This window comes from Dermacentor silvarum, unplaced genomic scaffold, assembly GCF_013339745.2.
Source record: "Dermacentor silvarum isolate Dsil-2018 unplaced genomic scaffold, BIME_Dsil_1.4 Seq476, whole genome shotgun sequence".
NCBI lineage: Eukaryota > Metazoa > Arthropoda > Arachnida > Ixodida > Ixodidae > Dermacentor > Dermacentor silvarum.
Window position 1 is genome coordinate 1 of NW_023606294.1, and position 72,089 is coordinate 72,089.

Below are 72,089 nucleotides of genomic sequence, written 5' to 3' on the forward strand. Positions count from 1 at the left end.
CACCACAACGACCACCGCTTCACGTCGGCGCCTGGCACCGCGGCTTCCGCCGTGGCCCCGGGGTACAAACGCGAACAGTATCCGCTTGTTTACACAACCACAGTTCACCGAGATCAAAAGCCGTCATGCCACACCATGCAAGGATTTCCGCCACTAGAACAAACGCTACAATAATAAAGCGCGGCCAGCGTAGGCCAGACACCGCCAGACATTCAACGCGCCCTAAACGATTCGCTCCCTACGCACGTAGGAGCTGCGCTCGGCGAGGTCGCTGCGCCCGGTCCCGGAGATAAGAGAGCCACGCTCAGCGGAGACCAGTGCCTCAAAAGTACCTAAGCGATTATGTGCCTAGGCACCTAGGAGCTCCACGATTGCCATGACAACACGTGTTAAGCGGAAGTCTCCGCTTTATCTACTAGCAATTGTAAAGTCGCGATCCTGCCTTGCCATTGAATGCCCGTTAATGGCTAAGCCTGGCGACGCAACTGGCTATCCTGGGCCTGCTTTGCCGTTAGAGTGCCATCATTGGCTGTAAATCTCTTAACATTGGTTAACAACACACGTTCAAAGCTATAGGCTTTGCCACATTCTTTAGCAGTTCTGATAGACCCGTAAATATCGGCCTGTCAAACACAACGGCATTTCAATACTAGTTTTCAAGCAGGATTCGCTGATCATTCCTGCGTATATATGTTATACAGCACGCAATATTTCTTTGCATTTTTTACCTATCACGCCAACTGCTTCTCACTAAATTATTATGTATGTTCTGCACATGTTTTTTTTTTTTCGTTTTATTGCGAAAGCCGTTAGCTTTCGCGTAATTCATTTATTTTGTTGAGTCGTTCGATCGGAGATAGTTTACAAGTGGCGCAAGAGCACCGCGTTAAAACGCATCAATGCGCGCTTGCCGTGTGCATACTCGTTAGACGCAATAACAAATTCAAGGGGCTGTATGATTAAAAAGCATGTGCGCTTACATGTGTGTCGTTTAAATAGTGTTGCTTGTAGTGAATTCCAAAATACTGCATAACTTTATGGTCCAATAATTTGTACCACTTGCCAGTAATGGCGTTGCTAGCTGAACATCTGTAGCGCCTGTAAATTTTATTGCTAGTACAATACAAGTCATTTTGGATGACTGCTCCCTATATTATTTTTCTGCATAAAGAGCATATCGAACCTTGTAGTAGGGTCTCCTGCGGCCAAGGAAGGAAGGAAAGAGTGGAGAAGGAAAAGCAGGGAGGTTCATCAGTTTAGCACTACCGGTTTGCTACCCTACACTTAGGAGCAGAATGGGGGAGAATGAAAGAGGGGGAGGAGAGAGGGAGAGAGAGAGCACATAGCACAGCACACACATCGTCAGTTACAGTTCGTCATTCTTGCGTGGGACGTGACATCATTGTGACAGCCACTTGTCCACTCCTGCGGCTCCTGCGGCCAGCTTTATTTTAATCTTAGGCGCCTTTCCCGGAAAGCTCTGCCTTGCGTTTGGGCTCAGAGAAAGCCATTGTTTGTGGAAAGTGCATCCACATCTGGCGCTTCTATAGCGATCTCCACAAGAACGTAGGCGCTAGCGAGCAGTATCCACAAGAATTAAGCACATTCTGAAACAATTCCAACCAAGAAAAACAAACAAACGAACAAACAAACAAACAAAACTGCTCCAAGTATTAAAACTTACAAGTGATTGCATCACTTGTGAGCGAACAGGTACACTACAAATGGCAGAATAGTAGCGTTATTATAAAATTCCAGTAACCTTTGTTTCCTGTAGATGGCGCCTGCGTCCGTTAGGTGTTAGAATATGGTCAGAAAATGGTTCAATTTTACAAAGTTGATTCACACCGGCTGACAAACTCTACAAGCTTACGCATCCTACGGTGCAAGCGCTGCTCCTTGTTCGCGCGCAGGCGCTGGCGAGGAGCTGGCATCAGCAAACGTGAAACAGCATCCGCAGCCTGTTGGGCTCCGTCGAGAGGAGAAGGCACAGAGGCGGGAAGGGACGACGGCGTCGGGAACGGAGGTGGCGGCGTTGCTCGCCATGGTGGCGGTCGACGCGGCATCGGAGGGCGGACGGAGGAGCCGCATCGGCTACGACGGAGTCAGCGCTGGAGGCCCCGCGTCGCCGGCGTTGTCGTACTCGCCGTCGCCGAAGTCGTCGGCGTCCTTCGCGTGAGTGAGAGAAGAGCCCGATAAAAAAAAAAAAAGGGGGGGGGGAGGGGGGGGGACGCAGGCCGGGACGAAGTTGGGGGGTCGTCGTCGGATCGGTGTTACTACGTGCGTCGATCGCCGGTCTCCCTGCACCCGATGAAGGCTGTCCGTGGTCGGCCGGCGCGCTCACGTTAAATGAGGAATGCGGCTCCGTTGTTCCCGCTGCTGCTGCTGCTGACGGTGCTGTGGAGGATCGCCGCCCCGCTGCTGCTGTACGCTCTGCACGCGCCGCTGCTGCTGAGACTAGCCACGGCCACGCTGCTGCTACCGGTCCATGGCGCCGACGAAGCGCGTAAGTACGCGACTCCCTTCTATCGTGTGTCACTCGTCGCGTGTCGCGTACCTTTACGTCAGTCGTGAAACACCTTGGTTGCTGAGTGTGTAGTACTATCGTTTTGAAGAACCTACTTGTTTGCTTACTTTGTAGTATGTTGTTTAGCGCCAACACACTTGGTTGCCTGATTGTGTGCAGTACAATCGTTTGGGATCGGCACACTTGTTCTTTGTCACGTGGTACTGTCGTTTAGCATAGGCACACTTGTTCCTTGCGATGCAGTGCTATATCGTTCAGCCTTGCCACACTTGGTTGCTTTACTGTTCAGCAGTGTCGCTTGGCTTTGGCAGAATCGTTTGCTTAACAATGTAGTACTATAGCTATGAAAAAAGATAATTAGGACTATTTGGTTTCCGAAACAAGATTACCGTGAAGCTGCGGCCTCTAGTGCCATATGAACAGTGAAAATAGTGAAAAATAGGTTTGCAAGTATAGAGCATTGAAATGTTAGAATCAGGTTCACTCTATTCCAAAAACTAGCACAAAAAGTAATACGATGCTGAGTAGTGTAAGCGAAAAGCCACAAAAGGCTTGACAGAGGCCTACTCCCCGTTTAAACACAGAGACAGCAGGATGCACATAGCAATAGCTTGCGTTACAGCCTTCATTTGTGATTAATTAATTTGTAATCAATTTGTATTTTGGTTATATCACAAATTACAAAGTATTTGTTGCCCCTGGTAACGTGTATTTTGTCTTCTGTTGACCATAGTTTGTGCTTGAGAAAGGGACTAGAACCAACACCTGTTCGACATCATCTGATATGGGACCTTGCTAATGACGGTCCTGCACAATGCACACACTGCGGAGAATACCCTGGCACGCCCCGCATACTCTGGCACTGCTGCCCATCGCTCGCACCCGTCCCCCCAAACACCCACCTCACTCTATCCCCACACGCCGAGCTGGCTCAAGCCACCACACCGGATGATCAAGGGGGCGAACTTGATTGAGTTGGCTTTGCAAAATTCCAAAATTCGCCAGCGAGGCTCTAGACTGAAGGCCTATGAAAACCCAACCACTTTATTAATGTATGTCACCGCTGTTCAGAAGAGTTTGAATATAAATCCGAAGGTTGAAATTTTAGTTTTGTGAAACATAATTATTAGGCATTTTAAGGCAGTTCAACCACTAAAACAAAATATATATATATTTCTATTAATAAAATTACGACAAAATATAGGTGTCATGCCAGCAGTGATAACTACCAACTGAAAGGCTCAACACAAAGATAATTTGGCAGCTTTAGGCAAGCTGTTTCACCAGAAGAGTGGGAGATGAAGACGAAAGACGCCGCGGCTGATAGCGTCGCGGCGAAACAGACGCCATGCTAGCCCACTCCGCTGGGAAAGAAAACTCTATAATAAAATCTCATTCTCTCTGGCAGGTATGTAGTGATATGATTGGGCTGTGCAATTAACCACCATGAGGCCGAAGCGGGTTCAACTAAAAAAATGAAAAGAAATCGACATTACATGTTTATGCAAGATTTTCTGCATTGCCCGTACTATCAAACTTTACCGCCAATTTCAAACCATTCTAATTTATTGCAGATATTGGTGCGTGAAGAAACGGTGCACATAATTTTGTACAGATACCCGTATTAGAGCACTGCACGGGCCGGACTTTTCGCCCCGGGCCCGCTTTATGAAGCGCGAGCCCAGCCCAGGTCCGAGATACAAAGCCCGGCCCTATATTGTGTATAAGCAATAAAAGACCGAAATATTGCTTTCTCCCATGGGAACGTCAATGATCCAGGCCATAGTCTGAGCTGTTTTTTTTTTCCGTTGGTGTGCATGCATTTATCTTGATCGTACGATCTGGTGCTGCGAGGTCATTTAGCATGCGATTATATATATATATATATATATATATATATATATATATATATATATATAGAGAGAGAGAGAGAGAGAGAGAGAGAGAGAAAACAGAGACGACAACGACGTTGCGTTGGCTGTTCATACAAAGTGCTTATATACGTGCTGTACGCCGGCTTCCACGTCTCCTACGAGGTCGTGACACTGGTGGAGGTGCTGGGTAGGTTTTCTTCATGCTTGGCACCCCTTCGCGGAGCCATCCATCGAACGCGGGATCGCCTTGGCTCGTCGAAACTCCTGTTCACCGGTACAGCCGCCGCCTGCTAGGCCTGACGGCCGAGTTGAACCCCTTGCAGGATCCTGCCGGACCGCGTCTACATACTACCGCCATGGCCACTGCAACTCCATCGCCGGTGACGCTACAGCATCCTATGGTCCCAGAAAGTTTCCATGGTGACGCCATTGAAGATGTCCAAGATTGGCTGGACCAGTTCGAACGTGTCGCCCATCATAATGAATGGGGCTCCCGGCAAAAGCTGTCTAATGTCTATTTTGCTCTTCGAGACAGTGCGCGGACGTGGTTTGTGAACCGGGAGAGGAGCCTGACCACATGCGATGCCTTCCGCACCCAGCTGCTAGACACATTCACTAGCAGCGACAGAAAATACAAGGCGCAGCGCCTTCTCGAATCTCGTGTTCAGAAGCCAAATGAGAGCGTTGCCGTTTTTGCAGAAGATATGGCCCGCCTTTTCCACAGAGCAGATCCTCAGATGGCCGAAGAAAAGAGGTTGCGCTATCTCTTGCCCCCGGGGGAGTGAAGGAGCAACTGTTTGCCGGACTCGTGAGGAATCCACCGATGACAGTGGCCGAATTTACCAAGGAGGCTACCGCTATCGAACGGGCACTACAGCAGCGGTACCGCCAATACGATCGCGCGAACACACCAACAAATGCTTCACTGCTACCTTAGGGCGGCGGCACATCTCTGCGTGAAGTTACCCGAGAGATTGTGCGAGAGGAGACCCGGCAGCTCGGAATTGCTGCCATGGCACCAGCGGTGGCTGCTGTCGCTGATGTCGTCCGGGAGGAAGTTCGACAGGCATTTTCTTCGCCCGGCTGGCAAGCGGTGCCGCGACGATGTACATACGCGGAAGCTCTTTGACGTCCACCTCCCGCCACTTCGATGCTGCTGACACCATCGACCACTCCGACGCAGCCACCGCCGCCATCCCCGACGTCCTATCTTCGACAGTCACAGGAGACCGCCAGGGGGCGCGAAGTAGTGCCAACACGCTCACTTCGCGCTCTGCATCTTCATGATTTTTAAGTGATTTTTCGCTTGAAAACGTCTGAAAACGCTACTATCAGCTTCACGAAGTTCCGAGGAACACCTGGACGCCACCCAAGTGCATCTACGACTCCTTGGAAGGACAGGAGGATTCCACAAAGCTCGCCACCACGGGGAACGCTAACCCAACGCCAACTCGGTGAGCCGTCGGCAGCTGCGCCTATCCATGGCTCTCGACGCGGAAACTCAGGGGCGGATCCAGGTTTTTTCTGAGGGGGGGGTCAGCTTCTGTCAATGATGATGATGATAGTAGCCTTTCTTATTTACCGAAATTTACCGTTTTTCCTGACGATAAACCCGCGTTTTATACGGCTAAAGCAATACCTGTAGCCCTTCGTGGTGGCTCAGTCAGCTCAGGCGTTGAGCACGAGATCGCGGGATCAAATCCCGGCCGCGGCGGCCACATTTCGATGGAGGCGAAATGCAAAAACGCCCGTGTTCTTGCGTTGTAGTGCAGGTTAAAGAACCCCAGGTGGTCAAAATTAATCCGGAGCCTTCCACTACGGCGTGCCTCATAATCAGAACTGGTTTTGGCACGTAAAACCACAGAAAGAGGAAGAAGACCTGCAGCGAAGCCAGGTATCGGTTTCTCCGAGCTTATAGGAAAAGGACGTTACCCAATACAGCCATGTGCTTGGCGGCTGCGCCTGATAATACAGGGTATTCAAAACTAAGCTTTATGGTTTTCTTAAAGTTAGGCACTGGGAGGCACGCGAAGACCACCTGTGCAAATAAGTTATGTGACTAAGGGTGCACAAAGTGAGATGATAATTATCGCTGTGAGCAGCCCAATTAACTAAAATTAAACAATTATTTTTTGTTGACTGCAGTAAGTGGGTATGTTTGTATTGAAAACTTAGAGGCAGTCGAGTTTCTACACAGTATCAGTCGGAAGAGTTATTCTAGCGTGTCCGTGCTCCGAGATATCAGACTCCAAATTTCAATTGTCGTACTGCGCAGAATAATCGAGAATTAAGACGCGACAATTGTCATGAATTCCAGTGAATGATTATGAAGCTCAGTGACCACTTCTGTGGAGGGATGGCGGTGCCATCTTCTCTCTTGAGTCGTGGTGGTGTGTTGACTAGAGGAACGTTCTTGAATACCGGCGTAACGCTCCGCTCCAACGCAGCAACCACTACGCTGGTTGTTTACGATATGCGAATCACCGCGTATGAAGACTCACGACACCACCTACAAGAATAACGATGTGGCGTAGTAGGCGAGAGCGCGAGCCAGCGTCTTCATGTTTTGTTTCCCACGCGACGTCATCCTTTTACACAAGGCGCGCATCTGCTCCCGTTTCTTTAACCATGCGACGCCATCCTAGGCCCGCGCGCTGGCGTTGGCCGCTGACGTAACGCTCCCCCACTTCGCAGCCGCGGCTCCAGGCTTCGCCCCGCTCCGCGAGAACGCCCACTCAGATAAACAGATCCGGCGGGCTTGAGCCTCCTATGCTTAATGTACGACAATAAAACTGCGAAGTTACAATGAAAAACTTGTAGCGTACGAACGGTACTGTGCTGGTACTGGATATTGTCAACGTGTAACTGTGATCACAATGAGTGCTACAGTTAAAAAAGTTGCCTATGCGTAGTTCTTAGTTTAGCTGTTAGTTGTATTATTTATATATGAACACTTCAGCAAGAGATCTCTTTCACTAAGCAGGTAGGTCGCGGAACCGATGACAGCCAATGAGGCAACCGTTGACACCCCAAGGGGAAACTAATCAGGCGCGAAGGCGCTCAAGCGGACCTCGGCGTGCTTGGCAAAAGGGACGTCCCCTCATTCATTCGACGCCACCGACGGGACGGGTAAGGCACGGCAGGCGCCAGGAGGTCCAAGGTGTCCATAAGAAAAAATAACTACGGCAACTTCGCGACACCACACTCCTACGGAACACAACTAAGCTTGTGAGCGAGCTAGCTTTACTTCCACATGGCTGATACCACGGGTACAGGCGAAAAATACTTTTGAAGAATGCTGGTGGCCATATTTTTTTTTTTTTTTGCGACAAGGCCATCCCCCTGTCAGCGAGGGGGCGATGCAAAAATCTGAGGGGGGGGGGGGGGGTCAGGACATCCGGACATCCCCCCTGGATCCGCGCCTGCGGAAACTAATCAAGAATCCCGCCAGCTTCAGCAGGATGGGACAGCAGACGACCAAATGGACGAAAGTCAAGACCACTCAGACTCGGTGAGTCGAGACGCTAACATCTCCCACTCGCGTGAAGAAGAGAACGCTAACTGGCAGGCAGTGAAATCCGCCAAACAGCGTAAACAAGAGGCTTTGGAGCGGAGGCGCGGCAACGCACAGCCCCGAAACGAATTTCAAACGAGCACGCCAACCTATCAGAAATTGCCTAAACTACTGCCATTGCCTAAGGACGATTACAAAATCGTCATTCGCCCAAACCAAGGCCTCTCACTAAGGGATATTCTGACTCCCACGCTTGCGCAAGCAATCATAGATGCATGCCAAGCTGCCTTCAACGATGACCAATTCATCCTTAGAATTACTCCGGGATCAAGCATTCCGATCCTATCGACCAAATATGAGGCAGTTGCGGACAAAGCACGCCTCATACGCACGCTCGTATTGAACGGCAGGGCCCACGTCGTCTGTGCCTACGCCGCAAACGAAGACGACACTCTAAGAGGGGTCATCCACGGTGTACCGATGAACACCTCGACCGACACTCTCATGGCCCGCCTCCGTGTGAGAACGCAAGGGGTAGAGATCATCACTGCTCGAATGATCGGCACAACCAAAAGTGCAGCTATCACCTTTTTTGGTCCTACACCCCCTCGAGCCGTGTACTATTATGGAGGGGAGCTCCGTTGCTACCCATTCAGACCCACAATTCAAGTTTGCAAGATCTGCCGAGAGAAAGGACACCGCACAGACATCTGCCCGCATCCGGACCGCCCTATTTGCTGGCTGTGTGGACTAACCGATCCAACAGATGGACACCCGTGTGCTATTAGTTGCGCCTCGTGCGGGGAGGCCCATCCCACAGGGGACCCAACTTGCAAAAAGAAACTTAAGCCACCGAAACCTAAACAGCCACAACTGGAGGCCAACCACACCCATGAGATCCCCTGGGACAACAACAACCACCCACAGAGGACGAAGAACATCCGCTGGTTCTCTTCCGAAGAGGAATCGGGCGACGACAAGCGCCGCTCCCGGTCGCGCTCGCCGTCCCTGAACCGACGACCACGAACGCCACGAACGCCACCAAGGAACCGCCACCAAACACCGACTCTGCAGAAGAACCACCACAACATTTCGCAAGCAGGAGGTGGCAGAAGCATCGATGGACACATCCAACAGACATCATCGGCCAAGGTAAGCTGGGCGGAGGTCGTGGCTCCCAAAGCTGCACATACTACACCCATTACACAAAACGTACAATATCAAAGGGTAATCTCAGAAAACAAACAACTGAACCAACGCCTAGACAGATATGAGAGCAAATAGCCTGGCTCGAAAAATAGCTGGCCCAACTTATGGGAACTACAAGACCCACAGTACAGTCTACACAACATCAAATAGTCAGCCCAAAGGAAAAGCCACAAGAGAACGGGCACGCACAACCACAACCTACACCAGACCGCGATCCTGTAGTTCACACAGGTATGCAACAACCAGAAGCAAACATCACGATACAACAACTGCAACTAATGCAACAACAAATAGATCAGCAAACTAAAATACAAATGCAGCAGTTTTTGGTAGAATTTCAGGAACTAAAGCGATACGTTCATGAAACCCTTAACAAAGAATCGAAGCGTAGGTGTAAGCATACCATACAGAGATCCCAGGAGTCCGATGACAAAACATGCTTACCTCGGACGCTGAAAGCACAACCACCACCTCGCATCATGGCAAATAGGTGACCCAGAACAAAAGAGAATCTCACAATAGGGTCCTGGAACTGTCGTTCGTTGCACAACAAACACGCTACACTCTCACTATACATACAGGCGGCGCTGATCCCTCCAGACATAATCTGCCTGCAAGAAGTGGGAGCTAGGCCCAAGGCGATTACGGGCTACAGACTGCACATAGAGCTTAACCACCCAAAGGTAGCGACACTCGTCAGGAAGGAATTCGCAGCGACACTGGCAACCGTACCGCACGAAGACACTCCACTCCACATCGTCACGCTCTGGCCAGCCAAGAAGGGACGGCCGAAGCAGGTAATATGCAACCTATATAGTCCCCCACATGACCGGAAAGCGGAGTTTGGCCACCACTTCCAACATCTGAACATCACGCTTGAACCACGCGACCGCCTAATCATCACAGGGAATTTCAACGCATGGCACAGGACATGGGGATACGCCAAAGACAGACCCAAAGGTACGAGACTACTAGAGGCGATACAGCGATATGACAACATACTCCTCACGACACCGGGAAGGCCGACCCGTATGGGAAATAGCGTAAACAGGGACACCACACCCGACCTTGCCATCACCAACAATGCCAGGGCCATGCGCTGGAACGTGTTGGATGACACCCTGGGCAGCGATCATAATATTGTGGAAATAACCTATGAAACAGCTCAACTACGACACCCCCTCGGAAAAGCCAAAATCATAAACTGGACTAAGTATCGAGAGCAACAAGAAGTAGGAAATGGGCCCAAACCAGAAACCATAGCTCACGACATTAAGGGCCTCTATGATGAAAACACTAAAATATATCAGACTACGGCAGACACCCCCGCCATCGACAACCACTTGACACACCTTTGGGAAGCTCATCGGGGACTCACCAAATGGCGGCGCCGACAGAAACTAAACAGAAAACTGAGACTCCGAATAGCGGAAATCACAGAGAAAGCGAACGCATACGCGATAGTACTCTACCATAACAATTGGCGCACATTTTGTGACTCCCTAAGAGGTACATTAAGCACAAAAAAGACATGGAACATCCTACGGAGTCTTTTGGACCCCTCAACCACAAGAACCGAAACAAATGCTACACTCCAACGGTTAGCAGGGGAATTTCAAGGGAACCATGATCAGTTAAAACAAGAGCTGAAGCAACGGTACACAGGAGAACGCAAACGGGACGTAAATTCAATAACTAGTCAAGAATACAAAGGAACACCCAACCACGAGCTGGACGCACCCATCACCTTCGCAGAGGTGTATGCAGCGGCGCAAAGCTTCAAAAGGAATACAGCACCCGGATTGGATGGTATTGCAAACGCCATGATACGGAACCTTAGCACTGACACATTAGAAGCCATCACGGACCACTTCAATCAAGAAATATGGACGCCGGGTGGAACACTACCCACTGAGTAGACAATGGCCCAGATCGTACTCATACCGAAACCAGGAAAGCGGAGAAGCCTTGACCAGCTGCGACCAATATCACTAACATCCTGTATGGGCAAAATGTTTGAAAAAGTCATACTCACTCGCCTCGAACAATACACAGAAGAACGGAGGCTCCTACCAAATCTATGTACGGATTCAGGTGAGGGATGTCTGCCCAGGACATATTCTTATTGCTCAAAGAGGAGGTGCTCAACCCACCTCCAGGTAGCCTCAACAACTTACTCCTTGCCCTCGACATCGAAAATGCCTTCGACAACATCGCGCACTCTGCCATACTAGACGGCCTCACAGCCATTGGATGCGGTGAACGCATATTCCATTATGCCTCTACATTCCTTGGCAATCGCAAGGCACAGATTGGCATGGCCGGAACTAACTCACCACCATACGACCTTCCACTGAAAGGCACGCCCCAGGGTTCCATCCTGTCCCCATTCCTGTTTAACATCGGGCTCCGAAAGCTAGTCCTACAACTGGAGGATATACCGAATCTAGGCTGTGCCTTTTACGCGGACGACATTACACTATGGGCAACCAAGGGCTCCTATGGAGAATGGCAAGATGTCCTGCAAAACGCTATAGACAAGATTCAAAGCTACCTTCAGGCGGCAGGTATGACCTGCGCCCCAAGCAAATCGGAATACCTGCAGATAAGACCACCGCGCACCCAGTCCAACCGTACACCCCCACTTCACCTGACGATTGCGGACAAGGCATCAACAGAACCCCGGTAGCACGAATTCTGGGCATGCACATACAAGAAATAACAGCGTAAAGACGGCAATAGACAAACTCAAACACAGCGTAAAAAGTATTACAACCCTCATAGCTAGAATAGCAAGAAGTAAAGATGGGATGACAGAAGGCGAGACATTACGCCTCGTACAGGCCTTCGTCCTCACCCGAATCACCTTCGCTCTGCCCTTCCAAGCTACACGCAAGAACGAAATAGAAAACATCGACAAGCTCATAAGAATCGCATACAAAGCTGCACTCCAACTTCCGAATTGCACGAGCACAGACAGGCTCATGTCGATCGGCCTAATAACACACATGAAGAACTGGCAGCCACAACGCTAATCGCACAAAGAGAACGACTCAACACCACACACCAGGGCAGAAAACTACTGCAAAGACTGGGATACCCGCTCGCCCCCCAATACTGCGGAGACGACACAGTCATCGTACCGATGCGCCTACAGGCTCGCATCATCGTGGACCCGGTCCCCAAGAACATGCATCCGCTATACAACCAAAAGCGCCGGCAAGCACGCGCACGAAAACGCCTCCAGAGAAGGAACGATCCTGATACTACACAGACGCTAGCCTTTACTCCACAACACCACAAGGCCGCAGAAAACCGGCATACGCAATGGCAGTAACTAACCGAAAGAAAGTGGTGGCCTGCGCATCTATATGCACCAGATCAAGCGCCACCGCAGAGGCAGCAGCCATAGCCCTCGTAATCAAAAAAGCAGAACGAAGAGGTCGCTCCGCATATATCCTGACGGATTCACAGGCCGCCTGTCGGTTAGAGACCACTTCCCAGGTGCGTCACCGATATCCTGGGCCCCACGCTGAATGAGGACCATGGAGTCGTCTGGTGCCCAGGGCACACAGGCCTCGAAGGCAACGAGGAGGCCGACTGTGTAGCTCGCGGACTTGCTGGCCGAGCCACAGAAGACTCTTCGAGGCTCCTCACAAACCACTATGAAGATACCATCACGAGCAGGCAGATTTTGGAGGACCAACGCCTGACCAGACGGAAGTACGCTCCTCCACATCCCAAGTTAAGCAGCCAACAACCCAGGGACTGGCGCCGCCTTCAAGCCAACACTTACCGCACATATCAAGGTTGCACGCAATGTTTCCAGAGGTATACACAACCAGTGTATGCCCCTGGTGCAGCGACCACACAGCCACACTGACACACATTACATACCAGTGTACGGAACGCCCAGCCGAGGCAGTGTCCAGGCTGGTGAGCTCATCACAGGACACTCACAACGTGGTCTTGGGAGGCACGGCTTTCCGAGCTGGCACTGGGAAGCCAACTGGCGACCCTGGACCAGGCCCGGCGAGCCGCCGCGGCCAGTGGGGCTCTAGAAGAGGGCTCCACCCGAGAATAACCACACCAACCACTCTTCGTACAATAAAGTTTATTCATTCATTCGACAGTCACAGCCGCCGCCAGCAATGCCGTATCGCCGACAGCCGATCGCTGCCCCGCGGTCTTACGGAGAATGGATGCCGGCTATCCGCTTCGAAAAACCGATTTGTGGCGCAGCGCTGACCGCCGGCCGCTATGCTTTCATTGCGGTGAAGCAGGACATGTTTATCGAGCTTGCCACTACCGCGCAGCTGGGGTTCCCAGATTTCCACCAACTATAGTTACCCTCGGTTTGACGCTCCACGTACATGCGACGACAATCCTTCAAACTTTCGACTGGAAGGTTCAACGACGCCTCGATCGCGTTCCCCAGTCACCGGCTCGTTACACCCAACCAACCCGTCGCGATTTTCCTGACGCCTCTAGGGGCAGGTCTCCTAGCCCGCGCCGGGGACAAAATATCGTGGCCACTGGCGTCGGTACGAACGTCCGTGCTGGCTGACGGGTCGAAATGTGCTAGAACAGGTGGGTTCGTTAGGATGGCAACGAGCGATGAAAAGGCGTCCGCTTGGTCACGACCTCAAGTGAAAACGACGTCCTTCTTGAGTAGGCCAGTTAGAGGGCGGGTCACTGTCGCGAAGTTCTGGACAAAACGACAGAAGTGCGAGCACAGGCCAAGAAAAACTGCGGACGTCCTTGGCCGACCGCGGAGTAGGGAACTGACTAACCGCGCGGACTTTGTCAGGGTCTGGCTGCACGCCTGCAGCGTCAACAAGGTGGCTGAGTACGCAGATTTGACGGTGCCCAAGTGACATTTCGACAAGTTAAGCTGAAGACGAGCACGGCGAAAAACATCAAGGACGGTGGACAGGCGAGTGAGATGGTTTTCGAACGTAGTCGAAAAAACGATAACATCGTCCAGGTAGCAAAGGCATATGGACCACTTGATGCCTCGAAGAAGAGAGTCCATCATGCGCTCGAAAGTAGCAGTTGCGTTACATAGGCCAAAAGGCATCACTTTAAATTGATAGAGACCATCAGGAGTCACCAAGGCGGTCTTCTCGCGGTCTTGGTCGTCCACAGCGATTTGCCAGTATCCTGAGCGCAGGTCGATGGAAGAGAAATATCTGGCGCCGTGCAAGCAGTCGAATGCGTCATCAATACGCGGGAGAGGAGGATACACTATCCTTCTTGGTAATCTGGTTGAGGTGGAGGTAGTCTACACAGAATCTCCAGCTATTTTCGTTCTTTTTCACAAATATGACGGGTGAGGCCCAAGGACTGCATGAGGGTTCAATTATGCCTTTTACCAGCATTTCCTCCACTTCTGTTGGATGACAGCATGCTCAGGAGCTGATACACGGTAAGCCCGTCGGTGAATAGGACTTGCATCGCCCGTATGAATGCGATGGGTGACGACGGAAGTCTGGTCCAAAGGACGGTCGCTAAAGTCAAGATATCCTGGTAGGAAACCAGCACGCGGCGAAGGGCAGCGGATTGTGCCGGAGCGAGGTCCCTGATATCATGCGGGCGAAGTGGTTGCAGGACGAACCAGACTGCGATGACGGCGGTGAAAAATCCGGTGGAGGTTCTGTGGTCAGGGCAGAAACCGTGTGGCCGGCCAATGGGGTCAGATGAGCGAGTGATATACCGCGAGGAAGAACTTGCATCGAGTAGCCAAAATTGAGGATTGAAAGGAGGTGCCGTTGTTTGTAACTGTCACCACCGTATAGGGGAGCGCGACGTTGCGTGTCATGACGACCTCAGGAATAGGGCAGGCACGTAGTCGCCGTCGGGTAGGGGCGGAAAGGCTGACAGCTGGACGTATATTGCGGCTTGCGGAGGCAGTCGAAGAAACTCGACGGAGCGTAGGCGGGTGGGGCCCGGTATCGACGTTGTTGGAGCACGAAGGAAGTTCTAGCCGGAGAAGGCCCGCGGAGCAGTCGATAAGGGCAGCGTGTGTGGACAGAGAGTCGATTCCCAAAATGAGGTCATGGGGGCACTGTTCTAGAACAGCAAAAAGACCAGTTGTGTGGCGACCAGAAATGGTGATGCGTGCAGTGCACATTCCAAGTATGGCAGGGGTACTCCCGTCGGCTACTCGGACGGTAGGTGAAGTCGCGGGCGTCAGGACTTTCTGGAGGCGGCGCCGGAGGCTCGAGCTCATTACAGAAATTTGTGCGCCGGTATCAACAAGAGCGGTAACTGCACACCATCAACCAAAACTTCAAGAAGGTTGCATCGGTATGAGGGACAATCAAAGGATTTTCAGGCCGGGTCGTAAATGCAGCGTCACCTCCGGGGGCTGCACTGGCTAGTTTTTCCGAGAGGCGGTCAAAGGGAGACCGAGAGCGGCGAGGTTGGGGCGAGCGGGACTGACGACGCTGAGGCGATGGTGACCGGCTGATCCGGTTTTCCCTAGGGGGACGGTCAGCACTTGAGGCCTCAGGACGGAACGACGGGGCATATGGTGCACGGTCCGGGCGATTGTAAGTGTTTGGTCGATATGACGTGGACCAGCGGCTGCGGAAATGGCGGTGCGATGTGTCCAATCCTAGAGCATGTGAAGCAGATGGGCCGGTCATCAGGTGTGCGCCAATCGGCTGGGTTTCGATAACGTGGCCTGAAGGTCGTGTTCGGTCTTGCAGCAGCGACGACAGGGGCGACCGGGTTGGTAGCAGCATGACCGTTATCAAAGGTGGGTAAATTGCCCATATTCGCGACCTCTTGGCGAACCACGGCCTGAATTAGCGAAATTGGAGCCAGGTTGTTGTTTTGCATACCGTCATGATGGGTAACGGGTGCCATGGCCTCGAGTTCTCGACGGACGATGCTGGTGACGTTTTCTTGAGCTTGCGCTTGCCGAAGCGTGGCTAAACCTTCGCATGAGGACGTGGCAGCCGTACTGGGAAGTCGGTCGAAGCGGTGAGTGATACGTTGACTTTTGGCCAGCTCAAAACGACGACATTCAGCGATGACCGACTCCACTGTAGAGCAGTTCTTACACAGTAGCAGATTGAGTACGTCATCGGCTATGCCTTTCAGTACGTGGCCCACTTTGTCCGCTTCAGGCATTTCCTTGTCGACGTTGTGGCACAGAGACAGCACGTCCTGAATATACGAGATGTACGGCTCTGTCGACGTCTGAGCACGAATTGCGAGCTCCTGCTTGGCCGCTAGTTGTCGTCCGATAGGTCTCCCAAATAGATCGCGTAATTTCTGCTTACAGACGTCCCAACTTGTCAGATCTGCCTCATGCGTCTGGAACCAGAGTAGCGCAGTGCCCCGCAAATAGAAGATGAGATTCGCAAGCATTGTCGTCGGTTCCCACTTGTTAGTGCGGCTGACGCGCTCATACATTGCCAGCCATTCATCGACGTCCACGCCGCTTGTGCCGTTGAATGTCCCGGGGTCACGAGGGTGCAAGAGAATGACCGGTGACGGGCCTTGCTCACACTGGGTCGCTTGGTCGGTCATTGTGGTGGCAACAACGCGCCGTCCGCTGCGAAGATCCAGTTCCCGGTGTTGTAGCGTACACCGCATGTCCACCAAAGATGTTACGGGGAGAATATATATACAATGGATATATTTACAAGGCGCAAGTTGGAATACGCTAGCGCAAGACAGGTGTAATTGGAGATCGCAGGGAGAGGCCTTCGTCCTACAGTGGACATAAATATAGGCTGATGATGATATTTACAAGGTAAGGCGCACAACGCTACAGCAATCGTTCAGGAGAGCGCGTGCACACCAGAAAGCCACGCCGTCGTCATCGTCATCGTCCCAGCACCGACCACAGGATCGCCGCTCGTGACAATATTAAGCGGTTTGTGGCTTCCACAAACCAAGTCTACAAACTGAAAGAACTTAAAAAGCTTATTGCGGACTCCATCTCACAAGTGAGTGCACAGAAGTGGAAAAATTATGTTAAACATGGTCATCGACAAAGTGGACAAGATGAGGGAAATGGACCACATTCTTGACGAACTTATCGACAAGCAGCAACCGGGCGTTGTCAGCCTCGGAGAGGACACAAGCTCCGATGAGGATGCTAGCATGTACCAGGAAGACTTTGGGTGCCAGAGATAGTTTTGAATCAAGACACGTGTCCTAAAATGTTCGATGTTTTGCGGACACACATGAAAACTTACAGCGTGAATCGGGGTTAAATAAATATGTTTAACATGATTTCTTCTTAAACTCGCTAATTATCTGCACAGATGCTTTGGAAGGCACAAAGTGAAGCGCACAAGAATTAAGCTATCCGCAATGAGCGCCTAACGATCTTCGGCAGCACAATAAATCACACTGAGCATGCACGGCGTCTTTTTTTTTTTTTTTTTTTTTGCGAAAAAATTTCTATTTTGTACCGTTGCTACATAATTCGTAACGTTAAAGTTGCCACACTTCCTCGAATTCCCGACGTAGTTGATTGTTTCATTGTTTTATAGTATTTTTAAGTTAGTAAGCCAGCCACAATAACGCAATGAGCGTGTATCGACAGCACGGCGAGCAGACGCCGTCGAGACGCTGAGCAGACGACGCAGCGCGGAGGAATACATGTGCTGGGGCTAGTCGCCCTTCCTATTGGCTAAGCACCCGGTAGCCACCACAGTGCTGAAGGGAGCTTCTGAGATGAAGTATAGGTTACGTCGTCACGAAGGATGGAATTCTCCCCGATCCAGCCATACCTCGGTCCGGCGCCAAATTCCCTAACCTTCATCCTTCAAAGACCTTCGCAGTTTTGTAGGTCTGTGTTTCTACTTCAGACGCTTCATTCGAAACTTAGCCACCATCATATCGCCCCTGACGAAGCTCCTTGGAAGCATCGGACCCCTCGTGGTCGTCAGAGTGCGACGAGGCGTTTGCGGCGTTTGCTGACGTCACCTCCATTTTTTCGCCACTACGACCCGACGGCCCCTACCAACGTTCTTAGACATACTTCCGTTTCACAGCTCCGCTCTGGAGGTGGCATCAGTGGTAGTCATGCGAACTAGTGGCGCAGCAATCGCTTTTTTCGGGAGCAGTTATTGCAGTGACCAAGAGCAAGGCTGTTATGAATGAAAGGACGAAGAGGACGACGTTTTAACCTGGTGCAGTCTGTTCGTTCTGGGCATAGCTACATGCATATGCGCTTGTAAATATACCTGTATATAGTCCTTCCCGTGCATCTTTAAACGGAGCAATATATATATATATATATATATATAGAGAGAGAGAGAGAGAGAGGAGAGAGAGAGAGAGAGAGAAAGAAAGAAAGAATGAAGGGTGCCCCGTGTACAGTGTATTCGGTGCACGTTAAAGAAACCCCAGGTGGTCCAAATTAATCCAGAGTCCCCCGCTACGGCGTGCATCATAATTAGATCATGGTTTTGGCACTCAACACCGCAAAGTTTAATTAAAATGAAGTGTGCGCGGCGTTAATAGCCGTGACCGAGAAAATTTATCAAAGGGAGAAAGCCTGCGCAGTCACCCACCAATTTCGGCGCTGAGCGAGAAAAACAAAGGCAAAAAATTGATCTTGACCTTTGAAATTATTTCACTTATTTCAATTATTTTGAAACTTTTTATCTATTAAGTATTAGTTTTTTCTGCTTACTGCAGATGCCCGCGAAATAAATAAAAAAATTCACAGTTTCGCCCTAAGGGCGAAGCAATGAATGCGATAGCAACACAGCAATGTCATACGAAGTAAGGTGAGCGCTTTGGTAGCAATATGAATTGTAGTAAACATGAGCTGATTAAGTAAGCAGGTGTGCTGCGGCGTAAGTAGACCGGCATGAAGAGAGACTCGATGACCAACGAGAAGGCGCGTGTGAAACGGTGGTGTTGATGAGAAGCGCTTCCCGTGGGTAGCGCGTGCGAAGGACACACCTGTAGAGCTGCACTGCCGATCCGGGCAGCATTGCATGTGTAGCGTGCGTTGGAAATGTTGGCCCGACTATTACTAACTGAATGAACAAGCGTGGTGTGAGCGCGCACAAGCAAATATGAATAGATCCACTGAATGACTGCAGACAACGACTGTCAAAACGCTGGCAGCAAGCGCATACGCCGCAGCGGGAGAGGTACTACGTGCGGTCTATCGCTTCAACGGAAACTGAGCGGCGAATGCAGCGCGCATACAAAGGTCAAAGCCGTGTGTAGATAAGAGACGGTGCGGGCGAGCGACGAGCGCGGTTTGTGGCACAGTAGAAGTACCCCCCCGCTTCCTCCGGCGCTGGCTTCCCGCTTCCTTGCTTGCGCGTGGGAGATTGAGTGGAAAGTTCCCCCTTCGCCCGGTTGCAAGATAGGCCTTTGGTGCGGGAGCGCAGCGTCGCCGCGCCTCCCTCCGCGTCCCCCGCACGCTTTCCGCACCGGGCATACGGCGCGCGGCGAAGATTTTATCTATACGGAACCTCACGGCGACGGCGACGCCGACGGCAGAAATCCGGTTGAAGTGTTCATATAATTGCTATCGCAATAAAAATACGTGAGGGAAAGAAAGCGGAGGAGGAGGGTTCAGCGGAACCACGAAGCGGAAGGCGGAGGAGAGTCTGGCGAAACGGCGAGGTGGGAAGTGGAGTGCCGGCAGCGACCAGGCATGCGGCGAGCGCGGAAAACAAAGCGCTGGCGTGGGCTTCGGAACCACTGCGCATGCGCGAGTTTACCTGCGCCGCCACCACTAAAAAATGCGCTTCGCGCGAACCACGCGTTCCCGTGTTGACGCTTTCTTTCTGAACAATGAGTGACGCAACCGGTGGGAATGCTGCGGTGGGAATGAGTGACCTAGAATATGGGAGAATGTCCAAAGCACCGCGCGAATGCATGGGAGGAGCGAGGACCTTTCTGTATGAACTCCCGCGCCGCGGCGCTGCTGTACCGGACCCGTTATCACTCTCACGAGTGAAGCCGACGGGAGCGGACGTGTCGAGTCGAGGTGCCATTTCAGCGCAGCAGGAGCAGCGTGCCAAAGAGATAAGTTTTGTTATTTTATATTTCACTTTTTGGTTTTTTTAGGAGGGTTAGCTTAGCCAAGCAATCTTTATAAATTATTTTAAGGCTTTCTCACTTTCTTGGTCTTCTCGCTTAGATAAAAGTAGGTAAAAATTTTTTTTTCCCACATCTACGCCTTGTTAGTACGAGATGATGGGTGGTACTAGGGGGAACCCACGCGTGCGTTGTTCTGAGTGCGAGCGTTCCTACGCGCTGGAAGAAACGCGGTTTAAGTCAACACGCGAAGCGAATGGTGCAGATTTTATCTGTAGGATGTGTGTGCTAGGGTCGCGGCTAGACCGCCTAGAGCAAGACAAAGATAAGTTAGCTAAGCGGGTTGGAAAGCTAGAAAAGGAACTTGAAATCGAGCAGAAGCAGAGGAAGGAGGCAGAAGAAAAGCTAGCTAACGCAGAAATCCAGCTGAGCGCCACCATTCTGCAAAGCAATGATGAACGCATCGAGGCGAGCACCGCGAACGGAGCTGGCTCCGATGCGAGTGCAGAGACAGCCGAACCCGCCACGCCGGAAAGCAGTGGCGGAAACGTCAGTGATAATCACAAAGGGGATACCACTGACGCGGCCGGGGAAGAAAACAAAGCCAAGGGCAAGGATAAGAAAGGAGGGGAGGGCATTGTGACTTCGGGGGCAGCTTTCGGCGGTGAGGGGGAAGGAAAGCGTCGAGTTGTCTTTGTTGGGGATTCCAACATGCGTAAAGTAGAACCGGCGATAGCAGAGAGGGTAGGGGCAGACGAACGAGTCCAGGTTAGCGCGCTTCCCGGAAAGCCGATTAGAGAGGTGATAGCGAAGGCCAAGGAACGCATGTGGGACACAATGGAGGAGAGACACCTAGTGGTGATAATGGGCGGAGTGATTGACGTACTGAACGGACGAGGAGCAGGAATCACAAAGCAAATAGCCAAAGGGGTCACCGACCTGCGGAATGTTTCAAAAGAAGTACAAATCGCGGTGTGCACGGTGCCAGAGGTTGAAAGGCAGGGTTATAAAATTGAAAGGGCAGTTCTTGCAGTAAACAGGGAAATTTGGACTCTAGCTAAAGCAATGAATTTTACGGTCATTGACATCAACCGAGAAGTGCACCGAGCAGGCCGCGAAGGCGCTTTTGTGCGTGACGGGATACATTTTAGTGAAAGTGTAGCAATACCGGTCGGAAGTCGATTCGCGGCACGAGCTGTAGCTTTTTTAGGCGGGCCCCAGGCAATCAGGAAGCAGGATTGAGTATTGAACATAGCGAAACACCAGTAAAGGGCAGAATTAGGCGACCAGGAGTCAGGAAAAGACGCAGAAAGGATAAGAATAGAGAAGGTAAAATTTGCTACATTAACATGCAGGGTGGTCGTAAGCAGGAAAAATGGCTGGAAATTCAAACGCAACTGAATGATGAAGCGATTAGCGTGTACGCCTTGACCGAAACGCATCTACGAGATTTGGAGCAGCCGCCTGTTATTGACAACTTTGTATGGGAAGGGTGCAACAGAATGACCGGGTCAAGGAAAGGCGGAGGCGTAGGCGTACTAATTAGGCGAGGTCTGAAGTGGCGAAGGGTAAACGAGACATGTAAAGAGCATTTATGGATTAGTGGTACATGGCAAGGTAAAAAGACGTGGCTGGGAGTAGCTTACCTATGGACAGGTAGTGATAGCAGGGAAAAAAATAAGGAATTGGTCGATTGCATTAGAAGCGATATTAATGAGTTCAGTAACTCGGGCCAGGTGATATTAGTGGGAGATATGAACGCGCACATGGACGATTTAGACGGATATACTGATTACAACGGCTCTCTAGTGCTGAATTTGTGTGATGAACAGAACCTTATAGTAGTTAACAGGGAGAATAAGTGTCATGGACAGGTAACGTGGCAATGCGGAAACAGGCAGTCATGTATCGACTACGCCTTAGTCTCAGAAATGGTCTACGAACAACTGGAACAAATGATAATAGACGAAAATGGAAAAAATAGCCTGGGAAGCGATCATAGACGTTTAGCATTAACGTTTGGGAGAGATACCAGCGCAGAACATGAACCAATAGCCTCAGAGTTTTTAAAAATGAATGACGAGCAAATAACAGAGATCGCAAACAACATAGAGAAGAAAATTGAGGCTTTTCCTACAGCAGTCTGGGAATATAAGGAACTGGTGGAGGTTATGCAGCATGAAATAAGGCGGACACGGCAATACAATTGTTGGATTGGAAAGAGGAAACCACGTAAGTGGTGGAACAAGGAAATTAAACAAGCTATAGAAGAGCGTAAAGAGGCATCTAGGGTTCATCGAGAAGCCAAAAAGTTGGGATTACAAGAAGAAGAGGTGCTCCTTAGATGGAATACATACAGAGAAAAGAAAAGGGTTGCGAGTGAGCTCGTGCAAGAGAAAATTAAATGCGCAAGTGAACGTTGGGTGCATAACATTCACAAAAGAGACAAAGGCGCCCCAAAAAGATTCTGGAACCATATAAAAGCACTCGGAGCTCCAACTAGAAACTCGCAAACGGCTATAAGGGATGAAGACGGTAACATCTATGAAGGCGATGATGCGCTGCGGTACATCACAGACGTTATCAGGCATAACTTCGGTACGAGAAAAGTGTAGTTCAGACAACAGATCCAGCAACAACAGAGAGGCTTGAGAGATCAAAATTCAGCATACAAAGCTTCTATTGGAAAAAGGCAGCAGAAAATGTCCCTAACAACACGGCAGCAGGACCCGATGAAATCCCAATACAGCTAATCAAAAACCTCGGTCCAAAAAGCAAGGCACTGCTGACTAATGCCATAGAGCAAGTGATTAGAACAAAGAATATTCCCGTTGGATGGCGTGAAAGCAAGATGAATCTCATCTACAAAGGCAAAGGAGATAAGGATAAGACGAGCTCGTACAGGCCAGTTACAGTAACGTCGGTGATATATAGAATGGCAATGCAAGCCATAAAATTAGAACTGTCGAAGTGGGTGGAGGAAAACGGTGTATTGGGGGAACTACAGAATGGGTTCAGGCCAGGCAGACGCTTAGAAGACAATATGTTTGTACTAACTCAGTGCATAGAGATTTCAGTAGCTCAGAAAAGACCTTTATGGGTAGCATTTCTAGATATTAAAGGAGCTTATGACAACGTAGACAGGGAATTGTTGTGGGATATTCTTCAATACGAAGGCATAGATGACGATTTCGTGGAGCTGCTGAGGGAGATATATCGAGACAACCAAGTACAAGTGGCATGGGAAGGCCGAAAAGGAAATGAAATGGTGGGAATTCACCAAGGATTGAAGCAAGGATGCCCTCTGTCACCATTGTTGTTCACGCTTTACGTCAAGGGCATAGAAAGACGACTGGAAAACAGCGAATTAGGTTTTGATTTATCCTACATGCGTAATGGACAAATGGTGCAACAGAAGGTCCCTGGATTGATGTACGCAGACGACATTGTGCTACTAGCGGACAATAAAAAAGATTTACAGATACTTGCGAATATCTGTGGGAACGCAGCGACAAATCTAGGCCTTAAGTTTAGCACAGAGAAATCAGGGATTATGATCTTTAATGAACACACGAGTAACTTCGTGGTGTCAATTCAACAGCAAGTAATACCCATAGTGAAGCAATATAAGTACCTCGGCGTACACATAAACGAAGGAAAGAATTACTCAAGCAACCACCAAGATAATCTGAAAATAAAGGGGAAGCGGAATGCAGCATTAATGAAACACAGAGCACTGTGGGGCCACAATAAGTATGAGGTGGTGCGTGGAATCTGGAAAGGAGTAATGGTGCCAGCGCTAACATTCGCAAATGCCATTATATGCTTAAAATCGGATATATTGGCGGGTTTAGAAGTTAACCAAAGATCAGTAGGCCGGTTGGCTTTGGGAGCACACGGTAATACGACAAATGAGGCAGTGCATGGAGACATGGGTTGGGCCTCTTTTGAAGTCAGAGAAGCACAAAGCAAAATTAGTTTTGAAGAAAGGCTCAGGAACATGGATGAAAATAAATGGGCGGCTAAAGTGCACAAGTATCTCTACATGAAAAGCGTGGACACAGAATGGAGGAAGAGGTCAAGGAAGTTGGCAACCAAGTACAGGATAATCGAAACTGTAAATAGACAACCAGGGGTCATCAGAAAGAAAGTGAGAGAAATAGAGACCGTGAATTGGATGCAAAGAATGGAAACGAAAAGGACAATGGAGATTTACAAGAATGAGAAGAAAGAAATTAGAAGGGAAAATCTGTACGATAACACAAAGGGCAGTGCCTTGCTATTTGAGGCTCGAGCCGGTTGCCTAAGGACGAAAACATATCGGAACAAATATTCGGAACTAGATGAGACATGTGTATGCTGCAGTAAAGATCCAGAGACCACTCAGCACATCCTAATGGAATGCGACGGGATCCACCCAGCGAGAACCGTAGGTAACGTGCAACTCCCAGAAGCGCTTGGGTTTAAAGTGGAAGGAAACATAAACAGATCAGCCGTAGAGATCAGCAAGAGACGATTAGAGTACTGGTGGAAAAAAAGCAGGGAAAAGATGGATACGACCTGATCTCTTAAAATCATAGGCAGCGGTACAAGCTAAATTTTGAAAAAGGTATACAAAAATGCGAGATAAAGAACATGTGTAGTATACCTGATTAAATCAAGCAGGCTAGGTGACTATTTGTCGCCACCCCGTTTCAAAGGGGATGCCAATAAATCATCATCATCATCGTTAGGGTGCCTCGATGCCGGCGCTGGCATCGAGGCACCCTAGGACCCGTGGGCTTTCTCCGCTGCGGAAGCCGCGCCAAGGGCGGCGGCCGTCTGCTACGAGCCTGATATTTGGTTGCTATTAGCCAACATCGCAATAATTTGGGATGTATTAAGTACCACGTCACCGCAGGTAATACCGCAGTAACTCACCGCACAGAGAACGCGTTTGCCGGCTGTGAATACGGGTATTTTGTCTATTTCCTTCCAGCTCGCTTGGTCCGCGTTTACGCGGCTGTTTGAGTAACGCATTCCGCGCGCTTACTTCATTTAGTTATACGTGGAATGAGCAACGTGAACGTGCTGCAGAAAAAAATAAGCTGGAGATCGCGATGACAACCAGGGGAACGTGGAAGATATGGCTAGCTCATGCTAACGCTTTTACACCCTATCGTTCCCTTTCTTTTATTTGATGCATTCAATTTATTTTATAAGACTGCCTCCCGCGCTCTGCTGTTTCTTTACTAAGGCGAAATCCTTAACAGGCTCTTAGGAAGCGTAATGTGTCCGTCGGTGGGGCCGCAGTACCAAGATAGAAACCGCGTAACTTTCGCGTCTCGTTCACTTGGTATATATTCCAAAGTATAGCGTGGAAAGGCACAAATCTGTGACTAAGATGACTGATGGGTCATGACATTAGTAACTTGACATACTTGCATTCACGACGCGATTAATGACAACAATATCACGCGTGGTGCAAATCCGCATTTTTCGGCCAGAAATCTCTCTGATGGTGTGGGTGTGACGATAAGACCGCGTTGAATGCCAATCTCGATCTCAGTGTGTCGAACTTGCTCATATATCATGAAGAACTGGAGCACAGGTAAAGGGTAATAATAGTAATGATAATTTCTGGGGTTTTGCATCCAAAAATCACAATATGGCTATGAGAAACGCCGTATATATTGGAGGGATCCGGTAATTTCGACCGCCAGGGGTTCTTTAACGTGCACCTATAACATCTATGTACATGGGTGTTTTATGCATTTCGCTTCCATCGAAATGTAAGCCGCCGTGGCCGGGAATCGAACCCGCGTCTTCGAGCTTAGCAGTACAACCTACCAAAGCCACTAAGCTACCACGGCGTGTACGTAAAGGGTACGCCAGAAATATACGGCGGCAAAAAACAAGACAAACCAAAATAAATGAAATGCTAACAGTGCAACATTGTGTACGTACGTCTCATTTCATAATTACGAGCGAACGTCAGAAAACGGAAACGTGATGCTTTACGGATGTGCAACTCGTCTTTCGCGTTCTTGTACTGCAAGAGCGCAAACACTAAGCGAATTTTAACGTGAAAGTAACTTTAGGAATATTTATTGCGTATGCTTGCTATAGTTTCGTACACAGCAAATATACTTACTGATAAATAATTACGTACTTATAGTTACGTAATGAAAGAGCAAACTAATCACCAGAACATAAACTTCTCATGTTTTACTGATTGAAGGTAACTATTTTAGGGATATGTAGAACCAATAGCGATATTTGTAGTGCTTCAAAGATTGTAGTTTTCAAGACGATTTTCCACTCAATATAATGCAAGCACAAACATCATCACGCGCCATGAATGCTTGTTAGTTATCTAAAAAAGTTGTCGCAGTTTCACCTGAAAGGCGAAGCATCAATTGCGATAGCAAATTTGTAGAGAGCTATACGGAGTAATGATATTAGCTTTATCAGCTGTATAAACTTGGACATGCAGCAGCACCGGCAACGCGCAGAACTATTGTCGACGCCGTCGGCGTTTTGCCCGCGTTCGCTCAAAATGCGTGCGGCGTTGGTGACTGTTTCTGGAGCCTCTGATATAAATAGGCACTTGGTGCGCAGCTAAACGTCGCCTCCCTTCCCTTCCCTCCCTCTCCCCCCCCCTCCCCCTCCCCCACGGCCTCTCGCGCGTCGGAAGTAGGCGCGTTTGCTCTACATATATGGTGATTGTAAAGGAGGAAAGAGACGCTTACTTCTGCAGCCCTTAAGCGAGCACGGCGCAGAACGCGCGTTTGTTCTCCGCCGTGCGTTCACTCCCTGTGAAAGCGCGCGTCCCTCGCGCCCTTTCACTCGCACATACAGCGTTCGGCGCGCGGCGACTGAGCCGTGCTCCCTCAAGGGCTGCAGAAGATAGCGCCAACCTTTCCCTTTCCCTCAAGAACCACTTATCATCGGCGACGATTTCATCTCCATTGACGTCATACGGAACCTCACGGCGACGGCGACGCCGACGGCAGAAATCTGCTTTTGAGTGTCCATATAATTGCTATCGCAATAAAAGTTGTCGCAGTTTCACCTGAAAGGCGAAGCATCAATTGCGATAGCAAATTTCCAGAGAGCTATACGGAGTAATGATATTAGCTTTATCAGCTGTATAAACTTGGACATGCAGCAGCACCGGCAACACGCAGAACTGTTGTCGACGCCGTCGGCGTTTAGCCCGCGTTCGCTCAAAATGCGTGCGGCGTTGGTGACTGTTGTCGGAGCCTCAGATATAAATAGGCACTTGGTGCCGCAGCTAAACGTCGCCTCCCTTCCCTCCCCCTCCCCCACGGCCTCTCGCGCGTAGGAAGAAGGCGCGTTTGCTCTACATGTATGGTGATTGTAATGGAGGAAAGAGACGTCTACTTCTGCAGCCCTTAAGCGAGCACGGCGCAGAACGCGCGTTTGTTCTCCGCCGTGCGTTCACTCCCCGTGAAAGCGGGCTCCCCTCGCGCCCTTTCACTCGCACATACAGCGTTCGGCGCGCGGCGACGATTTCATCTCCATTGACGTCATACGGAACCTCACGGCGACGCCGACGGCAGAAATCTGCTTTTGAGTGTCCATATAATTGCTATCGCAATAAAAATCACACGTTAAGCAATAACTATTATATCATGAGAAGTTATATGTTGGTAATTTCAGAGAGTATTCACGGATTAATAAAACAAGGCTATTGCTGCAATAACTTTTGCATAAGAATGAGTGAATAGCTATAGGCCAGTAGTAGCTATCTATCCATTTCAATGTAGAAAAATATATCTTTGTTCACCTTTTATTGCGATAGCAATTATATGGACACTTCAACCGGATTTCTGCCGTCGGCGTCGCCGTCGTCGTAGCTGTCGTCGTCGCCGTCGCCGTGAGGTTCCGTATAGATTCCAAGGGCGATAAAATCGTCGCCGCGCGTCGTATGCGCGAGCGAAAGCGCTCGGGGGACACGCGCTATCACGGAGAGCGAACTCCCCCGCGCGCTATCACGGAGAGCGAACGCACGGTGGAAAGAAATTAAACGCGACCGTCGCGCGAATGGATGCGGGGGTATGGGAGGGAGGGAGGCGGGGCGGCGCTGTGCTCCGGCACCAAAGGCGTATCTTGCCACTCAATCTCCCACGCGAAAACAAGAAACGGGAAGAGGGGGGGAAGGGGGGGGGGCAGCTTCTCCTCTGCCAACAACTTCTCCTCTGGCCTTTTCCCGGCGGTGCCGGTCGCCCGCGCCGTCTCTTATCTCAACATGGCTCTGACCTTTGTATGCGCTGTGCATTCGCCGCTCAGTTTCCGTTGAAGCGATGGACCGCGCGAACCTGCGCTTGCTGCCAGCGTTTTGACAGTCGTTGGCTGCGGTCATTCAGTGTGATCTATTCACGTTTGCTTGTGCGCGCTGACACCACGATTGTTAATTCAGTTAGTAAGCCAATGTGTCCAAGTTATGCAGCCGATAAAACTACTATCCCTACTCCGAATAGCTCTCTACCAATTTGCTATCGCAATCGATGCTTCGCCTTTCGAGCGCAACTGCGACATTTTTTTTGTTTGTTTACCTATTGGCTGGAATGGCTTTTCTTTCGAATGTCTGAATTTGAAACCAGCTTCGCTCACGGTGAACCTTAAGGTACATCGTGCGCGAAGTTTGTATTGAAGAGATAGCGTACAGCAAGAATTCTTCATGTAGGCTGAAGCGAAATTGGCCAGCAATATTGCGGCGTTAAGACCGTCTCTGCTCCTTCTCTTGTTTCGCTTACACCTTCTCACTGCGCTCTATTCATGAAAAAGTATTGTCGAGGCTAAAGAATTCATGAATAAATACATATGCACATGACTCTGAACTACTACCGACCGTGAGTGAAAAGCGCGTAGTGGTGAGCGAAGCGGTCACTGCACGCACGTAAGTATTTCACTTGACTTCGCGAGTAATTTACTTTTTTTAGTTACTCTTATTCTTGCAAGCATGGTGCTATTGCCCACGTGCCCATCTTTTTTTACGTTCTTTCCTTGCGCGGACTCATTTAGCTCGCTTCTACGCACGCACAGTTACCGTAATACCGTTCCCGAACTCTAGCACCGGAGCTAGGCCGCGCTGATGAGTTTGATACGTTAGTTTTGCATTATCTTGCTGCCCAAGCACAAAGAAACGCTCAAAGATGGATAAGCTCCATGCAGTGCCACACTGTTGAAGTTAAATAGCGTTTAAGTGCTTTGCGTGGAAAATGAACGCAAAAACTACAGCGCGTAGCAGAGACCCTCGCTTCCCGCGCGCTTCGCGAGCGCGAAAAGCCCACGGGTCCGGAGCAGCAGCAGCGCGGCGCGGCAGTTCACAGAAAAAATGTCGCAGTTTCGCCCGAAAGGCGAAGCATCGATTGCGATAGCAAATTAGTAGAGCGCTATTCGGAGTAGGGATAGTAGTTTTATCGGCTGCATAAACTTGGACACATTGGCTTACTAACTGAATTAACAATCGTGGTGTCAGCGCGCACAAGCAAACATGAATAGATCACACTGAATGACCGCAGCCAACGACTGTCAAAACGCTGGCAGCAAGCGCAAGTTCGCGCAGTCTATCGCTTCAACGGAAACTGAGCGGCAAATGCACAGCCCATACAAAGCTCAGAGCCGTGTGGAGATAAGAGACGGTGCGGGCGACCGCCGGGCAGAGAAGTTGTTGGCAGAGGAGAAGCTTCCCGCCCCCCCTCCCCCCCCTCTTCCCGTTTCTTGCTTTCGCGTGGAGATTGAGTGGCAAGATACGCCTTTGGCGCGGGAGCACAGCGCCGCCCCGCCTCCCTCCCTCCCATACCCCAACGGCCTTTCGCGGGACGGTCGCGTTTGCTTTCCGCCGTGCATTCGCCCTCCGTGATAGCGCGCGTCCCCCGCGCGCTTTCGCTCGCGCATACGGCGCGCGGCGACGATTTTATCGCCCTTGGAATCTATACGGAACCTCACGGCGACGGCGACGCCGACGGCAAAAATCCGGTTGAAGTGTCCATATAATGCCCTCGCCGGAGCCGGCGCTTTGGACACTCTCCCATATTCTAGGTCACTCTAGCTTGGTCTGGCGCTGCTGCTAAACGAGCTGCCCGAGCAGAGACTCAGCGCCGCCGCCGAGAGGACCCTGTCGTTCAGAATCAAATTCTTTGCCACCAGATATCGCGATTCAAAACAGGCTTGCGAGATCAATGATCACGGTGTACTTTTTGATAGAAGGGTATGCGCTCTCTCGGCTCCGTTTGCAGAGTATCGAGAGAATTAAATTCTCCTACACCGTTCTGCAAGTTGTACACAATCTGTTTTGCTCAACTCGAATATGTGTCGGCCGTCTGGAATGGCATTTCTATAGATACAACAGTGACCTTATAGATCGGGTCCAGAAAAAATTACGGTGGACGCTTAGAACGTTCTAAGAATATGGAGGTGAGAGAGAGAAAAAACAGAAGAGAGGAAAGGCAGGGAGGTTAACCAGGCGCACGTCCGGTGTGCTATCCTGCACTGGGGGAAGGGGGTATAGGGATGAAAAGAGAGGGAGATAGAGCACAATTTCCGCGCACTTTTGAAAATTTGCACCAAGTCTTCACACGGTCGCCAAGACCTGTCGACTTGAGGTACTGCAACAACGCTTTTGTGGCTTTTTGTCCCATCGACGCGTACGGCCTGGGTCCAAGGATTTTCATTTCCGAAAATGGTCTAGAATCCAGCCGGTTCAATGCTGTCCTGAGAACTTGACGCTACTGGGGACAGAGACATAAGACGTGTTCAATCGTTTCTCTGGTTCCACAAGAGTCGGATACGGACGTATCCTCCACTCCAATGCGGAAGGAGTAGGCCTTTGTAAATGCCACCCCGAGCCAGAGGCGGCACAATAATGTCGCCTCAGCGGGAAACTACGTAAAGGCGAAAGCCTAGTTGGACCCATAGCGATGCAGAATGAAGCTATGAGCCCACGGGGCGACGTATACAAGGCGCGAAAGCGCGCTGCGAGCCTCGTAATCTTTAATTTTATTGCGATAGCAATTATATGGACACTCCAAAGCAGATTTCTGCCGTCGGCGTCGCCGTCGCCGTGAGGTTCCGCATGACGTCAATGGAGATGAAATCGTCGCCGCGCGCCGAACGCTGTATGTGCGAGTGAAAGGGCGCAAGGGATGCGCGCTTTCACGGGGAGTGAACGCACGGCGAACAAACGCGCGTTCTGCGCCGTGCTCCCTGAAGGGCTGCAGAAGTAGGCGTCTCTTTCCTCCTTTACAATCACCATATATGTAGAGCAAACGCGCCTTCTTCCGACTCGCGAAAGGCCTTGGGAGGGGGGGGGGGCAGGGGGAGGGAAGGGAGGCGACGTTTAGCTGCGGCACCAAGTGCCTATTTATATTGCTACACGCGTGTGGTACTTCATTGTTTGACTGAGGCGCGCGGGCGCCATCACTCGAGAAAAGAAGAGGAAGAACGAGCTGGGCTCGCGCTGACCGGCTCGCGCTGTGAACCTAACCCGGTCAGCGCTGCAACCGCTGTTGTAAATACATCCTGTAAATAGTTGCCCGTCTTATTGACTCGTTCTTCGCGTAACATCGTGGTGGAGGTGCGGCTTCGCGACCTCTTTGGCAACCCGTCAGGTCGCCAACAGGCTGCGCGAAAGGAGCTTGCTACCCGTGTCCAGTCGTCGACAGAATCGTATGTCGCCTACATACAGGAAGTGCTCGCGCTTTGCCGGAAAGCCGACGAGCACATGACCGAGGTTGACAAGGTGGGCCATATCCTAAAAGGCATCGCGGACGACGCCTTCAACTTGCTCGTCTATAACGACGTCTCTACTGTCGACGCCATCGTCAAAGAATGCGCCGCTTCGAGGTAGCCAAAAGCCGCCGCGTCGTCCCACAGTTTTCCCGGCTCCCAACACCCCTGCCACGTCCCTCTTGCTCCGCTCTTCCTGCCACACGACCCTTTCAAGAGAACGTCACTCGTATCGTTCGCCGTGAGATTGAAGCGGCGAGTCCGGCCCCCCTTCATCCACGACCCCTCGACGTACCTTTGACCCAGCGGCCCCGACTATTTCCGTCATACAAGCAGTTGTGCGGCAAGAAATTGCCAACCTTGGCATCCCTACCGCCTGCTCTGTCTCCCGACCTGATTCGGCATCCATTCCCATGGCCACATCCTTCACGACCAGTATTTCGCTCCCCGACCACGCAATCCTGCTGAATGGCGTACCCCCGACGACAAACCGATCTGCTTCCGCTGCCACCGAGTTGGTCACGTATCCCGCCACTGCCGCAGCACCTGGATGCCGCCGTACTGGAGCTCATTCCCTGCTCCTCGCCCATACGCCGACGCTCGCCGCTACTCACCTCGCCGTCCGTACTCTACTTCTGATGCCCCTGACAGCCGCTCCTCCAGGCGATCGCCGTCGCCTCAACGCCGTCGCTCCCCGTCACCCCAACCTCGCCGCTTTTCCTCGCCAAACCGCCGGACGGAAAACTAGACCATGCAGCTCTTGGAGGTAGTGCTGCATCCCGTCCGTCCTGTACAAATCCTCCGCTGACGCTCCTCACGAACGCGAACCTAATTGACGTAGACGTGGATGGTGTTCCATTCAAGGCATTGGTTGATACTGGAGCCCAAGTGTCCATAATGAGCGCTAATCTTTGTCGTCGCCTCAAAAAAGTTCTTACGCCTGCCATCACTCGGGCCGTACGCGTCGCCAATGGCGCCACTGTTGCCGTCAGTGGTATGTGCACTGCGCGAGTAGGAATTGCTGGCCGCCACGTTCCAGTCCTGTTCACCGTGCTGACCAGTTGCCCTCACGACCTCATCTTCGGGCTCGACTTTCTGACGACGCATTCTGCCCTCATCGACTGTTCCACCGGTACGCTGTGCCTCGAGCTTCCTCTTGTTTCCGACGTTCGCCCCGAACCACCGAACACCCTCTGCACTACAGCGTTGTTCGGTTACCTCCAAAAGCCCTAACCTTCGTCGAATTGGCCTCAACGGCAACCGTGCCTGATGGCGACTATGTCGTTGCACCTATTCGTGACGTCCTCTTGGCGCGCGACGTCTCTGTGCCACACTCTGTCGTTACCCTTGCCGCTAATCGGATGTGTCTCCCCGTCATCAATTTTGGCTTGACGAAGCAAGTGTTACCTGAAGGCATAGTGGTGGCCACGCTCCGGTCTGTGACAGACGACCACGTCACTGCTTCTGCAGCCGACGCGTCTCCAGATCCTCCTGATTACCCCAGGATGCCTTGAACCTCGACGACCCATTACGTCCCATGGTCGCTCCGGACCTCGGCCCTGACCAAGCAGCCGCCCTATATCGCCTTTTGTTGTCCTACCGCGACATATTTGACACTGAAAAATCGCCCACTTGGTCAGACGTCCCTTGTTCAGCATCGGATAAACACAGGTGATGCTGTTCCCATTCACCGCCGACCGTATCGTGTGTCACAGCAGAGCGGCAAGTTATTCAGCAAGAAGTAAACAGATGCTCACCAAAGGCATTGTTGAGCCCTCGTCGAGTCCTTGGGCGTCGCCGGTCGTGCTCGTCAAAAAGAAAGATGGCACGTGGCGTTTCTGCGTTGATTACCGCCACCTAAACCGAATCACTAAGAAGGACGTTTACCCTTTACCACGAATTGACGACGCTCTTGATTGTCTTCACGGCGCCAAATACTTTTCGTCCATTGACCTTCGATCTGGTTATTGGCAGATTTCCGTCGATGAGCAAAATCAAGAAAAGACCGCTTTCGTCACTCCAGATGCCTCTACCAATTTAAGGTTATGCCGTTCGGTTTATGCAATGCCCCCGCCACGTTCGAACGGATGATGGACTCTCTGCTTCAAGGTTTCAAATGGTCAACTTGCCTTTGTTACCTCGACGACGTCCTTGTGTTTTCTCCTACATTTGAGACGCACCTTGAGCGCGTTGCAGCCATCCTTGACGTCTTCCGCAAGGCTGGGCTCCAATTAAACTCATCGAAGTGCCACTTCAGGCGCCGACAGATTACAGTGCTCGGCCATCTCGTCGATGCTTCCGGAGTACAACCCGACCCGGAAAAGGTTCGAGCAGTAACGGCTTTCCCTGTACCTCAGTCTGTCAAAGACGTCCGGAGTTTTGTGGGGCTCTGTTCTTATTTCAGACGGTTCGTGAAAGATTTCGCAGCAATCGCTCAACCACTCACAGAACTTCTGAAGAAAGACGTGCCTTTTACGTGGGGTTCCCCTCAGGCTGCCGCATTTTCACGCCTTATCACGATTCTGACTAATCCACCGATCTTGGCTCACTTTGACCCGTCCGCACCAACAGAGGTCCGAACCGATGCCAGTGGTTATGGGATCGGCGCCGTCTTAGCGCAACGCCAACACGGACACGACCGCGTTATATCCTACGCTAGCCGACTCCTGACAACAGCAGAGCGCAACTATTCGATTACCGAGCGTGAATGTCTTGCTCTCGTCTGGGCTGTTTCCAAGTTCCGCCCATATTTATATGGCAAGCCCTTCTCAGTAATCACAGACCATCATGCGCTGTGTTGGCTTTCGTCGCTGAAGGATCCTACTGGCCGGCTCGGTCGTTGGGCTCTCCGACTACAAGAATATCCCTACACAGTGACGTACAAGTCGGGACGCCAACACCAGGACGCAGATTGCCTCTCTCGCTACCCAGTCGAAGACCCGCCCTCTACGTCTGAGCCTGACACCGACACCTGCGTTCTCTCTGTTTTTCCTCTGGTCCATGTCGCCGACGAGCAGCGCCGTGACCCGTCCTTGCGTGTCATCATTGACCGCCTGGAATCTCCACTTGCCGGCAGTTCCCTTCGCTTATTCACACTTCAAGATGGCGTACTCTACCGCCACAACGTTCATCCCGACGGCCCAGCATTACTCCTTGTGATCCCTAAACACCTTCGCTCGGCTGTTCTCCACGAAACTTCACGACCTCCCCACGGCCTGTCACCTCGGTGTGTCACGTACCTACGACCGGATCCGCCAACGCTTTTTTGGCCTGGGCTTGCTCGCTCCGTTCGAAGATACGTAGCTGCGTGTGATAAATGCCAGCGACGCAAGACACCATCGACGCTACCTGCTGGGTACCTACAACCAATCGACATTCCCGCGGAGCCATTCTTTCGGGTTGGTTTAGATTTACTTGGTCCCTTTCCTCTTTCTACCTCTGGGAACAGGTGATCGCTGTGGCCACAGATTACGCCACGCGCTACGCCATCACCCGAGCGCTCCCTACAAGCTGCGCCACAGATGTTGCCGATTTTCTTTTACGCGACGTGATTTTATTACATGGAGCTCCGCGACAACTTCTCACAGACCGTGGCCGGACATTCCTGTCAAAAGTTATTGCGGACATCCTGCAGTCCTGTGCCACGAGGCACAAGCTATCCACGTCATACCATCCGCAAACTAATGGCCTCACGGAGCGTCTTAATCGCACTCTCACAGACATGCTCGCGAAGTATGTCTCTTCAGACCACACAGACTGGGACCTCACTCTGCCGTTTGTCACCTTTGCGTATAATTCCTCGCGCCACGACACAGCCGGCTATTCCCCATTTTTCCTCCTGTTCGGCCGAGAACCAGCACTGCCCCTCGACACAACTCTCCCTGTTCACGCGGCACCCACCAGTGAATATGCACTTGAAGCCGTGGCCCGCGCTGCTCACGCAAGGGAAATTGCCCGTGACCGCCTTTTGAACTCCCAAGAGAGTCAAAGGCGTTTGTACGACCAACGACACCGAGACGTGCACTTCCCGCCTGGTTCTTTGGTGCTTCTATGGTCTCCGTCGCGTCAGGTCGGCCTGTCAGAAAAGCTGCTGTCGCGTTACACAGGCCCCTACCGAGTGCTTCGTGCCGTGACTCCCGTCACATACGAGATCGCCCCTGACGCCCCATCTGCTTCCCAGTTCAGCGATATCGTGCACGTTACACGACTGAAGCAGTATCACCCTCCCAGTGATGACATTTAGTCGCTCCGGGACGTCGATTCTGCCGCCGGGGGATTATGCTACACGCGTGTGGTATTTGATTGTTTGACTGAGGCGCGCGGGCGCCATTACTCGAGAAAAGAAGAGGAAGAACGAGCTGGGCTCGCGCTGTGAACCTAACCGGTCAGCGCTGCAACCGCTGTTGTAAATACATCCTGTAAATAGTTGCCCGTCTTATTGACTCGTTCTTCGCGTAACAATATCAGAGGCTCCGGCAACAGTCACCAACGCCGCACGCATTTTGTGCGAAACGCGGGCAAAACGCCGACGGCGTCGACAACAGTTCTGCGTGTTGCTGATGCTGCTCCATGTCGAAGTTTATACAGCTGATAAAGCTACTATCATTACTCCGTATAGCTCTCTACAAATTTACTATCGCAATTGATGCTTCGCCTTTCAGGTGAAACTGCGACCACTTTTTACCCTTTTGGTCGGTGTCCGGATCTCTTCTTTTTAAGTATGCATCATCCCGACCAGACGTCATACTGTCGACTTCATCGTGGTTCTTATTCCGCGCAAGATCACCAGAGAACGTAGACTTTACCATGTTCCTGCCTCTCATCACCAGCACTCAACCGTCCTTAAAACGCTCACTTTATGATCTCGATATTTTTCATTACTGGCTCTCATTGTTCTTTTCCAAGCTTTGCTTATTGTGTCATAGTTTCACAAATTGTTCAACTGCCCTTCTCATTTTTCTTTCGTATTCACCTTGCGCCTTGTTGTGTGGACACGCTTATTTTCAAATTATTATTTTTAATGATTGTTTTTTTACTTATATTCCCCTGCAGTTATGCTTTTGTTCATTTTCGTTTTGGTTTTATTGCAAGCGTGCGCCAGCACTCAGACCGTATGGTTGTTCCGGGGCTCGGCAAATAATTGATTGATTGACTGATTATTAGTAATATTATACACTTTCACCTCGTATCGTTAATGATGCTTAGGGAGAATGGGAACCAGCTCGTGTGGTGCGCGTATGTGTGCGCATGGGATCTCTATTCTCTCCTTCCTTTTGTTATTTCTATGTATACCCTCTATCAATTTCTTTATTGATATTATTTCATCCTGTCAGTCTTGGCACCTGTATTTCAACTTCGTTGACATTAGTATTATTACTATTATTTGATTTGAAAGCATATACTCAGGAAAGGGAAAGCGAGGAGCAACGCTGGCCACCGGAACGCCTTCCTACTCTTCAGAAAGGAGGAGGCAGAAACACAGAAATGGAAGATAGGAAGGAGGAAAGAAAGAGCGAGATGACAAATCTCACACAAAAAGTAGAACAGGTCACACACAGGAGGGCCCGTCACTGCAGGTAACACTACTACAGAATGTTAAATAGAAAAAACAATTTCTGGGTTACAAACATTGACCGATAGAAACAACACAGCAAAAAATGGTACTACGTTCGTGCGATTCGGAGGTGTTTACCTTAGCACGAACTCACTGCGCACAGTTCTGCCACGGTAAGAAAAATAAAGGAAGTTATTTGCATGCGTTTTGCTCTCACGTCGCTCGAAAGGGGTGCGAGGGTGGTGAAAATGCATTTTCACCCTTATTTAATTTTTCTTCGTATATCTGCTACCGATCGATGCCACCACGCATATTTCCCAAAGCTGCACTCCGGAATAATACAAAAGAACAGACATGCTCGCCGGAAGTAGAGGTATCTTGACGTGACCTCGACGTATCTTTCGGCGTATATTTCTGTGAAACTATGACATGGGACTGCTATGTTGATGGAAATTGATTGTTTATTCAGCTATAGACTTAGTTGCTGATATAAAGTAGAAAAAAAATATGGCATGTTAACAAAACTGTCATCTTTTCAGCAGCATATCCTTATTTGCAACGTACGGTAGCCAGAACCGTGGAATGTAAAGAGGATAACTAGGCTACGACCATCAACAGACACTGTTGATTCAAATGCACAGACAAAATTATATCGACATATCTGTTCTGCCTTAAAAAAACTACGCGAAATATTTGTATGAAGGGTTTTATTGCTTTGACAAGTTCATGTTCTCTTTCGTGTCATCTCTATCATACCTGTTTCAAACAGCTGGATGAAGTGTTTCAATGAGGATTTGTTTATGTAATCTCATCGTGGTTTCTGTTTCTTTCTATGTGATATATTTTTTCCTTTGTGTCAACAGCGTTATGTAAAGCGCGCGCTTTGGATCAACCGCTACGAAGCTGCTCTATGTATGAGGTGGCCAGGTTCCCCTCAAGCTGCAACGTGCAGCTTTCTCGCTTGGTCATCCTCGCAACTTAATTGAAGAATACATTCAATCTCTGTTCTCTCCGCTGATAGAGGAAGGCGTAGGCTTTCACCTCAGCGTTCTTGGTTTTCTGCCTGGCCTCGGGAGCAAACAAGATGCGTTTCCTAGCGGGAGCTGGAATAAGAAGAGCAGGATGTCATGACGGCGTTCGTTATAGATTGGAAAGGAAAGCGCGCCTGTCCTAGCGAGTCATACGGTGTAGTGGCTCTCTGGCGTAGGCGTTGTTACGAGCCGGGGTTTGGTGAACCTTCAACGGCGTCTGCTTGGAGCTCGAACCAGTTTGACCATCGCAGACGATCCGGCAGGGAAGACGAGGCGACGTAAAACAAATAACACAAGTTTAATACATGGTTATGAGTGAGCGCGGTGCGCTCCCAAAGAAAACATACGACGAACGTTCAGCGTGCATGCACATGCACGCTAGGGCAAAGCAAAAGTGTTCTTCACGTGGCTGCTTGCTGACTTTCTTATACCCTCCACCATCCGGGCACTCTTCCCCTCTCCTGCCTCCACTGCAGGACAGAGCAAACCAGACGAAGTGGTGAGGGCGGGTGACCGTAGCGGGGTGAACGTCCCGAGCGGGGGTGAGATGGGCGCAAGGCGGCACGGCAGGTTTCGTCTCTGACGTATCTCTGACCCTCGCGACGGACACGTCTGTTCATGCTGACGAGCGAGATCGTTAGGCACGCCGTTTCCTATGCGTTTGCACGTGGTCCGGGTATGGCCGCTCAAAGTGAATCGTGACAGACTGTACGTGGTCCGGGCATGACCGCTCTAAGTGAATCGTAACAGCGTTTTGAGAGAGCTGAGATCAGGGTCTTCCGTCTCATCGTGATTCTTGGGTGTGCGTATGTGCGCTTGCGTGCGTTCGTGCGTGCGTGCGTTCGTGCGAACTATGTTTTGCTTTGTGACAGCGCGCGTGGGAGGACGACAGAGGAAAGAAGACACCACCCGTCGGAAGGCGGCGAGTGAAGTCGGGTCGTGAGACAAGGCGAACTTGAAAAGTGCGAACGTACATAGGCACACGGTGTGAAGTGCTGCACAGCCGACGGGTGTTCGCTCGCACGTTGCGGACAGTCATCCTAATCGTTACTTCACTTGCTTGTTCACTCTGCTTGTTCGTTTATCCTGTCACTCGCGCGCATGCTCGTTCGCTCATAATTCGCTTCTTCAATAGCCGCTCAGAAACGCCCACTCGCTCGCTCAATCACCGACTAATTCATTCGCTTTTTTATTATTTCATTGACTCAATCACTGAGGCTCATTTGCTGCCCACTTCAGTGATGGAAGTGCTGCTCCAATTGCTCCAAAATGCTCCAAAAGAAAAATGCTACTACATGCTGCTCCAAACTGTCATTTTTGTTAGTTACTGCTCCAAACCTGCTCCGAAATGGCGCTGGGAAAATGAAGACGAGGAACTTCCACCATGTGACCAACCGGTGAGCCCTAAAGAGACCAAAACAAGCTGTATATACTATAATTATCTTCGAAAACGGTGAAGCCAAACGTAGCCTCGGCTGCAGCCGAGCCCGCCGAGGCATTTCACACAATCTCCATGGTGCCTATGACGCTTTCAAATTTGAAAGCGACTGAGATTACTTCGACCTCATACTGATTATCAACTGCTGCTTTGGCAATGGTTATATGAGATTGTGGTTACTTTTATAACGTGGTGCTCAGCTTTACCGGTTTGATTTCATCTCTGCCACAAGTACTCGTGTTTTAAATATATAGCTCATTTTACTGCCCATTTAATTGTTTCTTAATTCTACTTAATTGTTTGTTTCTTACAGTTTGCGTTGATTATTGCATGTGCAGTTTGTTTCATAATAAATATTACTATTTATGAGACGCTGTGGTGATGTTTTTAACTCGAGGAGTCGTATGGCATATTTTCCATCTGCTCCGAAAACACTTGTTGGTGCTCCGAAGTGGCATTTTTTCTGCTCTGAAATCTGCTCCAAAATGTAAAATGTATATATACACCTCCATTTGCTCACACATGTAATCATGCATGCGTTCATTCACTCAATCAATAAATCACTTTTTAACTTCGCCATACCTGCCGTCATTGCTAGAAAGGAAGAACATCACTGTTCTCAGTGAGTGAGTGAGTGAGTGAGTGAGTGAGTGAGTGAGTGAGTGAGTGAGTGAGTGAGTGAGTGAGTGAGTGAGTGAGTGAGTGAGTGAGTGAGTGAGTGAGTGAGTGAGTGAGTGAGTGAGTGAGTGAGTGAGTGAGTGAGTGAGTGAGTGAGTGAGTGAGTGAGTGAGTGAGTGAGTGAGTGAGTGAGTGAGTGAGTGAGTGAGTGAGTGAGTGAGAATGAATCAACTACTGACAATAATCAGCGGTCGAGCAACAAGCCAGGGAGCGGGACTGGCCTGTAAAGCGTGCTTCGCCGTTTGAAATCCCTTGCTGCAAAGAAGTCAACACACAAAACCAAATTTTTTGCCAAGTCACTCAATATTGTAAAAAACGACGAACGAGAGCTGAGCCCGGCCGAGATGAAGGATATAAAAGCTACTCGTACTCTCGTACTCGTCTTTGTGCGCTGATATAGTTTCAGGTTATAAAAGTGCTGCACCGAAAAAAAAAGCGACCGTTGTAAGTGCACGTTGTAGAGACACAAGAAACATGGTGTAGACAACGATAGGGTCTGCTCGTGAAAGGGGGACAAAAGCTCGTCGGCCACCATTTCCGCGTCCACCACAAAGCAGCGGACAAGCAGAGGAAAGCCCCTCACATTGAGTCGATGATGGCAGACATGCCGAAACAACGCTTTGAAAATAGCTCCGAGCTCTCATCGCCAACAGCAAGGAGTGACTTAATTACTCGAACTACATGTTGTTTATATACTCTAAATAAATCATTAAAGAAAGGTCAATATAATGACGTTGGAAGAGATTTTCAGTAACGTTAGGTACGGAAGAGGAAGAAACGTAAGCATCGTGGCACCACATGCTAAGGGCGTTGTGCAGCACAGGCGCAGTCTACGTAGACATCGCAGGCGAAACTTGTTATTCCGGTGCTCGTCACGGTCAGCCTCACTAAGTAGACTTAATGACTTAAAGCTTGCTAAGTTTTGTATTATATAAAATGTCGTAGCTTCGATAGTAACAGCAAAGTATTACACAACTACACGGAGTAAGGTTCATAGTTTTATTGGCCTATAAATTGCAGTAAATATTCGCTTACTAATTAAATTTGCAAGCCTGGTGTCACGCGAGTACCGGTAAAGATGAACAGATCTCACTCGATGATCCAGAACACTCACTGCCACAACGCTGTCCTGAGAACGGCAACGACGAGCGAGTTCTCCTTCGTTCGGCCTCTCGCTTCAACGCAAACTAGAACCCCCCCCCCCCCCTCCCCTAGGCTACGGGCATGAGATCTGCGCTCTGTTCTCTCTTCTGCCCCCCTCTGGAGGCTTTGCGCTATTAACCTGAATTTACACAATAAACAATACAGGTATAGAGGGAGTGCAAAGTTTCAAGTGCCTGGGCGTCTACTTAACCCACGGAGTAAGATAAGACAGGAGCGCCAACTCCGCTCGTCTAGAAGGGACACATTCTGCAACGCCGGCTCCTGCTTCACAGCGTGTTCGCCAGACGGCGCTACGAATGAAGAAAAACTGTGCAGTGGAGAGGAGCAAAGGCGCGGGGACTCTCTCGCGGCGCCTGCTTGCCTATCCATTTTGTCGTCTGCTCCGCGCTCGCCCTGACGCCTGTAGCGCACATAACTCTTGCGGTTCACAGAGTGACGTTAGCAGGAGAAACAAGTCATGTATCATTTCATTTAATTTATTTTATACAGGCCAAATGCAGGGCATTTCTCAGGTGGCCTACATGGAACTTTACAAGGCACAGGAACGGAAAATAACAAAGATGGAAAGAAACACTATAGCAAATGGTAAGGCGATATAACGGCAGTTCGGGTGGTCTCAAGCAATGAAAGACGACAGCGAAAAGAAGTTTTTACGCAAAAGCTGACGTTTATCGCTCTTTCTTACCTGAGCACGCATCAAGTGCTAAGATGCTTCTTCGCTTGCTTCGTTGTTTCTCGCGGTGCTTTTCGTGTCGCCCGGTTCTCTTGCGAGCAGAATCGCCACATTTTCACTAAACATAATAATTGGGAATTCCTGCCAGTGTTTCCTGCTTATTACTTCACAAGAGAGGCTCTGATTATGTGTCTGCATAACTGGGAAAATCATCTCGAAGGCAAGGCTGAGGACTTACAGGGTAGCCAGCCGGTATTTACACTGGCTAACCTCCTTGTATTTCTTTCTCTCTCTCTAAATTACGGCATGTCTCCGGACAAGGAAAGGCACCTGCACTGTGTGTAGTTGTAGACAAATTTAAATTGGGCTCCTCTCGTCCTTCCGCATTGGCGTGTTCTGATTCCTCCTGGCATTCAGCATCATTGAGCTACGCCAGGCTTCCCTAAACAAATTGAAGGAACGGCTCCGCTTCGAAGTCGAGGCACTTTCTTTGCATCTAGTAGGACATCGCCTAGGTTTTTGCTGAAGTAACTATCAAAAATAAGCTGCTTCTCAAAGTGTCGCGCACATATTTTGTACATTGCTTTAAGCGCTCGCTAATGTCAGGAATTTTTTGACGCCACTGGTGCAGTAGAAGATCAGATGGCGAAGCGAAGAGCGAAAACTTTTCGCGTCCTTTGCCATAACCAGATTTACAGCCGGGGAAAAAAAAAACACTGTCCTGGTGCTCAGTCTCTTCAGGCACAAGTATCAAGATACCTTTTTCCGTCAGGCAGGAATAAGCATACTGCAGACATGGTAAACAAAGCGAGGAAGACGAAAATTTCGCACCTCCGCTTCCGCGCAGACGTAGAGGAGTGAAAAACAAGTACTTTTTTTGTACAGCGTCATTTATCGTCTGTTTCCTCTGACATCTAACAATGTTTCGTATGCGTGCATAAAAGCGCTACCGCGTGTTTATTTGCGCTTTATTATTTGTGCGCATATATTTTTTGTATTTGATTGCTGTCAAATTGAGACGGCTGAGGGTCCACGTTTGTAGCAGACGGCATGCTCTGCGGGTGCCGCGCTGCCCGTTCTGCGCCACCGTCGCCGCCGTCGCCGCCGGTCTCCGCCACTCAGCGCGTGCGCACATGGAAGCAAGCTGTTGAGTGTTTTCCACGCGCCTCGACAGATGGCGCTACGCGATGTATAATTTGCGTTGCACGGTTTGTACCGAGCGAATGCGTTGCGCGGCGGCGGAGTCGGCGCTCCTGTTTATCTTACTCCGTGACTTAACCAAGATCTAACTTGGCATACACACATGGAATATATAACAAAGAAAGCATTTTAAAAATTAGGATTAATCAAACATTGTTTGTATCCTGCCAACTCAGGAACGAAACTTCCCGTCTACACATCTCTCATCCGGTATTTGTTAGAATATGTATCGTATTAGGTTTCCTGTTGGCTGCCAGGTTCCATCTCACCGCTGCCATCCAGTTATTAGATCTTGCCGTTGGGTGCGAGAGTTGGGCAACGCTGAGGAGGACTTGGAGAACTTGAAGGTTTACTTACATTATTTACAGGATTATAACAACGCAGAGAACAGTAAAAGAGTCATCGTTATGGCCGGCAGCAAATCGGACGCTGCGGCCCGCGGCAAGAAGAACGACTCCGTTATCGATCTGCCTTTCTTTTTAGGAGCGAAGCTCCTTATAGCGACACCCGTTCCGTCCCCGTCGTCGTAGTAGTAGTGTGTAACCAGTCTGAGAAAAATGAGAAAAAAAATTCCGAAGTTGTGTCCGTAGCGCGGAATCGAACCAGGGACCCCTCGCTTCCGAGCGCGCGGCGTTAGCCCACTACGCCACGAAGCGCACATAGACACACGCACCACGATGGCAATAAATACCCAACATTGACGAAAGGCCGCGTTTCTAGCGCGTTTGTGCTAGCGCGTTACGGCCCGTGTAAGAAGCTGGTGTAAGACGCTGTGGCCTCTCCGCCTTACCTTCAACGCGTTTCGAACGCGCTGCCCAAGGCGGTGGCAAGTCAAGTTCAAGTCGAGGAACGTTTATGAATACGGGGGTATACTCTCTCAGCAGTCATGTGATGGCGTCGGCAAACGCGGTGCACGTTCCGGCATGTGTAAATGGCTGCGTAAGACGCTGTGGCCGCTCCCCTTACTAGAGAGTACTGCAACGTTTCTAACGCGTTTGTGCTAGCGTCCCCTTAAGCGGGAGATCCGATGATTCCCTCCGGAGCTTCGCCCACTCATCATCATTCACCCCGTGGATATGCTGTGATTTTTTAACCCCTTCGGTCTCTCGGGGTCACGTCATTTTCAGTCATGGTCGAGTCCGCTCAGGTGTCGTCATTTTTCTCCAATCGTAGGGGCCCGCGCAAGTGGCGTCATATTCGGCCAATGGGGACGCTCCAAGGGCTCCATTGTACGATGGCGGCCTTCGTCCGGCGTTTCCTCCTCGCCTGGTTGGCGATCAGCTGGCCGTAGGTCCCGGGTGGTTGTCGAACGGCATTGCAGCGTAGCAAAGCAACTTTTCTCGGGACTGGGGGGGGGGGGGGGGGGGGGGGGGGACAGAAGCTGCAGGCGCGGCACACGAGGTCGGGATAATCAACCGGTTTGACGAGACCGATATCACGGTCGACGCGCCCCTGCGCACCAGGAGTGACAGGTGACGGCGAGTGGTTGAGGTCGAGAATTTGACGGATGTTAGTTAATGGTTCGTATCTAACAATCGATATATGGCACCCAAGTACTCTTACGTTACAGAACCGCATAGAGTCAGTACAGAATAAGGCGGTAAGATTCATACTTTCCTCATATTCACCCTGTGTGAGCGTGGATTGTTAAAAGCAGCATCAACATTTACGCTCTGAGCACCTGACGCAAATATTCGCGTTTAACATGTTCTTATTTATATTACGGCGAGACATTTGCAACTAATCGCATTAAACCAGCACATCACATTTAATCCAGGCGGGATCATGAACATAAAGTGCAACCAATATTTGCTCGTACACTAAGGTATCAAGTTCACCTTTAGTGCAATCCAATAAACGAGTGGAACGCGTGCCAGAAAATATTGTCGCTTGCACTGAGACAAACTAGTTTCCAAGGGGAACTTCTGGAGCATCTCTATGAATAACGGCTGTTCTGATGTTTATGCGTTTCTTAGAGTTGTATAACGTTTCTTTTCTTTCTTTTCCTGCTGCTTTTACTCGTGCACATGTAATGTCACTCAACCTTTATATTATAATACTATACTTACCAGTGTCTTATATCATATCAGTCTTTCTTTTTTCCTTTTGCGCTCTTGTTGTTTATGCGCATTTGGAATTGGTAATATCTCTCGTTGCGCCTGATTTAGTTATGAATAGCATTCTGAATGTGTCGTTAACTTCCTTTATACCACGGTGTGTTTCCTTTTACCCAATCATATCTTTCTTTTTTGTTTGTTCAGAGTTTCTATATTTGACACAATGATCTCCGATGCTGAGCTGAATCGAACCCAACGTCAAAGGATTGCTCAAGCACACAACCCATGTTTTAGCAGCCACAAATATACTGGGTATGTGCCGCTTTCAATGAATTCACACCAACGCTTTATTCGCCATGAATGCACTGGGTTTGTACGAACCTCTCGCCAACTTAGAGGAAGCTTAGCTCTGCCCAACTACGACGCGGCCTATCAAATCATGTGTGCAGCGCAGGAACACGCGGAAACTGTTTCTCAACGCCGTCGGCGTTTTGCCCGCGTTCGCACCGAACGCGCGCGGCGTCCGTGACTGTTGCCGGTGCCTCTGGCGGCGGCTCGGAGGTTTTCCACCAGATCAGCACTGGACACTCGTCGAGCAGCATCGTAAGCTTTGTGCCAACTTCTCGCCTCACAACATGGCTATATAAATAAGTTTGTTTGTATATGTGTCTCACTACGTACTTAAGCAACTTCTTCACGTGCAACACATGCACAGTACATCACAAACATAAACACATCTAACAACGAAAAGGTGGCAAAGGCTTTCCCGCTGGCGACGAGTGTCCAGTGCTGATCTGGTGGAAAACTTCCAAGCCGCCGCCAAAGGCACTGGCAACAGTCACGGACACCACGCGCGTTCGGTGCGAACGCGGGCAAAACGCCGACGGCGTCAACACCAGTTCAGCGCGTTGCTGGCGCTGCTACAAATGTAAAACGCAGACACGTTTTCTGAGATAACCCCTAGACCGATTTCTTCAACGCACACCATCTTTGGGGTAGCCGGGCCATAAACACTCGAGGAAGACAGCTTCTTGACTTCACAAACAGCAATGGTCTTGACATCCTAAACGACGGCTCACCAACATATTTGCGAGGCACAACGTACAGCAGCTGTCTCGATTTAGCTATCGCTTCACGATGCCTTTCGTCTTCTGCTGCCTGGTGCACAGATGCTGAAACGTACGGCAGTGATCACCTACCTACTTATGTACAATTGAGATGGTTCACGAGACTTCCTAATTCTCATGCACAACGCACTGGGATGCTTTTCAAAACAAACTGGAAGAGTCCTGCGGCTGTATAACTTCTCCGCAAGAGATCGAAGAGCAAATTACAGCAGCAATGCACGCAACAACAGACATCGTCGCAACATCACATTCCAGAACATCCGTTGGTGTATGAGCATATGAGCATCTCCGGGCAGTCCGTCGTCGCGCCGAGAGGAAATACAGGCGAACTAAATTGATATCAGACTTGTGGACGTCACGTCGTGTGCAAAAGAAAATTCAAAGACGCTTAGAAAAGCTCGACAGACAGCGTTGGAGGTCCTTTTGCAGCAGCCTGGACCCAAGAAAACCACTGTCCATGATATGGCATGTTGTACGAGCCTTGCCATCTACTCCACAACAACGACGTCCCTTCCGAGCTCTGGCTATCAATCAGATGCGCAGTGAGAAGGAGATCGCGGAAGATTTCTGCTTACATCTCTCCGGCTCTACAACAGGGGTATCTACGCTGTTCAGGTGCGCTCCCCCAACAGTGGACGATCGTCTCGACCTTCCATTCACTCTACAAGAGCTACGTGCTGCGCTCTCTTCTTCAATACACTCAAGTGCGCCAGGGCCTGATGGCATTACCTATTCTACCCTACGCCATCTGGGCCCTCAAGCGACTGAAGAGCTTCTGGCTTTATATAATCTATCTTGGGCCTCGGGAACTGTGCCTGCACATTGGAAGACAAGCAAGATCGTGGCATTATTGAAGCCAGGCAAGTCCCATGATATGCTTTCGTACAGACCAGTGGCGCTTGCCAGTTGTATAGGAAAAACCATGGAACGGATGGTTTTGATGCGCCTAGAATGGTTTTGGAGAAGCGTAATATATCCAGACGCGATGACAGGTTCCCGAAAGGGTAGGTCGTCAATCGACAGCGTTATTGATCTAGTAACGACTGTTGAACATCAGAAACGTCGCCGTCGATTGACGGCTGCTGTCTTTCTGGATATCAAGGGTGCATTTGACAATGTTCTACATGATGCAATTTTAAATGCCCTTGAAGAATATGGCATTGGTGGCCGTATGCATCAGTGGATAGCCAGCTATTTTCGAGAGAGAACGATATTTTGACAACTCTAGACGGTCATACAAGGAACCATCCTGTCTACCGTGGGGTGCCTCAAGGAGGTGTACTGAGCCCAACCTTATTTAATGTTGTTCTCGTTGGACTCGTCAAAGAACTCATAGGCGCAGTCTCGGTCTCTGTGTACGCAGATGACATCTGTATATGGACCATGAGCTTAACGCGCTTACAAGTACAAACGAAGCTACAGCGTGCAGTGTCAATAACGTCGCAATACCTAAATAGTCGTGGACTTCATCTCTCACCGACTAAGAGTGCAGCCATTGCATTTACGCGGACGTCAATGGCCTGCTACCCCGTCATGATTGATGGCAAGATTATACCTTCGGTAACCCACTATAAGTTTCTCGGAGTCACCATCGACCGTGATCTTGGTCGAAACACATCTCTGCATTGAAAAAGCTGGACAGCTTTGCACAAATCATTCGACATATGTCTGGAAAATCGTGGGGGCCGTCCCAATCATCTCTTCTGCAGCTCTACCAGGCACTTTTTGTTGGATACCTCCGCTACAGCGCACCTGTACTTTCTCGGATTAGTTCATCTGCCCTCCGCACACTTGAAGGCACTCAGGCTCGCGCACTAAGAATTTGCCTAGGGTTACCACGATGTACTCCACATGGGGCACTATTGCAGAGGCACGCGCATGCCCAGCTCGAGCGTATCTGCAACATGAGCCAATGCGAGTGCATTTAAGGCTACTGACAAGGCATAGGAATCATCCACTGACAAATGTCACAAGTATACGGCCTGACGCCGCCTACTCAGGAGCCGTATTGTCGCAACGGGATCTACTGCCGTCGGACTTCGCACCGCATGGCATACCGGAAGCTCCACTCTGAACGATGACAAAGCCGACGGTGAAAATCTCAATCCCCGGAATAACGAAAAAGTCGAAAATGCCGCTTGCGGGTCTCAAACATTTCGCGTTATCCTACATTGCTTACAAGTACGGATATACCGAACATGTTTTTGCAGATGGTTCTGTTACACAGACCTCTTCCGCGGCAGCTTACACGGTACCTGCAATGGGGATTACGCAGCGGTTCAAGATAGGACACAAAACATCGTCTACAGCAGCTGAGTTGACCGGTATTCGAGAAGCAGTCACCATGCATAGTACAACAAAACCTCGCTAACTGGACAGTGTTCTGCGACTCAAAACCGGCGCTGCAACTCATAAGCAATTATATGAATCCCAGAAGCGCATATAGCCCTCTAATCTACGACATCATGGCTCTGCTTACTGAGGCGTCTCAATCCGGACATACCATTGCACTGCAGTGGATTCCCAGCCACTGTGGAATAGCCGGAAATGAGCAGGTTGACGCGGAAGCAAAAATGGCGCACACTGACGGGAAGATTATAAAACTTCCCTTTTGCCGCTATGACATCAACGCCTTGCTACACAACTCCATCAAAACGTCTATGGAGCGACAATGGGACAATCCCGAACATCGACAACAGCGCCTCTATAGACTTGACGCCGGTTTGCGATTCCGACTTCCACTTCGGATGCGGAGAGGCTAGGAAACACTAATCCATCGAGTACGGCTTGGTGTGGCGTACACTCACAAATACCTTCACAAGATTGGACGAGAACGGCACCCTGATTGTAGCGTCTGTCACACTCCCGAGACAATAGAACACATACTTTGCGTATGCCCTCAATATGCGACCGAGCGAAGGACACTAAAGCGTAGTGTTGACTGTTTGGACTCCCGCCCCTTTTCGGAAGCCAATGTTTTAGGCGCATGGAGAAGCGTTGATCATGCCCAGCGCACCATAAGATCACTTTTGAACTTTATGTGTGAGACGGGCTTAGACGGTCGTCTCTAGGACCTGTGCAGTGTGCAGCGCGCGAAATGTGTTTGTGCGATGACGTTCTGTGTGGACAACACTACTCCTGCGTGTAGTGTGTGAAAAGTGCACAACCGCGTATGGGGCAACGTGTGTAAATAGTAGCTCATTGTACGATATCTAATCACCTGTCACCTACCTCTCTGTATCTCCCACTTCCCCTTACCCCAGTGAGGAGTAGCAGGCTAGAGACACGCTCTCCAGGCCGACCTCTCCTCCCTTCTCTTCATTAAAATCTACTCTCTCTCTCTCCTAGACCGATTTTACTGAAATTTGTTCCATTTGAGAGATAAAATTTAATTCTAGTTACTGTTAGAAGCGGAATTTCAATTTAGGGCCTGAGGTTCTTAAAAAGAATTTTCAGAAATTCGAAAGCTGGAAAAAATATAGAAGCACGAAGTTTACAAATTAACAACTCTGCATCAAGAACAGATATCGCGGTTCTGTTAACGGCATCCATTAAATGATTGAAAGCGGACAAATGCGATATGTAAATTTATACCTTACATGAATTCGTTACGTTGTGTGCACAAGGGATCTGCAAAAGCTGTATTTCCATATTACTAAACTTTTTGAGATTCATGTGTACCATATCACTTTTATCCGCTTTAGATGTACTATTAGATGCAATTCACAGAATTGTGATACCGTTTTTCATTGCGGAGTTACACAGTTTTAAACTTGATAGTTTCGTTTTCTGAAAATTTGCGATTTTTTCCAATGTTTAATAAAAAATTGACGACCTAAATCAGAAATTCTAAACCAACAGTCACTAGATTTCACGTTTTCTTTTAAATGCAACAAACCACGTCAAACTTGGTGCAGTGGTTGCCGAGGAAAACGAGTTCCCCTTTACATGGATTTAGATTGGCGCACCCGAGCTAAAGCTTCCTCTGAGTATGTGCCACTGAGTATGCGGCAGGCAAGGAAATAATTCTCAACCTTCGCAGGCGCGCTTCTTGTCTCTTCACGCCACTAGATGGTGTCCAGAAAGGAGCGCGTTTTCAGCGTTCGCACGCACCGGTGTGCCATGCATTTCGGAGGCCACGTGCAGGTTTTGGCGACTTTTCTTAAGGAAGAGGAATCCCGCTGCCAGTACACGCCTCGTATCGAGGGTGGCAATACGTTGTGTCGATTCAATGCTAACCAGTCATCGTGAGATGCGTTCTGGCACAATGTCTTTTAGGTTTGGTTAGGTTAGGTTAGGGCCACGTGCAGGTGTTGGCGACTGTTCTTAAGGAAGAGGAATCCCGCTGCCAGTACACGCCTAGTATCGAGGGTGGCAATACGTTGTGTCGATTCAATGCTAACCAGTCATCGTGAGATGCGTTCTGGCACAATGTCTTACTTTTTGTTGTCTCTGCCTTTAGCATCATGTAGGGATGCAGAATAAACTCAACTGAAAGTTCCCTATAACTGTGTCACACAATATATACTATCGTGAGCATAATTTAGAGACCGCATTATCTAAAAAATAATAAGTATAATAAATTTGCTTTTGCGTGACCCTGCAACGCGCAACTGTGACTTGCGCTGCAGTAGTTGAACACGCACACATGCGTTGTACCACTCAATTTCCGGCTTCATTTCAACGATGCAGTTTTTATTTCGCAGCCTTCGTGGTCTCCAAACTATTGCTTGCGAATATACGTGCATACATCGTTTCTCAACAAAGGTATTGCCGAATCAGCTTTGCAGTCTGAAAGTCCAGCTGAGATTAAAGCTGTCCTGACACCGAGATGTTTATTTCTTTCCGTTCGCGCAGAGCCACTGGGTGCACAATGCTCCGGGGCGTTCGAGTGCCAGAACCCGGAAATGGTGCATTGCATGGATGGAATCTGCGCCTGCCGCTACGGACACCACAGCCCGTACCTCTGCAAGGAAGGTGGGCGCAACCGATGGATGCACACAAAAATTGGAGGACGCTTCCTTTAATAGTGGAACGCGATAGCGTTATCGGGTCCCGTTCGGATCGCATTTTTCTTTGAGTAGGCTTCACTGCAAGATGGAACGTGGGAAAGCCAGCTTACAAAGACCAAGCTTACACCGATCCCCTTAAAATCAGCTTCTTTTTTAAACAGAAATGCATTGCTGGGAAGACGTTTTTCCAGGGGCAATATAAGTCGTCTTATATTAAAATGTGAAGGCCCCAGGACCTTTCTTTATTATTTTAATAATCGTTTGATATTGCCCCGACGCGCGCGCGTGTCTAAAACGCATTCGGCAGGTTAAGTCCCAATTTGACCTGCCGAGGATGCGAGCGCCATCTGGATAGGATTTTCGCAAGTAACTTACCCGAGCGCGCCGCTGTTGGTATGGTAGAAATGCTGGAAAAGGGGTTTGTATTTGAGTTTCCTCGTAACAGAATTGGGTTTTCTCGTACATTCAAATTACAATCCGATGCCACCATGTCTGTAGGTTGTGGCTAAGTCGTACTTTACCATTTTTCTGACGGGTTTTACTGTAAGAAATTCAATTTTTGTTCACTAACACCTTGCGCCACGCAGGGCCTGCGCGGTCGGGTGGTTTGGGATGATTCTCTCCTTCGCTAACACCGTGCGCCACGCAGAGGGCCTGCGCGGTCGGGGTGGTTCGGGATGATTTTCTCCGCCACGGACGCCGGTGCCGACGCCGGATTTTCTGCGACACGGGGCCCTTAACGCTTTCGCGTTTAAAATTGGAGGACCATTAAGCTTCGCCTTTAAAGCCTGTTTCACATGCGAGCAACGGCGCGGCGGGGGTGGCGGCGGCTCAGCGCGGCACCAAGGTGTTAACCGAGGCGCGCAGACTGGAGTGACCCAGAATATTGGAGAGTGTCCAAAGCGCCGCGCGAATGCATGGGAGCACCTTTTCTTGTGAACTCCCGCGACGCGGCGCTGCCCTACCGGACCCGTGCATGGAGATTTCAGTAGCGCAGAAAAGACCTTTATCGATAGCATTTCTAAATATTAAAGGAGCTTATGACAACTTAGACAGGCAATTGTTGTGGGATATTCTCAACACGAAGGCATAGATGACGATTTCGTGGAGCTGCTGAGGGAGATATATAGAGACAACCAAGTACAAGTGGTATGGGAAGGTCGAAAAGGTAATGAAATGGTGGGAATTCACCAAGGATGAAGCAAGGATGCCCTCTGTCACCATTGTTGTTCACGCTTTACGAAAGACGACTGGAAAACAACGAATTAGGTTTTGATTTATCCAACATGCATAATGGACAAATGGTGCAACAGAAGGTCCTGGACTGATGTACGCAGACGACATTGTGCTACTAGCGGACAATTAAAAAAGATTTACAGATACTTGCGAATATCTGCGGGAATGCAGCTGACAAATCTAGGCCTAAAGTTTAGCACAGAGAAATCAGGAATTATGATCTTTAATGAAGAGACGAGTAACTTCGTGGTGTCAATTCAACAGCAAGTAATACCATAGTGAAGCAATATAAGTACCTCGGCGTACACATAAATGTAGGAAAGAATTACCTCAAGCAACCGCCAAGATAATCTGAAGATAAAGGGGGAAGCGGAATGCCGCAATAATGAAACACAGAGCACTGTGGTGCCACAATAAGTTTGAGGTGGTGCGTGGAATCTGGAAAGGAGTAATGGTGCCAGCGCTAACATTCGCAAATGCCATTCTATGCTTAAAATCGGATATCTGTCAGGTTTGGAAGTTAACCAAAGATCAGCAGGCGGTTGGCTTGGGAGCCCACGGTAATACCACAAATAAGGCAGTGCAGGGTGACATGGGTTGGGCCTCTTTTGAAGTCAGAGAAGCACAGAGCAAAATGAGTTTTGAAGAAAGGCCCAGGAACATGGATGAAAATAAATGGGCGGCTAAAGTGCACAAGTATCTCTACATGAAAGCATGGGCACAGAATGGAGGAAGAGGTCAAGGAAGTTGGCAACCAAGTGCAGGATAATCTAAACTGTAAATAGACAACCAGTGTTTCGTTCATGTGTGCAACGAACAGAATGGACAGCTGGGTTGTCACGAAACATATCACGAACTAGTTTATTCTGCGTCGTTATTTATAGTCGAAGGTGGAAAGCGTTAGGAACAGTGAGGGGAAGGTATATGCACGTGGCAATCGTGCATCTAGATAGCGCGTGCGCTTTCATCAGATATGATACATCCTCCTTCTAAACAGTAATAACATGACGGCATTAATACCGCTGGCTCGTCTGCTGGAACTGCTGGTCATAACCCAGACGCTCTGGCTGCCGGGTCTGTCGTCAGCTGCGTCGCAATGGTTGAGGCGACGGCTGTTGAGCTGCCACGGGCGAGGCTGCAGTGGTAGATGACGCCACACCTTGAAATGGGGTCTGGTTGTCGGTCATATCATCGTCGTCTGATGAGCCGACCTCATATGGTTCCTTCGTCGCCAGAAGATGCCGACGGTTGCGCCTCAGCACAGTATTGTTCACTGTGCGCACATAGAAGGATCGTGGACCGGTCGATCTGACCACCTTGGCTTTCCTGGCCCATGATGCTCCATCTAAGCGTACCGCGTCATTGTTGCCGAGAGGTGCGCCCTATGACGACTACTTTGCCGGTGTTTCTTGACGAGAGTCGCCGACATTGGATTGAAGTCCGGCAATTGTGTGCGCAGCCGCCTTCCTTGCAGCAGTTCCCCAGGAGACCGGCCATCTTCAACAGGACTCGCCCTGTAATTTAACAAGCCCAGCCAAAAACACTCTCCTGCAGCTTTTGTTTTCTTTAGCATACGTTTCACCACCTGTGGACCCTTCTCTGCGAGCCCGTTTGATTGAGGATACTGCGGGCTTGATGTCACATGTTTAAAGTCGTAACGCTTTGCAAAAATGACAAACTCTTGGCTGCTAAACTGTGGGCCGTTGTCTGTACAAACCTCGGCTGGGATGCCGTACCTTGAAATATTTCACTGAGTCTATCGATAACAGCACTGGCTGTTGTCTCGGGCAGTAGCGCTAACTTCGGGCAAATTGGACATCGAGTCGTATGCGCACAAATAATTCCTTCCTGAGTACTGAAAGATCGACACCGATACGGTACCATGGCTGAGTAGGCGTCGGTTGCATGATTACAGGCACCGATGGCTGCTTATAAGCATATGTCTTGCAGGTTGGACATCTTTCAATCAAGGACTGAATGTCTGAGTTTATGTTCGGCCAATAGACCATTTGCCTTGCTCTAGCTTTGCACTTCACCTGACCCAGATGGCCTGCGTGGAATCCGTTTCAACATGTCGCCGCGCATGCTTGTCGGTATGACTACTTTCGTCCCTTTCATTAATATGCCGTTTACTACGGACAGCTCGGCGGCCACTGGTTTCAGGGGGCCGTCGACAGGTTCTCCTTTCGCAAGCTTTCTTAATACAGTTACGGATTGAGAGCCGTTTCCTGTGCAAGTTTTCTAGCTGTCGCTTCACTTACGAGTGCTGATACGACAGTGACGGCATGGATCCCGATGTCACTTGTGTCTGCAGCTGCCTTGAGTCCAGGAACAGGTGATCGGGATAACATATCAGCAAGGGCCACCTGTTTGCCAGGGATAAATGTCAGCGTGTAATCATATTTCAGCAATCTCAGGAAAATCGCTGCACTCAGGGTGGCATATCACTTATGCCCTTCTTTGATATGTTTGTCAGGGGACTGATCACTCTCGAGGATGAGGGGGCGGCCATAAGCAAAGTGATTGAACTTTTCGCAACCGAAAGCTAAAGCCAACGCCTCTTTTTCAATCTGTGAATATCTTTGCGCCAATTCTGTCAAAGCTCTTGACGCGTAGGCGACCGGCTGCCAGCAGTCCCCATGACGTTGCAGGAGCGCCGCACCAACACCACTCTGAGAGGCATCTGCAGTTACTTTTGTCTCCAGACTCTGATCAAATATAGCAAGCAATGGTGCCTTACTTAGATCCTGACATATAGCCTGCCATTCCTTCTCGTGGGTTGGTGTCCAATCAAAGACCTTGTTTGATGAGGGAACGTAGAGTAGACGTACGCTGCGAGAGTGACGGTAGGTACTTGCTCCCAGTAGCCTTTGTACCGCCAATTTGTCCTGAGGTTTTGGCAATTTTAACAGACCGTCAACGAGATCAGGATTCGACGTAATGCCCCTATCGCTAATGATGTCACCCAGGAACAGAACTTCTTGTAGGCCAAAGCGACACTTGGATGCATTGAAGGTAAGGCCTGCTTTTTGAGCTGCTTCTAATGCTCTGCGCAGCCTCTCATCGTGTTCGGCCCTGGTCCCTCCCCAGATAAACACATCGTCTACGTACACGCGTACGCCGGGAAGGCCATCACAAACCTCTTAAGGGTTTTTGAAACACTTCGCTAGCTGAAGCTATGCCGAACGGTAGTCGAAGAAAGCGACAGCGGCCGAAGGGCGTCGCGAATGTGCATATCTTCGATGATTGTTCGTCTAAATACCCCTGACACACGGACAAAAGTAAAGTCCTTTGCAGGAAAACCCTTTTGTTACACCGAAGAAGGACTCTTTGCAGAAAGGAGTTGCGCGGATGACATACGGCAGCGCACTAACTTCTTTAAGTGGTTCCTCAAATGAACGCCGCAAAAAAAAAGAAAGAAAAGAAAAGAAAAGAAGAAAAGCTCTGCTTGTTAAAGCAGCAAGAGAGAAAACATTTACAAGAAGCTGCGCATGCAGATTACATTTAGTGATTGTAGGACCTAAAAACATTTTTTCCCATTTTTTATGGCTTCTAATACGCATATTTGGAATTCAACATGGCGGCGCTAGCGACGTGGTGCGGGCGTTTGAGAGTATAGCTAGAGTAAATCTTCACTTTTCGACAAATCGCCTTACCGCTAAAATTTAAAACATTTTCCAAGGCAAAACAAATACTTACGGGGGGCGCCTTAGTTATGTAGCAGGTTTTCTTCTATTGATGAGGTGTGCACGCTGTATGCGAAAGTACACATTTCCGCTTGAAAAGTAGATGCCCGATCTTCTTTCCCGCAAAGGAACTTTGCCGGGAGGGAGATACTCCTTTGTCGTGTGTCACTGTGCTTGAATGCCTTTCCAGTAGATGTCCCCTTACCTAAAGGACTTTAGAGTGCCCGTGTGTCAGGGGTATAATGCGATTTGATGAAATCCCGCATCTGCGTCGAGACGCGAAAAAAAAACTTGGCACCGGCTAGCTCTGCCTCAATATCCTCTCTGCGCGGCATTTGGTAGTGCTCCCTCTTGATGTTTTCGTTGATGCGTCTTGGGTCCATGCAGACTCGCAATTTGCCGTCTTTCTTTAGTACAATGACAAGGGGGCTTACCCAATTTGTGGGGCTGCTGACTTTCTGCATGATGCCTTCCTTTTCCATTCTGTCAAGTTCAGTACGGAGAGGCTCTCGCAGGGACAGGGGCACTCTTCTAGCCGGCTGGACGATTGGCACGGTAACCTTATGCAGCGCAATCTTGTATTCACGCGGGGCGCGCCCTGTTCCATGAAAAAGACGTGGGAACTCCTTCACAATTACTTCGGTTTTTTCTCGTCGTCACGCTGTCAACAGCGCGCTGTACGATTCCTAGCTTCTCGCTGGTTCCCAAGCCTAAGATAGCGCTGTGGTCCTTTTTTACCACAAAAAAATTTACGCACGCCTCGCGGTCGCCAATCTTGACGGGCGCTGATAACTTCCCGATATGCTTGATCATGTTACCACCGTAGGATCTCAGAACGGCGCAACTGGGCATCAGACTACTAATCTTGAGCTTATGAAACATTGAAAGTGACAAAATGTTGCCTGCGATCCTGTGTACACCTCAAGGTGACGTACTTGCCGTCAATGCATGCGTTCACACGCCAGTCTCGTTCTCTGCTTGCGCTGCTGCTGGCGACATTCAGTATTTCGAAGTCGTCGTTCTGATGCCGCACTTCGTATACGCGCTCCTTCTCGCTACAACAGAACGCGAAGTGGTTTCGCCCATTACACGAGTAACAGATAACGTAACGTAAGCTGGGCAGCGTCTCACGCCATGCCTTCGGTTGCATTTGAGGTCGTGCCTGGACCCTCTAGGAGTGCTCTTGCTGACTGTGACAGCGTTCATATCGAGCTCTTGCTTTGTTTTCTGCCAGAATTCGTTTTGACGAGTTCAGCCGCCTTGCATAGGATGACAACCTTTTCCAAGGTCAGGTTTTTGTCCCTGAGCATCTTTTCCCGAAGCCTTGGCGAGTTTGTTGCAAAGACAATTTGGTCTCGTACCATGTCGTCTGCCATGGTCCCAAAGTTGCAGTGCTGCGCTTGTTTTTTCAACTCGCGTAGAAACTGCGCAAACGGATCCGCCTCACCTTGACTACGGGAACGGAAAACGTAGCGCTCGTGGATTTCATTCTGTTGCTCCGTGCAGTATTCTTCGAACTTGGCAATCACGGTGTTGTAGTCTTCCTTGCTCTCTTCTCCGCTGAACACAAAATTGTTGAAAACGTCCAAGGCTTCCTCCCCCGCCACGCTGAGGTGCAGGGCCGTCTTCGCCGCTTCCGACCTCGGATTGGCTTTGCATACCGTCGCTTGCAGAAAAACTTCCAACTGCTGACGAAACCGTTTTCAGTTCCTTCCGCCATCTGCTGTCAAACTTAGCGGCTCAGGTTGCCTGAGATGCTCCATGTCGTTGCTTCTCACGTTCACCTATCCCATGCAGGGACCATTCGCTTGAGCTGGTAGCCTTTCATCCCACTTCTGACACCATGTTTTGTTCATGTGTGCAACGAACAGAATGGACAGCTTGGTTGTCAGGAAACAAATCACGAACTTGTTTATTCTGCGTCGTTATTTATAGTCGAAGGTGGAAAGGGTTAGTAACAGTGAGGGGCAGGTATATGCACGTGGCAGTCGTGCATGTAGATAGCGCGTGCGCTTTCATCAGATATGATACAACCATGAGTCATCAGAAAGAAAGTGAGGGTAATAGATCTAGACCGTGAATTGGATGCAAAGAATGGAAACAAAAAGGACAATGGAGGTTTACAAGAATGAGAAGAAAGAAATTAGAAGGGAAAATCTGTACGATAACACAAAGGGCAGTGCCTTGCTATTTGAGGCTCGAGCCCGTTGCCTAAGCACCAAAACATACTGGAGCAAATATTCGGAACTAGATGAGGCATGTGTATGCTGCAGTGAAAATCCAGAGACCACTCAGCACAATAGCCCTTGATCTTCAGATACGTGGGAATATGGTCGCTGCCATGTGATGATGTGATGTCTGAGAACCATTGCACTTTTCGTTCAAGGCGCCGAGAGATCAGGGTCAAATCTAGGCAGCTGCTGTATGTAATCCCTCGTAAATATTGTTACACACGAGGTGTTTAATGTCGAGCCAGATGAATCTGGTTGATGAGAGCGTTTCGAGCGCGGTCCCGAGGCAGCTTGGCTCCCGTCGTTCTCCTCTTTCTTTTCCCTGGTTGTCTTCGCGGCAGCCGTGGTTCAAGGCAAGAGCTCGTGACATTTCCACGCGGGCAGACGAAGCCCGCCGGGCGAGTCAGTCATCTCGTGGATTGTAGCGCTTCAGACGTGCGACGTGTGTCACTTCAGCCTTGGCCGAGCGTCGTCCACTGCTCGTGAGACGCGCAATGTGATAGTTCACTTCGCTGAGGCGCTCCAGAATAACGTAGGGGCCGACGTAATGGGCGAGAAACTTCTGGCACAAGCCACGCTTCCGCAACGGCGTCCAGAGCCACAAAAGGTCACCACGATCGAAGTAAACGTGGCGGTGACGCCCGTCATGGCGTATTTTGGACCGGTCCTGCGATGCCAGGGTGCGTAGCCTAGCGAGGCGTCGCGCTTCTTCTGCTCGACAGAGGGTCTCATCAATTGACTCGTTGTCATGAGCGAAGTAGGGCAATATGGTGTTGAGGGTGTAGCGCGGCGGACGAGCATGAAGAAGGAAAAATGGGGAGTAACCAGTAGTCTCGTGTCTCGCGGTATTGAAGGCATAGGTAATGAAAGGCAAGGTACTGTCCCAATTCTTGTGTGCCGAATCGACGTACATGGACAGCATGTTGGCAAGCGTTCTGTACGTGCGCTCGACCAGACCATTAGTTTGTGGATGGTAGGGCGTAGATTGGCGGAAGCTACATTAACACAGACGAAGTGTTTCTTCAACTACGTCCGCGGTAAATTGTCGCCCACGATCGCTGATTACTATGCGAGGAGGTCCATGTCGGAGAATAACGTCAGCCAGCAATAAGATAGAAACTTCTGTAGCTGTGGCCGATGGCAACGCGGCGGTCTCACAAGAGCGGGTAAGGTGATCTACGCAAACGATAGCCCAACGATTGCCGTTGGAGGACCGCAGGAAAGGGCCCAGAAGATCTATACGAACTTGCTCAAAGGGGACGCTAGAAGGGGGAACTGGTTGAAGCAGGCCGTGTGGTGCTTGTGGAGGACGCTTGTAGAGCTGCAATTAAGAGCAGCTGGCGGCGTACCGTTCGATATCCTTCCGCATCTTAGGCCAGTAAAAATGTTCTTGAGCCCGGTAGAGCGTACGTGTTGAACCAAGATGACCGGAAGTTGGGTCATCGTGCATGGCGTATAATACTTGGCTGCGAAGGTTCTTGGGAACAGCTAAAAGGTAGCGTGCACCGGTAGCTCTTCTTATACAGCGCGCCACCATCGCGCAGGCGAAAGCGACTTCCTGCAGGTGACTCCTGTGCTGCCGCGAAGAGCGGTTGTAAGCTCTCGTCCTTGTGCTGCTCAGATATGACGGTACCCATATCCGGAAATTCCGGGGACACAAAAGCGATGTATTCACCAAAATTGTCCGCATCCCATTCAGTTGTTGGAAGTGGCGTCCGAGAGAGACAATCAGCGTCAGCATGTCGCCGACCACTTTTGCAGCAAATAACGAAATCGTATTCCTGTAGGTGGAGAGCCCAGCGTGCTAGTCGTCCTGAGGGACCCCGCAGATTCACAAGCCAGCATAGCGAATGATGATCTGTTATCACAGTAAAGGATTGCCCGTAGAGATACGAACGAAACCGTTGCACTGCGAAGATGACCGCCAGACACTGTGTAGTTGCGCTCGGATCGGCCGGCTCAAGGAACGGCTAGCGTACGAGATCACGTGCTCACTGTCGCCAATACGCTCAACTAGCACAGCACCGATGCCTACGCCACTGGCATCGGTGTGAATCTCAGTTGTTGATGAAGGATCAAAGTGGCGAAGAATTGGTTGGGAAGTCAACAGGAACTGCAGCTGGCGAAACGATGTCTACTCAAAGGGAACGCCTTTTTGGAGAAGGCGTGTAAGGGGATGAGCCATGTCAGCAAACCGGGGAATGAATCGGCGAAAGTAGGAGCACAAGCCCAAGAAACTTCTTAACTACTTGACAGAGTCGGGTACCTTAAATGCTTCTACAGACGCAGTCTTTTGTGGATCTGGTCGGATGCCTTCTTTACCGACGAAATGTCCTAGCACAAGAGTTGTCGTTCCCCAAAACGGCATTTTTTTTAATTGAGCACAAGACCCGCTTTCACCAAGCAGTTCAAGACCACGTCCAAACGCTTGTGCTCACTAAACGTTCGCCTGAAGATCACAACGTCGTCCAAGTAGCACATACAAACTTCCTATTTCAAGCCGCGTAATATCGTGTCCATGAACCTTTCGAACGTTGCGGGCGCGTTACACAACCCGAAAGGCATCACGTTAAACTCAAATATTCCGTCGGGCGTTACAAATGCTGTCTTTTCTCTGTCGTCCTTGTGCATAGGAATTTGCCATTAACCTGACCGTAAATCAATGGAGGAAAGGTAAGATGCCGCAAAGAGGTAGTTGATGGCATCGTAAATTCGTGGGAGCGGATATGCATCTTTCTTAGTAACGGCGTTTAGGCGACGATAATCAACGCAGAACCGCCACGTACCGTCTTTCTTCTTCAGCAATATCACGGGGGCGTCCCAAGGACTAGATGATTCTCGAATGACGCCTTTGCATAGCATTTCTTGGACTTAATCGCTGATTATCTTGCGTTCTGACGGGGACACACGATAGGGTTTTTGTCGGATTGGCTGGGCGGCTCCTGTGTTGATGCGGTGACGAGTTCTGGACGCAGGAATCAATGACGGGTCATCGTGCTGCGCAAAGTCGAATACCGAGGTGTGTTTCTTAAGTAGGGCCATCAACACTCGACGCTCGTGATCATTGAGTGATCTATCAATCATGGAAAGTATCTTCGAGCTCCCGGGGCTCGAGACACTGGTTGCTCCTCCATCGGGTAGCTCTGTAAGTACTGCCACGGATATAGGCGTGTCTTTCTGAAACGTGGCAATCTTTAGGCCTTGAGGTAGCACTGCCACTTCAGTGGAACAGTTTAGCGCCCACAGCCCCGCGCATTCATTGGTCACTGAGACCACGCTGTGCGGAACTAACACATTTTTCTTGAGGCAGTTCCGATGTACAGATTACACTGCAGCATTGAACGAGATAGGAGTCGGCTATGAACAGGCGACGGCAACACGCATCGCTGATAAGGCGGGCACAACTGTATCATCAGACACGCAAAACACACTCTCCGGGCAAGCTGCACCTTCAAAGAGCACAGGTGAGACACCGGTGTCGACACTGAGTTCTCCCGTCCGGCAGTCAACATTGGCACCACACAATTGCAAAAAGTCAATCCCCAGAATCACGTCATGCGAGGAGCGAGGAAGAACAGTAAACTCTGCATTAAAAACTCTCCCACCCAAAGACACATCCACATTACACACACCAACGGGGTATAATGATTCACCACTGACTCCATGGAAACTTGTGCACTGGCCCAACGAAACATAACCTTGCGTCCCAAAAGGCCTTTAAACCCCACACTCATGACCGAGACAGTTGCTCCCGTGTCGACTAAAGCCATGGTAGACACCCCATCAATCAGTACATGAACCTTATTCTTAAGCATGAAAATAGTTGGAGGCAGTTGAGTCGGCAGCGCACATTGTCCAGCGACCTCACCTCCATCGGCCGCGCTGGCTAGCTTCCCGGCGGGGGCGACACGAAACGGCGCCGAGGCGATGGTGACGTGAATCGCGGCCGCGGGGATGGTGATCGGGAGGCTCGGAAGGCTGGTGGTGGCGTCAGAGTACGGTCGGAGGCAGGGGAGCGATAGCGGTTGCGGGTTCTTGCTTCTCCAATGTAGGTCTCCTGGGCGGTGCGTCGGTTCTCTCGGAAGTGGCTTCCTGAAGTGGAGTCTCCTGGCCACTGAGTACGCAGTGTACGGCCGCTAGGCCGCATAGTCGGCGCTGACGGTCCGTAGTTCGATGCTCGGCGTCGGCTACAGTACCTAGCTAATGTGGCCAGGCACGCCCCAGTAGTAACACACTGGCAAAGGGTGAACTTCAGGATGGGGATTCAAGTATTCTGCCGAAGACATCGGTTGAGGGTAACGAGGCTCTTCCCCTTGAAAGTCGTAGGTAGCGGCAAATCTTCGTGGACGAAAGTTGCGTGGGCGTGGATCAAAACGTTGAGGGGGCGAATCATTGCGTGGTGGTTCGGTCGTGTCGTAATGCGGTTCGTCTCTTGAGCCGTTAAGATCCGCAACGTTCACCGAGTGGTTCCAAGTAGCCGGAGGGGGTTCCCAAAGAGTGTCTCGGAAAACAGAGGAGCTGCAACGTGGCGCCGCATAACGTGCCTGTTAGTCATGCCTCTGGAGTTCCTCGCGGACTATCTGGTGGATGGCGGACGAAAGCTCTGGGTGCGGAGGACTCGTTTCAACACTTGCTACGGTCGTTACGTTGGCCAGCCGTCCAAACTTTGGTGTAATTCGGCGAGTCTCAAGTGCCTCGAACGTACGGCAGTGCCGTATCAGTTCTGATATGGTGCTCAAGTTCTCTTTACCAATGAGGAAGTTGTACACGTCTTCTGCTATACCTTTTAAAAGGTGCCCCACTTTATCTTCCTCTGTCCTTTGAGGGTTGACGGTTCGGCACAGCTTCAAAGTTTCTTCAATATAGGTAGTGCAAGTCTCACCAGGTACTTGAGCTCTCTGGGCTAATGTGATAATGTGAATTCCGCCGTTTCTTCTTTGCGTTCGAGTCGCCGAAACACTTTTTGATCTCCTCAACGAAGCGCGTCCACGTAGTTAGCATGTCCGCGCGGTTGTCGTACCATACCAACGTCGTGCCGGCCAAGAAGAAAACAACGTTCCTAAGCTGACTGGCAGCGTTCCAGTTATTGTAGTGGCTTTTCCTTTCGTAATGGGTTAGCCACTTATCCACATCTTCCTCTGCCTTCGCCGAGAACGTGCGTGGCTCTCGGTAGTGCTGGATAGGGACTGGGCTCGTCGAGGCACTGCTGGTGAGGGTGTTCTGCTCGGTGGCCATGATTGAGCGCGACGGCGAAAGTCCGGCGAGGCGACGGCTTCTGCGCAGTTCTTGTGCTGATGGCTCCGTCGCAGGTCTTGGGAGGTACCCAGCACCTCCACCAAATGTTACACACGAGGTGTTTAATGTCGAACCAGATGAACCTGGTTGATGAGAGCGTTTCGAGCGCGGTCCCGAGCCAGCTTGGCTCACGTAGTTCTCCTCTTTCTTTTCCCTGGTTGTCTGTGCGGCAGCCGTGGTTCAAGGCGAAGGCTCGTGACAATATGTTGGACTACCATCGTTGAGGCAATAAAGGTCGTGCTGTGTTGCAAAGGATGCAAATCTCTTACCCCTAGCGTCTATCTTCAAACTCCCCCAAAGCGGATGGTGGGCATTAAAATCTCCGGTGAGGATCGTAGGGCCGGGTGTCGTTGATAACACGTCGTGCAGTCGTTTAGAGTCGAAGCGACTTGAAGGAGCAATGTAGGCAGCGACGAGAGTGAACGTAAGCTCCTTCGTCTTTACGATTAAATAAACGTACTGGTTTGTGTCGTGAGGGGGTGTTGGGTGCAACACGTATGTCAGTTCACATCTAATATATACAATGACCTTGCTCACATCTCCACAGGTAGCGGACATGGATGCTTTATATTCAGAAATGCGGATGACATTTTGAACGTTCGGTTCACAAATTACGAGGTTGGGAAAATGGTTTTCGAAGACAAAGTGTCTAAAATCTGAAATTCTTGATTTGAGGCCACGGATATTCCACTGCAATAGAGATGCTTTCTTGACTTCCTTGTGGAAGGGCAGCGAGGGGCGGGCCATGGTGCTATACGAAGCTTTCAAGCACTATAGTTAACGTGTCCAGTACTTGCAGTGCGCTACGAGCAGGCGGAGTATCCATGTTTCTCAGCAGTAGACGCATGGCATTCGTGAGCGACTTCAGCATAGCAATCACTTGCGAATCCTTGTCTCGCATGTGGTCAACTGCAGCGACGTTGGACTGCAAGTGGCGAGTCATGTGCTGCGGCTCTGGTGTTTGGCATGTCTTCGGCAGCGCTGCCACACCTCACTTGATGAGGTATCAACAGCATGGCTGCTTTTTCCGCTGACATTCGTGCTCTTATTAGAGACAGATGGAGCAGGAGGCGGCGCTGCAGGACGAGGCATCTCCCTTGAACCTGAATAGGATTTCGTGGACTTTCCTTTTCGGGAGCGATGTCGCCTTATTGCAGAAGAAGCATCTCTGTGTGATGATCCGTCTCTGGCCATTTTCCTCAAGATCTTCCGCTCTTTCTTTAGGCGTGGACAGTCTTTTGAGGATGCAGCGTGCGATCCTTGACAATTTGTGCACTTGAGCTCCGTTGCACGGCAGGTGTCAGCGTCGTGCTGTTCGGAACATCGTAGGCATACCGTTGAATTTCGGCAGACTGCACTCACGTGTCCAAGTCTTTGACATTTCTATACTGAAGTGGTTTTTGTACGAAAGGCCGTACCACATGACGAAAGTGTCCGACCTTTACGTGTGATGGTAGGCAGTCACCTTTAAAGACGAGCCTTACACAGCTCGAGTTGCCAAGGCGACAGATGGTTTGACAAGGGACAGATGGCAAGGGACAGATGGTTTGACAAATGCCAAGGCATTTGTCAAACCATCTGTCGCAGGTTTGATTAAAATTGGCAGGTGGCTGTCGCTAATCGATGTATCAATATCATAAACCACACCAGCCGTGGTTTCCTAGTCTTGCGGAACGAGGTAGTGGACATTAATGTTGCCCAGGAGCTTTACGGCCATCAAAGCATTGATTGCGCTTCGGTTGTGAACATCAATAACCAGGACATTCTTTCAATTATTAATCCTGATATCTTTAATCTCTCCTGGGACAAGAGCCTCCAGAGGAACGGAAACCGCTTGTCGAATAAGGCGGTTGAGATTGTCCACAGGTCTGTCAGGCATAAATATAATTGTGTGCGCCGATGGTGTTCGCTGTGGCAGGACCTACTTACTTACTTGACGAAGACCGTTCGCTGATGTTTCTTCTCTTGGCCTTCCGGTGTACCACTCTCGAAGGCTTCATCATCTGAGGCCTCATCGCTTGAGCAGGAGCAGAACACAGTGTCCTCACTGTCGGCTTGACTTGGAGGGCGTTCTGTTGACTCCACTTCCATTGCCGTAGCAATGGGAGCGGCGTCTCCCATTAAAACACGGGTAATAACCGAAAATACTGCAGCTCGAAGGAACAATGATCTGTACAAGAGTCACTTCGTCGTCGTCCCGAAACCACCATGAGAGCACAAAGACGTAGGCGGCTAGATAGATAGATAGATAGATAGATAGATGATAGATAGATAGATAGATAGATAGATAGATAGATAGATAGATAGATAGATAGATAGATAGATAGATAGATAGATAGATAGATAGATAGATAGATAGATAGATAGATAGATAGATAGATAGATAGATAGATAGATAGATAGATAGATAGATAGATAGATAGATAGATAGATAGATAGATAGATAGATAGATAGATAGATAGATAGATAGATAGATAGATAGATAGATAGATAGATAGATAGATAGTATTGAAAGTAGCAAATGTTTGCCAAGAATGCTTCGCATTTGAAAGTTTTATTACTACTACTCCTACTACTACTACTACTTTCCCCCGTACGGCGGGATCCGCTGCTGCCGTGGATGCGTAAAGCCCCCCAAACTTCGTAAAGTAGCGACACGCTTTCAAGAATGCCGCCTGCTCCTCGCGCACCCTGTCCGAGGCCGACGAAGCGTCGTTATTGGCCTAATGGCGTCATGTGGACCCTCGCGCCGGCTTCGTTTGTGTATACAGTCGCGCTCCATTGGCATTTTCGCTTGAGAAGCGTCTACCGACAGGCGTCCTCGGAGCGCATGCTGGCGCCGTCGCTTTTCCGTGTTGTTTTGGTTGCGAACGTTTTGAACTAAGTTTTGCGGCAAGTGCAACGTCGCTTCACGGCATTTTCCATCACCATGACCTGCTTCGCCTTTGGAAGCCAAAATAGTTTCAGCAAATGCAAGAAGCTTAATCGTTTTGTAGGCCAGCAGGCGTGAGTTCGCGAGCACGCGAGGCTGCGTGTGAAAACGTGATTCCGAAACTTTTAAGATTCGGGACATTCCATTTGACAAAATTTGAGGCTCGAGCATGAAAATTGATCTTAGGAAAGCAACTCTCCGCCTTTTGGGGTTATTTACTAGCCTTCTTTAGAGCCAATAACTTTGTTTGCCGGCACCGACGAAAAACGTGCGTGCTCTCTCGAAACCGAGCTATGGGGTGCGTTCATCGCCGAACGACAACATCATAGGTCGCTGAGACGTAAGTACATAGGTGCTAATTCGCGTGAGCTTTATAGTGTGTTTAAGGTTACGGTGCGGCGGTGGAGCACTCGCAAAGAAAACGTGTGGTTGCCCGCTTGTTTACTGGCTGGTTTAGTCGTCGTTCTTTTAGTCGTTTGCACGTTCGTTTAGTCGTTCATTGACCACAACAAGCACCGGGACGGTGCTTCATCGGCCGGGAATAATGTCACGAGCAATGGCAAAGACAAAGACGTTGTAGTGGGGCTGGGTCAGAGGATCTCCTGTCGGACTGAAATCTGCTGGAACCTGCGCGCTCTGTGCAGTCTTGACTAGACAAGCGCTAGCCGCTTACTGTTAATTAAATACTCCCCGTAACAACATCACAAATGCAAGTATCAAGCACACTCCCAAGCAAAGTGGTTGACTAAATAGGTAAAACACACGAACAAAAACTATCACATACAAGTAATTCACCATGCTGTCCCAGTGGCTAAGGTATAAAATTATCTGAAGCTCTACAATACAGCGTCCTTCATATCACATTTTGAAGGTTAAGAATTGCAAACCTAATCAATTATCACATATATAAACAACAAATATAAAAACAAACAGTACATAAAGAAATGTCACATAATTTGATGATACTGATGATGATCTATGGTGTTCTTCCCTTTGTATCGGGCGGACGTAGAAATGAGATCCTAGCACAAAGGTACAAAAGCCATCGCATCGCGCCTCGCCATGGACTCAGATGTGGAAACAAACAGAAAAAGGTTGCACCTTCAAGATCAGAAATCATAACAATGTAGCCCAAAAATATCCACATAGTCAACCCATCTAAAACACAGTCAAAAGCAAAATTAATAGCCCAATTTGGCTACAAATAGCCCAATCCCACTAAGACAGACTTCAAACGGCAGCTGGAAAAGGGGTTTGAGTTTCCGCGTAACATAATTATGTTTTCTCGTATATTGAAATTACAAACCGATGCTATCATGTCTGAAAATTGTGTGTAAGTCGTACTCCAAAATTTTCTGACGCATTTTACTTTCAGATATCCAATTAGTTCAGCGACGTCTATGCACGGCCACGCGGAGGGCCTGCGTGATTCGGGATGATTTTTCTCCAATGGACGCCGACACCAACACCCAATTTTCGGCGACACGGGGCCTTTAACGCTATCGCGATAAAAGTGTTAAATCAATTAAGAAGGGTGTAAGATTGGGCTTGTTGGTAAAACATGCTTCAAGGTACAGCGCAAGGCCACCACAGGGGGCAGAAGAGAGAACACAGGGCTGAACTTCCAACAGCTTATTTTCTTTCCAGAAAGCATCACTATTTATACTGTCATACACACCAACCATGCGCAGAACGCCACGATATAACCACAAAAAATTCAACGTGGTGTTAGCTCGAGGTATCTGATTTCTTTGTCAGTGAGAGCGACAGAGGGGGTACTGACGCAACCATCCCTCAAACGTAGAATTTCTCCCGCTTCGATTATCTCCCGTGTAACATGGTCTCTGTGTTTCGCGACGATACTACATTTTTTGAACCTTGGACTGCATCCACATGCGCAGCAGTGGGCAGAAAGCCATCCCTGTTTTGCACGGTGTACTTGTGTTCCTTCAGCTTTCATTTATGCAGCGGCCCGTCTGTATGATATAATATTTCCCACAAGGCAGGGGAATCCGGTAAACGACGTTGTCTGCGCAATCTATGGGTTTCTTCTGGTGTGCGGCACTCTCGTTTGGGCCTGGATGCTGGGACGGTCATTTTGCATATAGGTTGCTTAGTTTTTCCGGGGCCAGAGAAACACAACTTTGACGTTTACACGCCCAGCGAACTTTTTCAGATTATGCGCGATTCTATGCATGTACGGAATTACTGCAATTTCTTGCCTATCGCGAGTTGGTCCATCTGGATTTGCATTTACCTCTCACAAGGATCTGCGCAGCAGGCCTTCAGCAACAGAGCTGCACAAGGATTGGGTAGCCTGCCGAAGTTAACCTCTCAGATTGCTCAATAAAATGTCGTCCATTTTGTGTTGGCATGATTTTCTTAGGGAATTATTGAAACATGAACTAACAATGCCGCGTTTTATAAGTTTTGAATGCGCGGAGTTAAAAGGAATAAGAGGCTTGTTACCACGTGGGTAGTATATCCAGCAGGAACGCCCTTCGTGCAAAAATAGCTTGACATCAAGGAACCTTATTGCCCATTCACGGAAAATTCATGGGTTAGTTCAAGTGGTCTAAACCATTTGCTCACTATGTCCAGAATGAAAGAAGCATCAGACTTGTATGAACTGGCATCAGTGTTAAGAAAAATTAAGAAGTCGTCAACATATATAAATGTAGCTAAGACGTTAGTGTTAATCAACGCGTCCGAACCAGATCTGTCAAGTTTTGCTAAAAACAAATCACTGATGATGGGAGCGATGCATGATCCAATGCAAATGCCTTCGTTTTCAAGATGAGCTTTACCATCCCAATAGATGTACGTCGACTGAAGATAAAAGCAAAGTAATTCTAAAAAGCTGCTGACACTGATGCCAAACTGAGTCTGGAACTTAGAAGGGTCAAATTCATTAATGCACTCATCAATGCAGTGAAGTAGTGAGTCATGTGGTATAGAATAATAAAGGTCCTTAACGTCTATTGAAAAGGCAAACAGGCTTTCATTGCATCGTGAGCTGACAAATTTCTGTATTGCATCAGAGATTTTTTTTTTACAAGAAACGGTTCATCCACGTTTAAACAAATTATGTTTTTCTGCACGAAAATAGCTGCACATTTTTGCCAGGTACCATTTTCTAAAATGATAAGCCTAAAAGTCATATCAACTTTATGTGTTTTGGCAGAGAAAAATACTTCAAGAAAATGGAAGTTCAGCGCTCTGTTCTCTCTTCTGTCCCCTCTGGTGGCCTTGCGCTGTTAACGTACCTTAATTCAATTAATGACGGCTGCAATAAACGTCATTACAGCAAAACGTGTTCCCAGTCGATCATTGTCGGAGATTTAACGCTTGCTACGCTCATTTGATAGGCGCCAGCGGAGAGGGCGCCCATCGCTATAATCAGACGCAATTTCGGACATGAAGTATCTCGCAAAAGTGATCGGCCAAAAACACACCGCCAGTTGTAAAGCAAGTAGCCCAAAAAATAACGGCGATGTCATAATATAAACACTAACGTCCGATATTGTATCGGCGGAATCAGTTGACTGATTTATTTATTGATGTATTAAGGCGACAGCCTTATATGTCTCGTTTTGAGGTGACCTTGAAAAAGTGGAGCCAAAAAACCGGACAAAAAATCGGGAGAAATATGTAAAACAAATTCATAACTCTACAAGATCATTACAAATCCCATAACATTATAAATTATTCGATAGATAATTACATGAGGAATATAAATATCGATAAATGATCATTATAATTATGAAATTATGATAATTAGCATGACAAAGCGGTAAAATGGGTCGAAAAACCCCAAAAGTGGCGATGAACCGAGAAATAATGATAGTAATAGGTATTGATGGTAATGATAAAAAATGAGTATACAGAGAGGTGAATGAGGTGAATTAATAGTGAATTGATGGTTCGTTAAAGGGGTTTAATTGCGGGATAGGAGTCAAACGAAAGGTAATGAGAGAGTGCGCTACGTTTTACAACATGCAAACTTTCGAGGTCACTTTATTCTATAAGTTATTCTGTGTCAGAAACAAATTGTACCCGATTTTTGTGTCGCAGTCACCGGCGAAACGAGGCCAGCATCTCGACCAGGGGAAAAAAATGCACCGGGACGATCGGAGCGCTTGCTCGCCGGCCCAGCCCAGCCGGGTCTGCCACGTGACTATGACGCATACGCTACCTGCGCTGTCAATGGCTGCGGCCGTCCGACCGATGCCTCGGATGCGGCAGTCGTGCGACCATATCCAGCAAGTTGGTAGCATGCGGCACGTCCGATCCGACGCCGCATGCGGCGGTATCTGTTGAGAACCTACCTGTTCGGTTCGGCTGCCAATGCGGCGCGTCGTACGACGGATCGCACGCAAAATCGCACCATGTGTCTCGCGCTTAAGGCTCGGCTCCTCCACCTCCGGAGCGTTGAGCGCGACTGGAAGATTGCGCTAGCATCCCGATTCCCGCCCTTGTGTGCGCGAGCCGCGATTTCCGGCTCACCGTCGCATGATTTCACTCGCACATACAGCGTATGGCGCGCGGCTATTATTTTATCGCCCGTGGACTTTATACGAAACCTCACGGCGACGACGACGGTGACGGCGGAATTTCGCCTAGGGTGTCCATATAATTGTTATCGAAATAAAACATGTTTGAGCCGACTGCAATGAGTATACAAGCATAGGGAACGAGAGTGAACAAACCGAAAAGTTGACGTATTCATCTTCAATTAATCTACAGCAGGAACCAGTACGGACGCGCGACGAGGTCACAGGGATGAACATTGCCGTCTGCGCAGGCAAAAGTACATCAGTAGACACGGAAAATACTTCTTGGCGATCGGATGGAATGTCGTCTAGCGTGGGGGGTCTGGT

The 72,089-nt window shown here is 49.5% G+C and overlaps 1 protein-coding gene across 1 annotated transcript; it reads left to right on the top strand.

The window, feature by feature from the left end:
• The first annotated feature begins 2,250 nt into the window (after positions 1 to 2,250).
• LOC119435132 (uncharacterized) lies at positions 2,251 to 56,234 on the top strand. The gene is made up of 4 exons (XM_037702069.2): positions 2,251 to 2,506; positions 51,674 to 51,812; positions 55,541 to 55,583; positions 56,121 to 56,234. The coding sequence occupies exons 1-4, from the start codon at positions 2,350 to 2,352 to the stop codon at positions 56,232 to 56,234; spliced, it is 453 nt and encodes a 150-aa protein (XP_037557997.1). The 5' UTR covers positions 2,251 to 2,349.
• The last annotated feature ends 15,855 nt before the right edge of the window (positions 56,235 to 72,089 follow it).

Coding starts and splice junctions, on each gene's coding strand:
- LOC119435132 (XM_037702069.2), top strand. CDS start 2,350: ATGAGGAATGCGGCTCCGTTGTTCCCGCTGCTGCTGCTGCTGACGGTG. Junction 2,507..51,673: donor CCATGGCGCCGACGAAGCGC/GTAAGTACGCGA, acceptor CCGTTCGCGCAG/AGCCACTGGGTGCACAATGC. Junction 51,813..55,540: donor GGTGGGCGCAACCGATGGAT/GCACACAAAAAT, acceptor TATGTTTGTCAG/GGGACTGATCACTCTCGAGG.